The 66,685-nt window shown below is 46.8% G+C and overlaps 1 protein-coding gene across 1 annotated transcript; it reads right to left on the bottom strand.

Moving 5' to 3' along the window:
- Positions 1 to 8,410: 8,410 nt before the first annotated feature.
- Positions 8,411 to 64,595, bottom strand: LOC144147104 (monocarboxylate transporter 12-like). Its single transcript, XM_077679171.1, has 8 exons — positions 64,458 to 64,595; positions 47,250 to 47,324; positions 31,228 to 31,484; positions 29,151 to 29,294; positions 25,935 to 26,194; positions 18,831 to 19,427; positions 13,309 to 13,456; positions 8,411 to 10,640 (listed from the first exon to the last, which is right to left on the bottom strand). The coding sequence occupies exons 3-8, from the start codon at positions 31,475 to 31,477 to the stop codon at positions 10,489 to 10,491; spliced, it is 1,551 nt and encodes a 516-aa protein (XP_077535297.1). The 5' UTR covers positions 31,478 to 31,484; positions 47,250 to 47,324; positions 64,458 to 64,595; the 3' UTR covers positions 8,411 to 10,488.
- Between the last annotated feature and the right edge of the window lie 2,090 nt (positions 64,596 to 66,685).

Genomic DNA, 66,685 nt, shown 5'->3' with positions numbered 1-66,685 from the left:
TACGGATTTCCGCACCGTACGAACAAATTCGGATTCCCCCATAGGTGCCTATACTGCTCAATGCTTTCATGAACTCGAGCTAACGAAATAGATTCAGCGCCGTTCCCAATTTAACGACGTATTTCAATAAACAGGCAAATTGATAAAAAGGGATATTTTGAGTATGTGTCGTCAAACCAGCATGAAGAATATTGCGCCACGTGAGGAAGAAAAAGATTCCCAGGCAGTCAAAATTAATCCGGAGCGCTCCACTACGTCGGCGCGCTAAACCCTGCAATCAATCAATCCTTCAATCAATCAATCAATCAATCAATCAATCAATCAATCAATCAATCAATCAATCAATCAATCAATCAATCAATCAATCAATCAATCAATCAATCAGTGAGAAAGAAAAAAAACGGAGCTCGATGGAAACTTAGGAGTCCCACAAATAGTAGTTACTTTCCGGCACAGACAGATGTCAGAGAATGCTGACAACTTAGAACCTGCTGAAGCTCCTGTGCCCTTTCCAGGCCAGGTGATGAACGCCATTTACGTGCTTTGGCACATTGCTGGGGCTCATGAGGTAACTGAGGACGCGTTGAACGCACTTGCGTGCTACAGTGTGTCTGCCCGGCCAATGCTAACGAAGCGCACGAGGGCGAAAATCACAGGCTTTTAATAAATTTGCTTCCCCAAGAACTTACAGCGTTTTATTGTTATTATTTTCGACGCTGACTTTTTGCGCATTTCTAAATTATCGGCAGGCTACTGCCACGGCCACCGCAATTACGATGACATGGTAGATGCTTGGATGTGCCTCCCTTAAGACATCACTTTGATAGAATCAACGGCTTGGAAAACGACAGTCTCGATTTTACGAAGCTCTCGATTGAACGAATTATTTTCAGGTTCCCGGCGACTTCGTTAGATGGGGTGTTAATTAACTGTAGTTGAGCTTTTTCTTAATTGTGAACATACATCTAGGGAAAGACATTTCGAAGCTTTTTAGAGCAGCCGGCAATAAAATTTGTAGCAGCGAACATGTGCGACTTTTTCGAGTCCCAACCCAACTTCGAGCGAAGATATTAATCCGACTAGCATCTTTTGATTTCTATAGAACGGCCTCGATAAACTCTTTGAGACAGCATTGCTTTTACTGTACATTACCGTAATATGGGTGCTGTCACCCTGCAAAGTGAAACATAGAGCTACGATCATTTTGCAACACCACGTAAGCCATCTCTGGCATTCGCAAAAAACGTCTTTGAAAGCTTTGGCATGCTTTCCTTAGCATGTTTCGCCTGAACGCCAGAAACAAACGGGTATCAGATTCACTTGCACGTGCGAGGTGTTCGGCAGATTTAATTAGTGCGGGAACACTGGCATAGCGACATACCCACTCCATATAAAAGTTTATATTATGGTCATTCATTATTTTTCTAAAACCGCTCCGTTAACTTACAAATAGAAATTCCGCCTTGACATCATAGCATCCCCTCGGCACCGCTCAAACGCAAACTCGGTTATATGTTTAGGTTTTCAAGGACTTTTGTAAAACATGAGTGGCAGTTTCAGTTAATCTAGGAAATCGGGTTTCAGTTATTTGTTCGCAGCTGACATACTTAAAGAGGACTCACCTAATCATATTCCTATGGAATTTACTAATTAATGGCAGAAAAGCTTAAAAAAAGCATTTTGTACCAATGAAAAAGTTTTACGAATACATGAACATGTTGCTTACGGCCTAGATTGGTGATTTTAGAAACGCCATTGTTTAGCGAAATAAAAAGTAAAGAAGAAACGCATTTGGTTTTTGTTGTCTTCACTAGATGGCGCCAGCTGTCTGGTGAGCGAGATTTTTATTTCTTTATTTCAGTACAGAAGTGACACATTTCCAATATAGTCAAAGAATGCCCTTCGGAACGTTTTCATGTAGCTGCAAAACTTTTCGTATAGGCGCCGCATGGTTTTTACGTCCGTGGGTGATGAAGTAGTCAGACCCACGGGAATGTTAACAGGTGAGTCCCCTTAAATCGCGCGTTTCGTGCTTTCTCCACACATTGTCGTAACTTGCAACGCGGCACTTGCAAGTGGTCTGAGCAGCTTGTTTAGGAGGGCACCGATAGCACGCGTATAATGATTCCAAGCGGATTCATTAGTCTACCAACAACCGCGCAGGAAAACACTGCCCGCGAGTAGAGAGTTTTAGCATACCGTTACCGTGTGACGTGTTGGCGGGAGTTGACTGCGCATGCGCTACTAGTTTCTGTGAACTTTACCTTACCGGCACAGTATTTAGTTATAGTTATTCATATTCTTACAAACATAGTCCTTTGGCGCAGTCTTTTCAGAAACACTCAGCTGGGATCTACAAATCAACCAAATACGCAATAAAATGAATAAAATAAACGGTGTAATATATAAACACAGGTACTCTCTTCCAACGGGAGTGAAGCTAGTTATATACAATGCTTTTTTTGCTTCCAGCCATAACATATTGTCATACCGTGTGGGAACAACAACAAAGAAAAATATTCAAAAGTTACTTGCAGCACAAAAACGAACAGTTAGACTAATTGTAAATATACCATGGTATGCGCACACCGAACGCTACTTCACACAATATCATGTAATTAAAGTGAATACCTTATACGCCTTCAGATTGCTACTTACGTATAAGAATGCAGTAACAAGAAACAATGAATAATTTATTTCCATGCCTCAACTCACACGCCATGCCACTTCTTACAACGTACGCCAGCGCCTGGCGTGGTTCCTGCTTTTTTTCCGTACTAACTATCGCCTACAGTCCTTGTGCTATATTTTACTATTGTATCTAAATTGTCTTCAAAGTAATAATATCCGCCTGGAGAAATCTTCAAAGAAAAATTGTATACGGTTGTCTGCCTGTTCGAATCACTGTGAATTATCTTGATGAGACTGCATTAAAATGTTTGTCAAGCAGCAAACTGCGCGAACGGCAAACCCCTTGTGCTGTGTTTTAGAATTTTTTTGGTTTTATGCTCTGCCTTTTAAGATATGTGCTATTATTTTTATTTTACGCCTCCAAAATTGTGCGGGCATGGTAGTTTAGGTATCGAGTAATTGTTTCAACATACTGTAATCATTATCACGACGAAATGTTTAGCGCAGACGTAAATTCTAGTTTACCTGGATGCCAACTCTACGCAGTAAACGGCGCAAGCGACATCACGTTTACTTTTCAAAGCTCTACAGGTGATGGGTACATTATTCTCAAAACAAATAATGTTATCGTGAACGCTTCATTCGAAAGTGAATCATTCAAGCTACCTCGAAGGAAAGCAAATGGCTTCGAGCATGGAGGAAAAAAAAAAAAAAAACTTTTTTCCTCCATGGCTGTGAGCAACGAGCTATGCGTGATGGGTTTTGAAACGAAGCGGCAGATGTCGCTACGTGCACTACAGCGGCCGGTAAGCCGGAACACTTGAACAGCAAACGATGTGCAAAAACGTGTCGTAGAGTTTTCAGCTGTACACGGAAACTCCGGCTTCCGGTAATATGATAAACGGTGGCACAAACACGACAACGATATACTAAAACTGTCTAATCACCGCTGACGTGCCCCTTTTCCCGTGGCAACGTTCCAATGTCTGACCATGGAGGAAAGAATGTGTCTGACGAACCAATTTCTGCAGGGCAGTGACCAGGTGTACTATGGCCTTCGTAAAACGGGAATACAATACGCTGAAAACACGCATTTGGTAATTTCCTGAAACAGCCTATTTAACCTAAACTCTGAATCCTCTTCCGACCATCATCCTTCACATTTCCCTTATTCTCTTTTTATTAAAGGTCTTCGCGTCATTTCGTTCTGTATTTGCTACCGAAAACAAGTGCACATCGCTAGGGTGATTTACGTTACCGTTTACGTTACCGTTTACGTTATGTTTAAGCTACCGTTTACAGTATCACCAGAAGCCAGAGTTTCCGGTTACCGCGTAAAATGGTTAGTGGTTTCCGTGTTCCCGCTTACCGCCTGCTGTAACGCGAGTGGCAACATCTGCCGAATTTGCCTCCAATAAACGACACAAAACTTCATTGATAAGAACTATGCGCTTTTGTTTAAAATTGATTGAATCTGCGATTTGTTATATTAGGCACACACAATTTTTTTGGCTTTCAAAGGTATTGTATGAAACCTCGCTGTATATAATGAAACAAAATGATGTAAATGCCGCCAAAAAAGTTTCAAAAAATTCACGGCTTCGCTAAATATTTAGGCATAGAATAAGTGAAATTTAACGTAAGATAAGAACCTATGTTTGCCTACCCATTATAGTTTTGAGGGTGCAGGAAGACTTTGCGAACTCAGTAACTGGTTAGAAATATTTGACACGGGCGAGGCTTAGCACAATTCGGGGCAACCATATTGGCTACCCATCGGATAAAATTAGTCGTTTGTCGTACTCCGGAGCATCATGGAGCGATGATAAGGTAATAAACACCATCAACGAAGGTTACTTTTATCGACTGTACCATGCATTAGGATCCGAGCGCAGGGCATTTTCTGTTACATCAACAAGGGACGGTACACTGCATCTGTTCAATAAGCTCGGTTGCGGCGTGAAAACATGTGCCGGTAAGTAACCGTTCACGGTAACTGCTCACGCATGCGTAGTCGACTCCCGAAACCACACTAGACGGTAGCGTAAACACGGCAACGGCACGTTAAAACTTCTGCTATCAAGCGCTTTTACACGGCCTAACGTAATAACTTTATGGCGTAGCAAAGAAGCTGAATGTAAAGGAATGATATTTGAGAAAAAACTCTGCGGTCAGTCGTTGGTGGTTGCAAAAGATCATTACACGAGCGAAAATCATAACTACGGGAAATGTCAGCGACGCACCGCAAAAAAGATACACCTGGTGACGTCTACAAGCAGATACCTGCACCACAACCGTACGCGACTTCACCCCATTGTTCCCGAACGCTCCCTCACACCTGTCAACCGAGTAATGTCAACGTTGGTCTAGAGGCCGCTAAACGCCGAACTAACATTGTGTACTGCGCATGCCTAGTGAGAATAACATAAACTAATAGCATACGCTCACTAGGACTACGCACGCAAAAGGGAGTTTTAGCATACCGTTACCGTGCTTAAGTTAACGTGTACCCTGATTCTGAGAGCCAACTGCGCTTGCGCGAGACGTTACAGCGACGGTAATTTACCGGCACAGGTTTTACCGTCAGCACCGAGCTTCCGGAGCAGAGAAAGTGTACCATCGCGTCTTGATTACAGCAAATGCACTGCGCTCGGCGACTAGTGCTTGGTGCTGCCAAGAAGAGTTACATTCATTGACGTAGTTTAATACGCTAACGTCGCTAAATGGTGCTCAGTGGTATGACAAACGACGAATTTTCTTTGAATGGTGGGCGATATGGCCACGCCTACGTGTGCAGGCTGCGCCCGCCTCGAACACTTCGGAGGAGTTACACAAAGCGTTCTTACGCCTCCAAAATTGTACCACGCTCTTGCGTAATTATTATAACATATTTTACTCGTTTCATCACTAAATATTTATCGTAGACGTGAATTCTAGATACCCTTATCATTATATTTATACCCAGTAGATGGCGCGATCGACACCATGTTTTCCTTTATTGAGCTCTACAGGAGAACACTGCAGTAGTCCCAAAACAAAGAATTGTGTTGCGACCGCTTAATCCAAAACATCCAGGCTATGTTGAACGACCGCGTTACCCTATGTTACCCGCCGCGGTGGCTCAGTGGCTAAGGCGTTGCGCTGCTGAGCACGAGGTCGCGGGTTCGTTTCCCGGCCGCGGCGGCCGCTTTTCTGATGGAGGCGAAAAGCAAAAACGCCCGTGTGTACGAGATTTCGGCGCACGATAAAGATCCCCAGGTGGTCAAAATTAATCCGGAGCCCTCCACTACGGCGCGCCTCATCGCCTGCGTTGCGTGGGCGCGTTAAAACCCTACAATTAATTAATTAATTATGTTGAACGAAAGCTAATAGTTCTGATCAATAAAGGTTTGCGTCATTTCTTTCGAATACTAATTCGTGAGATATCGCTACCTGCACCAGGCGGCCGGTGAGTCGTAAAACGCATACCCCCAACGGCGCGCTAAAAAGTGCCTTACCTTTTTCAGCGCTTGCGGAAGCTTAGGCTTCCGGTAACACGGTAAACGTAATCACGGTAACGACTTGCTAAAGCTCCCTAATACTGAAGCCCTGTAGTATCGGTTGCTTTAACGCATCCTGAAAGATAGCGCTGGAAGGTCATTACTCGCTTAAGTTGCGGCACTTCTAAAAGAGCACGCGTGAAGCATTCGGTCCAATTTTTTCGTGCTTGCCAGCAAATTATTCAGCAAATGTAATGTACCGAGTGCTTTTTGCCCGTGAACACTGCAAGAAACACCCCCTGCGCCGAACGTTAAACCTGCACGTGTTATGAGCAACGCTGATTATTGCTTTATTTAGGAGCTTCGAACAGAATGTCGTGTCACGCGTCTGAAAAGTTTCGCTGCGTAGTGGTTTTCTAATTAAAAGTGAGATGGCGTGTTTTCACGAACAATGACGACTCTTTTAGCGCCAAACCAAGTGACTACACGACATTGACATGCAGCTGAATCGCTGTGGTGTGAAACACGTCCGTCCTTGGAACGCCTCCGCAATCTTTGATAGCTGGGTCTTATCAATTCCTTTCATCGAACAATAGACGCCGTAGGAATTGTGTCACTCGCGTGTCTGCGTTAAGCAAAGACCTTTGCTCTTGAAATGCTAGGTCCTGTTCGGAGGAGAGCTTACAACATAATTCAGCAATTTTATACGGGTTTCCTTCCGAAGACTAACAGACCGTATCCTAAAACTAACAGTTAATATATTCTGCTGCGCTACTATAGTCCACCGCCACACCCGCTCAAGGGATGAATCTCAAGGTGATGAATTCCAACAGTGTCAGCCAGTTAGTGCTGCAAACAAAGTCGCTGCGGTCGAGCTTCAGGGTGGAAATTCTGCTTCCTCAAGAACAAAAGGAGCGTCTTCGGGCGGGCATGCTATCTTCACGCAACCAACACGGCTTCCACAGCACGAGCATAGTCGGAGAACGCAGACCACCGGTATTCGTTTACCATTTAAACAAGTTTTACAGCTTTTCCGCGCGTACCACTTCCCCCAGCAAAAGTTCCTGCTGGGGTAGTTGGTGAGCAGCTCCCACCACTCGAAACGCGATCAAGAACACTGATGGTGAACACAAAGTAGACAGTGCAGGCACGGTCCTGTTCACCATCCCTGTTTTTCGTAGCGTTTCCAACCACGGGAACTACACATCCATACCTGTTGCTACGGCTCGTATTTTCACTAGCCAGCACTGCCTTAGGCTAGTTGATTGATTGATTGATTGATTGATTGATTGATTGATTGATTGATTGATTGATTGATTGATTGATTGATTGATTGATTGTCAGGTTTAACGCCCCGACGCTACACAGGCGATGAGACGCCGTAGTGAAGGATTAATTTTCAGCACCTGGGGAGCTTTAACGTGTGACCCAATCTCGAACACAAAGGCGTTTTCGTTTTTCGCCTCCGTCAGATAAGCGGCCGCAGCGGCCGGGGATCGAACCCACGTCCTTGGGCTCAGGTGCACAACACCTTAGCCACTGAGCCACCACGGCTGGTTTGGGCTAGTTTCCAGTGAGGAATTCCTATTCGCCTGCCTGTAAGGCGTGACAGGATTTGTACCATAGGTGTACATAGGGTCATATAGGTCTCTTATCAAAACGCCCTACATTCTTCCCAGTTCGACGGGACTGTTTACATTTCCCTTGCGGAAAGGTCTTCGCAGTGATGCGTTGGCGTGTTGTCGTTTGCAGATGCAGTGCAGCCGTCTTGAAGTGGAATGTACTGCAATAAATAGAATCTTATGCATGTATTTAGGAAATTAGACTGCTTGTACTGCCTCGTAAAGACTGCCTTCTTTTCAAAGTTGCATGTTTTGTAGTAATGGCAACTTTAAAAGGACCCGGTGCATAGCTGTCAATGCCGTTATGTAGTAACTTGGTCTCTGTAAGATTGACTTTACATATTGATTTTGTGTATTGCAGCGATCACACTGCCACATATGAGCCAGGAAAAAGCGTAGGAAAGGTGTTCGTAAGTGCGCCGGACGTGGCACACTTGTCACGTGACAGCGGCCGCGTGGCGGTACATTTTGCTTCTATTTCATTCAGAAGTAAGAGCACGCGCAACGGCCTCCCAAAGTCGCAAGTATTGCTTAAAGAAGGGCGGCTACGGAGCAAATTTCGCCTCTGACCTTGCTCTGGTTGAACGGTTAGGAGTCCGAAACACAAAACCAGCAACAGCATGAAAAAAGCTTGAGAACTTCGTTTTCGAACTTTTTTTATTTAAGGGTGTGGGGGGCGGGTGTAATCAACTCAGGTAATATTAATTACGCACTCGGAAAAAGCTGATGCATTGCTGCACGAGACAGAACTTCGCTGCTGTAGGTAATCATGATAGTCAATAAACGTTTATTCAGATGATCAAAATGCGACGCCATAGCTACTCACGGTTTGTTTCTAAATGCTGCGTCGTTTGTGGTGTATATACGTCGAGGATGAGGGGTTCGCAGAAGATTTAAGGTAACGCTGTTTCGAAAAGCGGCAACGAAATGTTCGTACACGCATATTACCATAAAAAAGATTGAATTTCGCTACTTTACACAGTAAACGGTTAATTACTGGGTAAAAATCTGTTTTCTTACATTTATATAACAATTTTCTTATATATGTACATTTTCAAGAACATGTGGGCTTCAATGTCGTAAACTGGATGTTGAGACGAAGTGAAAAAAAAATGAAAATGCCCAACTAAAAAAATAAATAAATGTAATGCAAACAGAACAAAATGTTGTTTCAGCAGCTATAATTGACTGCCGACGGTGAGTATATGTTTATTACACTTCCTATTTTTCACGGGTAATATGTACAATCTTCAACTTTAAAGGAGCCATGAAGACAAAATACCAGTTGGGTTTATTAGAAAGACTGCGTAGTCCCGAAAACTATGATAGCAATATCATAGCAATCTTCGGACAAATAACGGAGATATTAAAGAAAACGTGTGAAGCAGTCGCGACCACCTAGCCAATTTCCCGCAACTTTTCTATGACGTCACGGAACCTTGTTTGCGCGATTGGCGGCCGCCTAACTGACCTGTCGCGACGAGACATGACTGGACGTCTGTGATGGGGCCTCTAGTTCCATTTGACCGTATCACTTGAACGCTAACGTGCAGTTAACGCACTGAAAATTATGTTTTATTGTTGGCCCATATGACGTCATTCTTGCTCATAATACGTCACTGTGGCGCAAAATTTGAAAGTTTTGAAATACTTCTTGCTTTCTTTCGTTAAAAAACATCTTTTGTGGCTGTAACGGAGCTGAGTGAGATACTGAATCCTAGTTCTTTCAAATTAAACGAAGTTGTGTTTTCTCCTCATGGCTCCTTTAAAAACAATGTGTCCGCTGTTTTCGCGTTAACAAGTGCATGTGAGTGGTCTGCTACCGGCAAAAATCGTCCATTCATTCGGCAATGCAATGCACACTTTTCATTGGAAATCGTTCCCCTGAGAAATCGTGTTGGCTGCGACATACACCCAAAAAGCAGTTGTGCCGCTTGCTTAGACCGACACGCTAACCTACGCAGACAGTTGGGGATTTAGGAATGCCGCAGTGAACGCTCAATTAATACAATCTGCGAGTGATGATGTTTAAGTCCATTACAGTAACTGCGGGTATAGTAGAACCACGGTGAAAGTAGTGAGAAGTACATAACTGTGGAAACGAAGCGAGTTTACTAACTGACGACCTTTCAACACCAGTTTTCCCAAAACCTCCGAAGCACCATAGGTACGATAACTAAACATTACGGAGCAGAACTACCTCCTGCGATAGAAGTTCCTGACAAGGACGACGGAGTGCAGTCCTAGGCCATGTGCGCTCTTTACAAGCTGTCCTAGTCCCTCCACAGTACTTGGATCGCAGGGGGTAGTTCCGCTCCTTTAGTTATCGTACCTATGATGCATCGGAAGTTTTGGGAAAACTGGTATTGAATGGTACTCAGTTTCTCTGTAAACACTCTCACATTTCCCAAGTTATGTAGTCCTCACTACTTTCACTCTGGTTCTACTATACTCGCAGTTACTGTGATGGACTTCAACACAATTACGCACGGTTTGTATCAAATGAGAGTTAACTGCGGCATTCCTAATCCTCCGTGTCTTTTCGTGGCCATACCATGAACAGAAGTTGAGTTGAGAAATGTCGTGAGCCCTTCTAGAAGTTTCCTTTTAACGACGAACACAAAGCGTTGATCGCGTCGTACATCCCCCCATCGCAGAATGACTAGATGCTCACTGTGCCCGATGCGAACGCAGCTGAGCGAAGCGGCGGTTCTGTACAGCACACTTTGGCAAAGATGTTATGTGTCAGCTAGTAGTCATGCAGGGCTCTTGTTGAGAGTATCGCTTTTCTTTCGCTGCCGTCTCTCCTTAAATGCGAGCACGAAGTAAATGGAAGATGTGAACATCTGGATAGCGGCCACCATCCGGAACAGGTTGTCGTACGACCCCATCACGTCTCGGAAGTAGCCTGCAGCACGAGAAAGAAAATTTAATTAGTCCTGCACTCAAGTCATTGTCTAAACGCTTTTGATTCGCACCTTGCAAAAGGCGTTGTCAGCGATAAGTTAGAGCTTAGTAGGTTTCGATATTATTTTACGGCGCAAGATTTCAGCTCCGCCGACAATACGTCTAGAAATCTCTCTCTCAAGTGCTCGTGCAGGGTGAAACACTTGTCGTTAGACAGACGCACCCAATGAACAATATACTCACGTTCACGTTGCTTGACATCGGTAGCAACGCAAAGTTTCATTGTGCTGGTTCCTTTAAAGGTGCGGGCCATGCAGACAAGGTTGTTTTATTCGAAACATTTGGTATTTTCTAGAGCCGCCAGCTCTGTGGTCCGGCAGCAGTTTGTTGAAATATCGATTCTCCTGGCAGATCATACGTTTCGTGACGTCTGCGAAGAGATCACATGGATAAGTCTTCAGGCGAACGTTAGTGAGCGGCTAGGATCTGCAGCGAACTGCGGAGCCTCGTTTACCGTCAGTCCTCCTAGATTGCGCCACCGTACTACGCTGGACTCCTGTCCGCTTTTGCTTTGTTTTTGATCGTGTTTGCAACGGCCTTGTTTTTGCTGCGGTAGAAAGTAATCGTCCCGTGAAACATGGGGTATGCTCGACAACCAGGGTCACCTAAGACAATTTTGCCTGCGCCAGTCGGCCATTGTTGTGTGAGAGATTCCCAAAGCGCCGGACTGCTGTGCACTATATCAAGCATAGTGCGCGCAGTAACAACAGCAGTACGCGCTGGTGCTCCTATGTTTGTGAGTATTTTCGCAACTTCCATTATTTCACCCCACCATTCTTACAGCTACTGAATATGCATTACACTTAAGCGAAATTAGCTCGTTCTGCAAGCTTACAATCCCTGCCTACCTTCCGTTTGCTTTGCTAAATTCAGCCAATCGCACAGCTGTGCATATTACAACTTCAGTTTTACTGCCGGAAATGAGATAGTGAGTCGCACGGTCATCACTTTTTTCCTAATTATATAGCTTAATTGAGCGAAGTTACGTTAAAAGTGATGTCAGTATGATTCTAACGAGAAAATTTTTCCAATGAACGAAACTCGTGTTTCGTCTGCACGGCCCCTTTAAATGTGTGTTTCATCTCACAGTCCACACATCACCGGATTATCATCGGGGCCATTTCCTTAACCATTCAGAGCGGGCTACAGAAAGGGCAGCAGCCTCTAGACCTATCGTAACAATGAAATGGTTAGCCCACCTTCACTTAAGGATGAGGCCTCGTGTCTTGGGCCCTGAATTGTGGGTCTTCTCCTTCACTTGTAGCAAAACAACGTCCGTGTGCCTGCTTGCTTAGCTGCAAATTTCGTCGAAAGACGAGAGCCTTCGGCAGCCCCTGCCTCAGAACTCCTTGTACTGTCTCCCCAGCCCACCGCTCTTTCTCTCCTCACTCGGTCCTTCAACTGAGTAGAGGTGTGCTGAATTGAATTTTCCCGCGTTCGCACCGCTGGCGGGCCATCTGTTGGGACCTTTTGTTACTGTTTCGCTTGGCGCTCGGACTGCGATCTCCACGCTCGGACTGCGATCTCCTGACGCGTTAAAAACATTGTTTTTAACGCGTTGTAGCATACGTCTATTTTTAATTGAAGGAACACTGGTAGTAGACGTAATGTATTCACGTTTGGCTCACAAATACCTGGTCTTTACTTTTTGCTCAACAATGTTGAGATGTATGAAGGGTGCCCCAACACTGAGCAGTTCGGCCATGTTCTGTCTATATAATAGTCTCACACGAAAATTCTTTTATCTTTAAGTAGGGTGGCTGAATCGAGGGGCAGAGAGACAGACCGTATAGACGAAAATTTTCGCGTTTAAGTAGCTGAAGAAAGGCTATCACCTTTAAGACCGCTGTCCTTACTCTGCTCGCTCGTATCGTTGCAAGGATCTCGTGTGTTGATAACCAGGGCATTACGAATGTCTCCAGGCCAGTGAAGACAGATATAAGTTTATAGCTGTACTGAAGGACTCGCGTTTCAGACGTTCTATGATGGCGGTGGTGCAGAATGATATCGCAATTAGTGTAATTTGCACAGCATTGGTTGCTATGTCTCGTAGCAAATGGGCGTAAGACCAGTCGTATGGGCTATGCTGCCCTCTAGCACGCCGAAGAGACAGACGCGGCACAGATACTGGCGTCAGCCCTCACCGTTTGAAATATGAATCCTGTATTCCAAGAAATGAAGACAATAACGGAACCAACTTCATAGCTTCGCGGAGTTGAAGAATAAGCGGCAATCTTACCGCTGTAAGCTGCGCCTGTACGTCCCCGTATACGCTTTAAAATGGTTCACATCATTGTCAGCTCTTTGTAAATAGGAAGCAAAATTAGGCATGATTAATGTCACCTTAGCTTTCAAAATCTTAATGAAGTCACCGCGTGCACGCTGTATTTAAAGTTTTCGCACGCATTCCTGGGGAAAGATTTCAAGGAGATTGGTTTTCGTAGTGATTGATTGGTGCCACATGGCAACGTTATTTAAATTGGTGCAGTCGAACGTTTTTCTCATCAAACGATAGAGTAAGTTGGGAAGGCGTTACCGGGTACTGAAAACTCAACCTTGGTTTATGTTCGAAAGCGTTTTGCATGTAAAAGACGGTTCTCGCTCCGTACCTGTGAGCAAGGGATTGGCCAGGAGAACAGGAACCAGCGCGACTCCATTGGCGCCATAATATGCTGGGACTGCTTCGGCTCCGAACCTGTCCGCCGCAAGAACTGCCTTCAGCGTTCCCAGACAGGCAAGAAAGAAAGCCAAGCACACCTGCGAAGACGAAAGCGGAGGGGGCGCAAGGTTACTCCGTGAAGTGGCCACACCCATTCGGCAAACAATACCTGCAGCACCACCAAATATTTACGAGCGGTGTACAATGTGTCATCCCTCGCCCGCGAACCTGATTTTGACATTTTTACTCGAAATCCTGGAGCCACGAGAAAGGAACCTTAGCCACGACGGCTGCTCGACGACTGCGCCGTCTGTAAAAAATACGGGAGGGCAAGATGCAGCGGAACATGCAGTGAGCTCGTAGCAGATGGACAGCGACGCTGTACGACGTCAGGTATGTCTCCCAAGCTCATTCGTCGCGTTGGGATAACCACGAGCAGCCGGAGTACGTGTGCAGCCACGTCACGTCACGTGATCCGCTGTGAAGAATCGTCGCATTTGCGCTCATTAGAAGCCTCGTCGCGTGGCACTGCGTGAATTAGGGAGAGTATAACGGCTGCTGCGCCGGTAAAATCAGACATTTCGTGCAGGAAATGTCTATTACGCTCCAGAGATCCCGCTGTAACATACCTTAAATACGTTGCTGGGGCGTGCAAAGACCTATCCACGAGTAATAAGGGCAGAAATGGCCCCTTAATGAACGGGCTGTGAACACGGCAATCGGATACAACTAAGCAAGCAGGCAAAGCGTTGTCCGGAGCAGATATCGCCAGGCGGCATCATTAAATCGCATCCGATTACTATCGCTTCGTGTTTCCGGCGGCAGTCAAAGCTACGCTCTCCGTCATTAACATTAACGTTTTGGGCAACTCCAAAAAGAAAAACTTCACTTCTAGACTTACGCGGATCAACGTCCTCGGTATTTCGATTTGCACTGCACAATGACGAAATCTGTGAAACAGCGCTTAAAAGAAGTCAATAAGAGAAGACACAGACCCGAGCGCTGACTATCAACTGTCTCTCACTGTCTTCGTTTAAGCGCTATTTCACAGATTAATGATGAACAAACTGGTAGCAAACCCAATCGTTAGTTACAAAGACGGAAACCATTCCCATAGACTTCCAACTGCTACCATCCTCCTTCGTATACGGCTCCGTTCTTTGCCACCATCATTTCCTTGTGTAATGCTTCTATCGTGGCTCATGTTGTATTTATCTCTTGTCACTTGTTAACATTTCTGTTCTTGCGTTCTGTTCTTTGACCGCCTCGACACAGTGCTCCATACGTTACGCTAATGTTACATCTTTCTCTCATTTTTTTCTGATCGGTTGGTTGTGAGGTTTAACGCGCCGACGCTACACAGGAGATGAGGCGCGCTGTAGTGGATGCCCCCGGATTAATTTCGACCACCTGGGGATTTGTGACATGCGCCAAAATCTCGAACCCAGGGGCGTTTTCGTTTTCTGCCTACATCAGCAAAGCGGGCGCTGCTCCCGAAACTCGAACCCGCGTCCTTCGGCTCAGCAGCACAACGCCTTAGCCTTCGAGCCACCGCGGCCGGTTCTCGTCTTTATAATTTTACTAGGGCCGCTCAAAAAATCGGCTGCTAGTGTTCTGAACTAACAAGAAAAAGATGTTCTAAAAAATGTTTTAGAAATTCGGGTGCAGTTTTGGGCACAGAAATATCATTTGACAAACTCATATCTCTCCAGGTGGAAAAGAATCTAAAATCAATTGTAATCTAAAAAACTGTTCTAGCCGCCAAATGGGTATTGCTGGATTCTCTCAATTTTTTTTGTGCATGGAACGGGCCGTCTGGCGTCTGAAAACGCCTCGAGCTCCAATAAAGTTACTACTACTACTACTACTGGAACGGGCCTTTGTATTAATACCGTGACTGAGAGTCGCTTGAAATTGCAGCTAATGGTGATGTCAGCTGCATTTGCTTTGGGCTGCTGGGAACGTATCAAGGAATTTCCAGCGCGTTTTAAATATGTCCTGGAAAATATTTTTAAGTACGCGCGAGCAAAGCTCACTATCAAGAAAAATGTTGTAACTAGACTGGGAAGGATTAGGAATGACAAATACAGTGCTCAATCACTCGTCAATAGAAATAATTTTCAAGATGTCCAGGTGCGGCCTTAGTATTCCGGACCACGCGAGCGCGTGGCAAAAGCCACCGATGCGTACTCTGGAGGCCTGGCGCCCGTTGTCGATACCGGCGCGGCGCGCGTGCGCGTCCTTTTTTTACTCGCAGGCACGCTGATTTTCTCGCTTCCTTTCGCGGTACTGCGATGGTGACTGCATCACCGCATAGTGACGCCTCTGTAGCGTTCGCTTCATCAAGATGACACATTTGCGGCCTTATGTGACAATGCGCCGGCTTTGGCGCATATGCTCCTTGCATCCTGATAGGCGGAATGGTTTGTTTGGTATTTTTTTGTTTTGTCGTTTATACACGCTGAGACTAGCGGCTTCCGAAGAGCGTCGCCGAATGAAGCGTGTATGAAGGGCAATAGCAGGGTGCCGTGCTATCGAAAACGAAATGCCGGCGAGATTATTCACGAGTCTTTATTCAACGTCTTTATTTTGTTTGCTATTTGATTATCTGATTCTGATTGTGGGGTTTAACGCGCCGACGCAACGCAGGCGATGAGGCGCGCCGTAGTGGAGGGCTTCGGATTAAGTTTGACCACCTGGGGATCTTTATCGTGCGCCAAAATCTCGTACACACGGGCGTTTTTGCTTTTCGCCTCCATCAGAAAAGCGGCGGCCGCGGCCGGGAATCGAACCCGCGACCTCGTGCTCAGCAGCGCAACGCCTTGCTACTTGATTATAATTGAAAGTATCTTTTAGCACGCTTTCAGCTGCCGCTAAAGTAGGTATTTTGTACGGTTTGTAAAAACAATTATCTCGTTTTTTTGTTGTTGTTGTTTTATACTTCCTTAAAATTGATCCAGAGAGATACTCCTACAAATTTTCTGTTCCCTCTGCACGTCAGCATTCGTCAAAATGGCACCTCGGGTTCTCATCCAAGAACGCCGTCAGAATGTTTGCTACTTGTCCGCGTAAGATTATTCCCTTACGGCCTCCCGAATTTACTGGGCCTTAGGGAGCGGGTTTTCAACCATGCAGCAACAATATGCTTGTCCTCTTCTGTTTTGGACATTGTCCTTCCGCTCCGCTGGCCATCTGCAAGCCTGCCTTCTTAATCACCGTAGGCATGACTTGCTCGCTAACAGCAGTCTTCGATCTATTACTGAGCCCGCAAATTTCCCTTGAGGAATGCCTTCTAGCAGCAGCGAATAATCTTAGGGCGTCCTGTGATTGGAACCCGAGCTGCCACTTTAACGAATGTCGACGTGCAGAGCGAACAGACAATTAAATGAGTATAACCTTGGATCATTTTTAAGTAAGGAAGCAGACAAAAAAGAAAATTGCCTACTTTATCGGCAGCAGAAAACGAGCTGAAAGACAAGTTCAGCGATCGAATAGTGTACAAAACAAACAAAACGAATAAAGGTTCGCGATCCATATCGCTGGAATTTCGTTGTCGATAGCGCAACACCCTGTGATTGTGATTCACGCACAATTCATTCGACGACGCCGTTCGCAAGGCACTAGTCTCAGCCTGTATTGAAGATAAAGCAGAAAACAGAAAAAATACCAAACAAAGCATCCCTCGGAAACATTTATCAGCACTTGAAAGCCGGTGCAATCATCACGTATGCCACAAATGTTCCATCAGGATGAAAGAACTGCTACAAAGGCGCCGCTATGCGGTGCTTCAGGGACCATCGCAGTACCGCTGCTGGAAGCGATACAATCAGCGTGCCTGCGAGTAAAAAAGGACGCGCATGCGCGCCGCGCCAGTCTCGACAACAGGCGCCAGGCGTCCAGAGCGCGTATCGATGGCTTTTGCCGCGCGCTCGCGTAGTCCGGAATATTAAGCCCCACCTGTATCTCTTCAGCACCGTTCTCATTTTAGCGGACGAAATTCACTCCATGCTGCAGATATCTTTGACACGATACATTATATCCTTCAAACATCCTTCGGAAATGGCCATATAGAAAAATATGAAATTTATTAAAAAAACAAAGGACTCGTATTACATCCTCTAATCACATGGCTCATCACTACTGGTGAACGCTTATTCTTGACCCGAGTCACGCGACGCCGGGGGGCCATCGCGAAGAATCTGTACTGGGAGCTGGGAGCAGCCTGCAGTTGAACGTTTTGCACCACGTGTTCACGCCGTAGCATAGAGGAGGATCTTGGCGCACACACTAACGCTAAGACGCCTATTGTGAGGCCCTTGTCACGAATCCCAAGATAGATCAATAAATGCGATATAATGGGTAAAACAATGTCAATTTGTTCAAACGGGTACCCGCGTCCTCAAGGTATGAGGTGGCTTGTAGGCTTCCGTCTAAACCGATGCTGTGCAGGTCATCTAAGGGCCACGAAATTGCCACGCCATTAGGGCGACTCAAGGCCACGAGACTGCTTAGGTGTGCCGGAAATGGGGACTGTGGAATAATAGACGCGGGGGGTAGTTATTTTTATTTGAGTGTGCGAACAGTAACGGTACAGATGTTTGGTGTCAGGATAAACGCCCGTACCTTATGTGCAATGCGGCGACAATGCTCCTTTTAGTTTTCTTATTCTCGGTTAATTATGTCCTCGTTCTTTGCCATTATGTAGAGCTATCGACATCTGGCGACTACTCCCGTACTTCCAGTGTTTTGCCAATGAAAAATAACCTGGTTTTACCAAGGTTACACAATCGCAGAACAATTTCCACGACTTTCTCTGTTTCACAAAATGTATTTCCGTAACCCATCTATGAGACGCGACCTTTTCTCACGGCCCACGTACGCGGCCCATCCCGCATCGACCATCCGTTCAAGGTTGCCGTTCCATCTGGCCGCATCAACGCATTCTCCGATTCATTTCTCCCCGAAACGTCTGAGGAATGGGACCACCTTCCCACCACATTGTGTCCATAGAAGATCCTGCATCATTCAAGAATGCACTTTCTGTGCATGTAATGCAGTAACCTGGTTTCCGGAAATATTCTTGTGTTTACATACTGCCTGTACTTCTACACTGTTACATGTTTTCATGCACTGTATCCACCCCCTCTGTAACGCTGTCAAGGCCCTGAGGGTACTATAATAAATAAATAAATAAATAAATAAATAAATAAATAAATAAATAAATAAACAGGTCACCTGTCGTAAGGTAGATGCCACCCCATCACCACACCACATTGCGGCAGCGTGCGTAAAATGCTGCCGCCGAAAACTGCAATAATCCCTGTAACCAGCTCCATTTCTTTAAATGCTTTTATGACTAGTTTGTATCTGCGCGGGATTCGAATTTCTCACACTACACTGTTCTAGATCGGTCTTTGTATAACCTAGGCAGCTTTATACCCAAAACGAGTACTACACATGATAAGAACGTACTTGCGCGAAAACGTAGGTGAGGAAAGTAGTCGTGACAGGCAACGCCAGCGCCGAGCAAGCCATGAACGCCAGGCTGAGGGCCGCAAGGTATGTGCGGCTGATGAATCCAGCATCGGCCGCCAGGGGCAGCAGTAGCCTCCCCAGCAGGATGGCGGGGAAGCAGTAGGTCATGGAGAGCTCGGCGTTGGCTCGGTCCACTCCCTTGTCCAGCGCGTAGTCCACGATGGTGCCATGAACGACAGTTACCGTGTAGTCTGTCGTCAGGGCGCCTATCACGAGAGCGTAGAATGACGGGCTGGTGAGCAGCTTGCGAGCACCCGTGCTTTTGGTGCCACCGCCAGCGACGCCATCTTTCCGAGGTTCAGTGGGGCAGTCGTCCCCCGCTGGCTGCTCCGAATCATCGTAGCATGGAGTGAAGCCAACGTCAGCCAAGGCAGCGCCAGCGATGCTTCCCCGTCGTCTGGACGTGGATATGCTGCCACGACGAGAAACAGAATCGCGCCGTCCGTCCACCAGGTGCGTACTTAGTTCGAGCTCCACTTGAACGTCGCTCTTGTCTTGCTCGTTTTGTCGCCGCCGAGTTTGCTTTAGCTGCTTCTGCGATAAACAGGAACCAAGGTGAATCACTTGGATTAACAATGTGTGGGTTTCATCTAATTGGTACTCCATGGCCAACACCTTTAGGCGCGTTAAAAATTCAAAGGACGTGAAGGACGCGAGGGATAGCGCCTGTCCTTTCACCCACGTCCTTTGCCTGAATGTTTCACGATTAAAGGCGTTGCTCATGAATCACGTGACCAGATGAAACTGCCTGGTATTTGACGCAAAAGCTTTAAATGGTAAATTGAGTAAGAAAGCTGGCGTCTCGTGTCGGTACCAGTGAAACGGCCGCTAAAATGGCTGACGGCGCATGTAGAGAAAAACTCCCACCTCCCCTCGCGGGAACCCCTGTGTAGATGCGACGCATAGGCGGAGCGGCGAAGGGACCGCGTTTTATAGCGCGCATAACGTTGAGGGGACTGCGTAAGCCGGTGCCAGTCGATGACGACGTTGGCGTACTTGTAAAGCGGCGTGGACTCTAGGTGTTTGAGCCAAGCGTGGATGTTGCTTCGCCGGAGAACGGCCCACCGGTTATATGCGCAGCGCGCCCGAAGGAGAGGAAACCGCGGAAGAGAGAGTACTGCACATGCGCCGGCCCCAGCGCGTCTGCCGCAGCTATGACGGAACGTGCCGCGGCTATGACGCAACACAATCCAACACAATCCACTTTGATCCAATCCAATCCAAGCCAAGCCAAGCCAATCCAATCGAATCCAATCCAATGCCCTTTGCGAGAGAGTGTTCGCTATCGGAGAGGAGAGGGGGTGAGCGGCGGAGAGCGCAGCTGGCGCGGCGAGGAGAATGGGGGAGGGGTGGACAACGCCGACGACGACAACGACGACGACGCCGGAGGGACAAGGCGAGTGAATGAGATGCTCTGCATCTAAAAAGCAAGGAGTCAGCCCTCCGGGATGCGAGTCAAGCACGCACCCCATTATACCAGTCGGTCTCCAAAATGGTACCTTAATAAAAGTGAACCTCATGCATGCGTTGTGACCTGAAGCTTAGAAAATGTCGACTACCCGTACACATAGCTGGGTATACAACGAGCTTGACTTTTACGGGCATGTGGGCAAGCTAAAAATTAAGGCTGTGTTAGAGTGCCGTCCGACGGTTTTATAAGCACTCCGCTATATCGACGTCCACCGGCGTTTTATGACAAAATTGCCGCGTCCGGCAGTAAATCGCTCTAGATAACGTAAAGCTAGGCAACCTAACCTTAACATAACATAAGCTAACCTAACGCACACAGAGAAATCCTCTAAAACACCAAAACTAACCTAAGGCACAAAAATTACACTAATAATGAAAAAAAAAAAAAAACAACCGAGGCAAGAGCCGGTGTCGAACCACGACTCGGGGAATAATAAGCTAAGACGGATCCTCTACACTACAACGACTTTTTTTGTGTGTTTTTTTTTTCTTTATTACCGGTTTCAGACATCACAAAAACGTGCTACAGATAACAAACGCTATCTTTGCCTAAGCCAGCGTATTATGTCTAAAAACGGGGCATAGACAACACTTTCTCTACTTCCCGCAGCCACTCGGGTGTACAAGGTTGACCCTTCCACATTTCTACAATGCGATGAACGCTTTCACAGAAATACTGCCTCGCGGGCCGTCCATCAACGTCCGAGTAACGAGCTGCCAATCGAGACCTCCATATTCCGTGGAGGACCAGCAACATCAATAGGTCGTAAGGCACTCCATTATCGTTCTCAACTGCCAGAAACCGTATACCATGAGGATCCAAGGGGAGTTCCTTTTTCAAAGTTCTCTGAAGTACATCCCACAAAAACACCGCATCCCAACAGTCCAAAAATACATGTTCAACAGTTTCCGGCTTCTTGCATAGCCAGCAGTCTGCTCCCCAGGGCACGAACAAACCCTTCTCAAGCATCCACGTTTTAACCGGGAGCACACCAACATGAAGCTTAAAGAAAAACGTTTTAACGCCCGGCGGAACAACCATTGCTTTTACACGTTTCAAAACATTTTGTCCTGGTCCACTTCGAAACATGGATCTGTATAGTGGCACAGGAAAGCAGATTTCAACGAGATCTTTGTACAACTTCTTCTTCGACACTGAAGTCAAATACTCCATGGAAAAACGCGAACATACAAATTGTGTTGCCTGTACGACTTCCTTTAGATATCCGTGAAGTCCTCCGGTATAACACAAAGATGACGTAATAACAAACTGAGGCAGAAATCTACCTAACCTAACCTGAATTACAGTGCGAAGTAGGGGGTCCTTCACCTCACGCAAAAAATAAAATCTATTGACTACTTGTCGCAGAAAAAGATGCGATAGTGACAAACCACCACCACGCACACGTCTGAAAAGATTAGTTCTACTCGTCCGTTCCCAGGTCGAGCCCCAGATAAAAACAGCACATACACGATGTAACCTTTGTACATTTGCACGCGAACAATGAATAACTTGCAAAACGTACCACAGTTTAGCGAACAGAAACACATTACACACCGTCGCCCGTGCAAACACAGACAACATTTTACCCTTTCCCTCCCACTTTTCCGCTTTCTCTCGCAACGCCGCTGTCTGGCTTCGCCAGTACGGCTCGCTGTCGCGGTAATTTTCCAGCGGGACACCTAGATACTTCGCAGGCGTAACTTGCCAGCTGATACCTTCAAACACACTGGGTGTCCAGTCCCAGCACCCGTGCCAGAACCCCAGACACTTTTTCCAATTTACGGAACTTCCAGTATATTCACAAAATGAATTAAGTATTTTAATGGCGCTACTGATACTTTCTCTATCACGGCACAAAAAAGCAATGTCGTCCGCATAGGCAAGTACACGGACCTCACATGCCTGCAACCGAAAGCCATGAATACTGTTGTTGTTATTTACGCTTGCGCAGAGGGCCTCAATGTATAAACAAAAAAGTAAAGGCAAAAGCGGGCACCCTTGGCGAACCGAACGTGTGACCTTGATTGGACGACACACCGACTTGTTAATAACCAAACTTGTCGAACACCCTTTATAAGCCATTTGTATACACTACAACGACATACCCTTTGGGCGGTGCTAGCCTAGTGTTAAATATTCGAATGTCATCGGACGGCACTCTAGCCATGCCTGCAACGATCAGCTAGAATGCCGTCGGACGACACTCTAGACACTGCGAAAAATTAAGCACAGCTTCGAGCTGCGTATATGCTTAGCATATCCACTCAGGCGGATTGGCCAGCGACTATTACAGATGCTACGCAAAGAAAACGGCTCTTTCACCGAATCCCATTTGGTTGCAACGTTGGCACACCCAGCCACACTTTTCATATGCCCATGCAAGGGAATTTGCCATTGAATATTACAACTGCTTTAAGTAGTCTACACAGGACAACACCACCACCTCGGAAGCTATGCCAGGCAACCAAGGGGCCTAACATAGCTTCCAAATTCTGGCATAGCTTCCTGGACCAACCAGCATCACATGAAAATAAAGCTTTCATAATGCCTTCACGGATATAGGGCACGATGTGAGCTTTCATGCGTTGTGGTCTTCTAGAACGTCGGAACGCTGCCGACAGGCTTCGCAAGATGCATGGGCAGCGTGGCGAGCCGTACTGAAGGTGAACTTTTGTGCTCTGTCTTTTATTGGTACCAAGGGTATGGCGTGAGAGCCGAAATGTAAATCTTTCAAACTTGCGGAATTTGCGGTCTTCATGTTTGCCTTTTGTTTTTAAATACCCGTGAAGGTGTATTGACCACCGCCTGACGCCGTCACAAAAGACCACACTCTGCTGCGCAATGGAGGGCCATGCGCATTGGAAGCGACGTGTTTTATGATGTGCGCTCCAAATTCAGCTATCAAGAGGAAGCCAATGCTGCTCTACGCGGAATTACGTGTCATACTCCTATGGAGTCAAAACCTCGTCCCGTTGGACTACGAAGACATCGCGGCTACAGAAAGACCTCAAATCATTTGAATGCGAGGTGACCTTTCACCGAGCTGCGCTGCAGGATTCCAAGGCTTAATTTTTATCTGTTATGATCAGGACTTTCACCTACGGAACTATGTGTGCAGTGCCAGGTCCCTGAAACAATCGAACATTTTTTTCTCGACTGCCGCCGTTTCTCAACAGCTAGACAACTGCTTTTGAAGGCCCCAATTGAAGGTTTGGGGTTGACTTTTTCGATTCCACTTATATTATCTATTGGCGCATCAAATTTGGGGTTTGCAAAAAGAGATATATATAACTGCATTCAAAATTTTCTTTCTGCTTCAGGTCGTTTGAAATGCTGAAGGGTGCTAATTAATGGGTAATTCGGCTTTTACTCATAACTAAGTTTCCTTTTACAGCCTCTTTCCGGAAATAATTAAGTATTTTGCAGTCCCCCCGTATTTAACAACCGATTTAGCCCTGGCCAATCCCCCCTTGTGGGTACGCGCCAAAATCTTTGAGGACATCATCATCATCATCATCATTTGCATCTATCCAAAGACGTTACAGAACGGACTGTGCGAAATTAATCGCACTTCAATTCTAAGCAGTACCTTCGGAGTTGTGCCGGTATACAGCAGGGCGCTACCGCAGGAACACCGAAAACTAAGCCTCGCCAGTCAAAACCGCCAAGACATGCAGTACGAAAAAACTGAAAATCATTACTCCAGTTGCCAATTCATAATTGATCATTATTGCTCAGCTGTCCTCCAGGTGTTTTTCACTCCTCCTTTTTCTTTTGGAAATCGACAAAAATAAACACTTGTAAAAAATTATTCGGGGCCCTTAAGTCTGCTTATGTGCTTTAAAGTAGAAAGCCTCGCGATTCTTCTTAACCACTTGTTTGCTGCTACGGCGTGTTTTCGTCTCGTTCTTCACTTTCCTTTCGAAAACTTACAAATGTTGCAATTCCTATTTTGCAAGCTTTTCAGCGTTAAGGCAGTGACGCCAGTTGTTTAAGTTGTTCTCACTACAATACAGTTGATGCTTGAAATGGCCATATTTAGATTTGTTAAGTACGAATCTAACGCATCAAAAAAAAAACTGCGTGCCAACGCACCCTGTGGAGGTGGTTGGAAAGTTAAGCTGTAAACAACACCCACAACGATTACCCGTGCGACGTCACTTGAATTCACACACATGGCTCTACAAAGTGCGCCACGAGAGGTCACGTGCACGGAGGATAAAATTTCCTCCGACGAAAAACTTTACCATTCCTTCCTAAAGCAAGTTACGAGTAGCGCGAAAGCTTTCTCACACCAAAACTGCTTCAAAAGTGCGGCAAAACCGTCCCTAAAAGTGCTTGCAGCGAGAACGCAGGGGGTAAACTCTCAGCTGTGCTCGGTGAGTGCACCGTCTGTCTCCCCCGTCTCCGTGTGCGCTTGTAGCTCAATTGGTAAGCAAACGGACTCTCGCTGTGTTTCTCTATTCGTTCCAGGCTCAATTCCTGGCGGTGCCAGCAGTTTCTTTTATTTGTTCGCGGGGGTTTTCTGTTGACGCCAACGATCGCGACAGAACCATTGGTTGGTAGAGGTAGAAAGCTTCGCTTCAACGTGTATTTGGGATGATAATAAACCTAATTTAGCGCCAGACATATCGTACCAATTTGAAATTCATCAGATCGCCGACGTAGTCAGTATGTTTGGCTACATGCGACTCTCACGAGTCAGGGACAATAAATCGGGACTACATCCAGGAAATGGAAGACGAAGAGCGAAGGATAAAATTTCCTCCGACGAAAAACTTTACCATTCGTTCCGAGTAGCGTGAAAGCTTTCTCACACCACAACTGCGTCAAAAGAGCGCAGAAACCTTCGCTAAAAGTGTGTGCAGCCTTCTCTGAAAGTGCGTCCAATCGATCATCAAGCCTCAAAAGACGCATATCGCGAAGAACGAACGCATGCGACCATTTTTCGCGCACTACGTAGACGCACCTACGCACGATCTATACGCATACCGATACCTGGTTTATGCAATAGAGGTCTACTATGATCCATGCGTGCATGCTCTTATCTAGAACCATTCTTCGAAAAACGCTTGCACGACGTGGACAAAGAAAGAAGGACGAACACAGACGTTTCTTTCTTTGTCCCCGTCGTGTAACCGCTGTTCGAAGTACGCAACCATACCAGCTAGCTTGACTTTCATTACAGCTATAGAATCATTCGTTTTTCGCAATTTCAAGCACCTGTTTTGACACGATAGAACCCTGATTTCAGCATGCACCTCTGCCAAGTGATCTTATGAGGGCTTTTCGGTCGAGCCACCAGTCTATGGGTAAATGCATTAGTTTTTTGACCGGACGCCATCAGTACCGCAAAGAAAACGTTGGCTTAATAAACTAATGGGACAGCAAACACTTGGAAAACACTTGCGCCTCCTCCCGTTTGGCGCTCTGTCGTTTTCATCCAGCTCTATGCACCAACCAGCCAGCGTTTCAGCTCTTCTGAGGTTTGTGACAACGAAGACCCGAGGTGCGGAGCATACAAAGATGTATTTTGCTTTGTACGCGTATTCCCACTGCCCACTTACGGCGAGCGCGACGTCCTCCTTGTTGGGTCTCTCCCTGAGGAAAAGCATGAGGGCCGAAGTGTTCATGCAGAGGCCGGCGTACACCAGGAGGGTCCCCCGCATGGAGAAGGCCGCACGCAGCATGGACAGCGTCTTGGGGAGCACGAGGGAGGACAGCGAGTTGCCGGTGTACTTGAGGCCCGCCGCCAGGCCACGGTACTTGTCGAAGTGCGTCATGATGGACACCGTGATAGAGATCAGGACGATGCCGACGCCGGCGCCTGCGTGCACGCTCTCACCTTCAGGAACTCACGGGTGTAGGGGAACAACTGCCACAAAAGCACATTCAAACGCGGACATGTTTTCAGTTGCAACCTGAGGTAATTATGGAGTTTATTGAGAATAAAAGTACCGTTTATGTCTCAAGTTAAGCGTCAGGTGGTTCTTTGGCTTTGCATAGTTTCTTAACTGAGGTCTCCACTCTAAAAAGTACCAGCAGGTCGGCTTTGCCGCAACGCCCCAGAACTCCAATGAATACGAACGAATTAGCGAAATCCGCCAATGATGAGGCTCAGCATAAAAGTTAGCTGAAAAACGTATGTAGATATACAGCGCGATGCAGGTAGGCATGTACGTCTTCCATGTTGTGCCTGCGAAGATTTTGCCGTCCCTGCGAATAAGTTGTTACCGGCCGCGGTGGATCAGTGGCTTGGTCGTTGTGCTGTTGACCCAAAGGAAGCGGAGGCCACCGTAGCCGCTGAAGGCGACAAGCGAAAATTCCTGACTGCCAAGATTTCTGGTTCCCTGAAACGTCGTCCCCAGGTGGTTTAAAATAATCCGGAGCCCTCTCCTACGAGCGTCTCACATCATAGCTCGGGTGTAGAATGTGCACGTAAGATCCCAAAATTCAAATTTGTTGAAGGAGGTGTAATTAAACTGGGCACTTTAATTTATGTAATCTACTGTTTGACTCTTTATTGGACGGCTAGCGCCCCAACCTTTTTTTCTTAATAACTGGCTGAAGGCACACCACGCGCCGTTCGCGGTACCCGCGAGAACTACCGTAATAATTCAAGTCACATTGGTTTGCCATGCATTTTTATGCTAAGTGACGAAATTTCTCATTTCTTCCAGTATTTATCAATTTTTTGTTCACGCACACCTGGCCGAAGAAATACGCTACATTGAGCTCTGCGGAGTTCTCAGTACCCGACGTCACGAAATATATAAGCGGATGGTATCACAAAATCAACGCTCCAACGCACATAGCGCGTAAAAATGCATATTAACTGCCAAAAAAAAAATACCCGTAGACCGCCTTCCCATTAATGATGTTATTGTTGTGACGGAACGGGATAACGTTACGACCCCTTCAGTGCGCCTTTGAAACCGATGATCGCATACGGTTCGGGGGACAGTTCTGCTCTAGAAGGCCTACCGTATTCCAGCGTGCTACCTTTAAAGCTTTAAAACAGGCTGTGCTGAAGGTTAACTTCTGTGCGGGCCGAAATTTGCGAGTAGTGGGCGGCCTCCACAGCGAAGCAGGAAAATGGGAAAAGAAGCAGCCAGCTCCAGCGCCATTTTTAATTTCCCACGTACACATGGACAATGCTGTATAAATGTGGGAGGGCTTCCTCCATTTCTACTGAGAAGCAATTTTGTGAGCATTTCACTGACGTGTTGTATTACGAAATTTCACTTCCACACCAGTTGAGAGTTAAGAAATTCCGCAGCTGTACCAAATTCCTGCGGTTTTTGTCGACAGGAAGGGCTTGTTGCACTACAGGAAGCGTTTGCACACATTTAACTAATTGGCTCTATACCGAAAGTGGTATCGGGTCAAAAGTTCGCTGACCTTTCACCATCCCGGACGACAAGACAGGCACTTCGCCCTGATCACGCGCGTGGCTCGGAAAATTTGTTCAGCGCTCAGGGAAGTGGCTTGGAATTTGTTTTGAATAATTGCTTTTGCATTACGGATTCCCGAAGATAGAGACGCTGATGGACCCGTGGCAGTTGCAGAAGATCCTGACGACCCTCTGGCAACTGGCAGTCAGCTTTTTGCTGCTCTCAGCACTATCGCTGAAAGTGCGCGACGCCCCCGTTTCAACCTCGAGTGGCTAGCGGAAATTTGCCATTGCAATTTCCTTCGCGCAAAATTTTAACAGGCGACATCTCCCGGCTTCTGCGTCTTTACCCGGTTGTGGGCGTCCGGCAGCCTGCCTCCGTCGCCCTTCTCTGCACGCTGATCCCCTCTGCGAATAAATTGCTGTCCCGCAAAGCACGGATGATATCTTATTTGTGTTGTTACACAGTGAAATGCGTCGCGATAATTTACGGCACTTCCAATGCTTCTGGCTTTTCCGGCTGGTGCTCGTCTGTCTTCACTTGAACGCACTAGCGTTCAATCTCAAGCTTCAAGAATTATTCTGGCTTTTCTTCGAAGAAATCGGTCAGTGTCTAAACTTCAGCGATGCCCGGAAATTCTACTTCCGTGCCCCCTTTCATAGTATAAGCATTCCTAGGCGACAACCCCCCGAGATCTGTCCCCCTGCCCGCGACACGTGACACGATGTGCGATTCGCGTGACATGCCACATGGCCCATGGACGTCTAGCCTGTTTGCAAGAATGTCCTCCATTTCATAAAAGTGGCTAGGCGCTATCGCCTCCAAGGCAAACATATTTAGACGAGTATGTGCGGAGAGGAGCCCCTACACTCTGAGACAGTCGTCTGGTCCAACTTCACTACGATCCGCTCAACTGACAAATTCATGGCACCGGCAGCAGATTTCGGCGAATGACGATGTCAGGAAAACGATTTGTCTCAAAACGTCGGTCTGCGCAATGGCATCACATAATAGAAGCACGACATTCTGCACAGGAAAGTACTCATAGAGCAGCCGACGCTTTTCAGTAAAATGCCATTCCCCGATGTTGTTTTGTTGGCGGCATAGACTGGTCGCTCGTGTGCGATATGTTGAATCCTGGAGTATGGAAATATCTACAGACCACACTGCAACTTCCCCTCGGAAATTTCTATTTTTTCCTCGCTCCATTTTGCCGCTCAGACTTTCTTCTACGCATTTGTAGCTCTCTCCCACTACCGTTGAAATCTCGGTCTCTTCGTCCGGTCTAAGAACATTTCCGGACATAGCGTTTAAAAATAGCATGTTTCTGAGAGCTTCGTTTAACGACACACTCTCCCATCGTATCTATCAATAGGGTACAACCCTCACCGTGAATGAAGCCAAAGGTCGCGCTCATCCATGGGATGTCCGGGGCGAACACAGCCGCAATGAGTCCCATCCACAGGATGACGCTGCCGACGAGGCCGATTTGGAAGACAGAGCAGAACTTCCGCATAACGGCGACGAGGATGCCTGTGTGAAAAGGAGGGTTCTAATAAGGTAGAAGTAAATGCTACAAAAACAAGCTTGCGACATGGTACAAAGTGCGTTAGGATAACCGGTCGAAAAACAGCAACCTGTCAGAGTCGTTGCTATCTAGCTTAGAACCACTTGCGTTCCCCTTGCCCAGTGAATCTGTAACACGGTTGCAGATTAATTAATTAAGGGTCTGCTCGTTGTCTACCCCCGAACAGCTCATTTTCTTGAAGTAACAACGAACAAAAATTGATGAAAAGTTTGTTGCGTTGAAAAGACTAAAGGGAAAATCGCCACATCCAGACAGAAGAGCGGCATCAATAAACGGAACTAACGCGAGAGGCAAAACACATACCGTATACCCAGCTTACAGAAGTCATGGGTGTGAAATGATTACTTATACATGTGCAAGATACAGTCAAATACTCGCGTAGGGCTTGTTGCTTCAAAGGCAGGTTAGCGAGGTACCGTGGAAAACACGGTTATGCATGGAAAGCATGATGTATATTTGAATTCTAAACTGTTGAACCTCGTTATAACGAACACTGATAAAGCGAATGATCGGCTAAAACGAGCTAAATATAAACTTCGGTTAGTCACGCTTTATTTCAATGCCATCTATTCTTTTATAACGAAACTAAAACCGTGGGCGCCGCGTGCGGTATCCGATATAACGAATAAATATTTGACCGAGAGTCTGAGAAGCTACTTGAAAAAAAAAAAGAACCCTCGTCCGAAACTGCCGAACTGTAACGGTCCTTTGTTCGTACACCCTGTGGAAAACTTCATCCTGCTCAGTGCTGCGAGTAGCCGCCAGAGGATGATCACACCTTCATCAAATAAATAAGGACGCAGGCCTGTTTTGTCAAGTGAACTATGTTCTGTTATAATTTCACGTACTCACGTTCCGGTTCATTGAGATTGAAATGCAACAATGAGAAAGGTAAGGGTTACATTGTTTATAGTGGATTCGAGGCCTAAAAAACATTTTTCTAACAATTATTTTTTCGATTTTCCAGATTTTCCAGATTTTCGATTTGTTAGATCCGATTTTTACATGTTCAGCTACAACGAATATCGGATATAACGAACTAATTTGCTGTCCCGATATTATGTACTTCGTTGTAACGAGGTTCGACTGTGTTTTAAGGGCTCACTATTGGCCGTTCCGTTTATTTTTCAAGAAATCTTCGCAGTAACTGACTTGCCATTCTCTCAGTTATCGGGTCACGTGATGTGAATGTGAATGGTGCTGTCACATTTAGACACCAGATACCGCCAGCTTAAGGATTCCAAAGCTTTAGTACCACATAAAGAATATTTCCGCCTATTTAGAAATTCCTAGTGGCCACCACACTACATAAAACACCGGCTTTAATATCAGCTACGCGACATAAACTCCCAGATAATCTGTTGGCTGAGCTGAATGTAGGCCTAAGAACAAACCTACACAAGTGGAGTAGCCGGAGGTGAAGCCGCGCGTTCGAAGCTCATAGCCGATTCACCAATTCCCGTTGGCAGCGACGTGAACGTATACCCAGCGACACATATGCTTTAACAATACAGTTGTCCCTTTGCGTGTCACTTGCGAACAAGATGAGTGCTGTATCGGCAACCGCAGCGGAACATAAAGAGTAGCCGTTTAATCTTTCACAAACCGCAACCGCTCAAAGAGGGCCCATGCTTGTGACACTTGCGTAATTCTGTTAAGGCTATGGCGCTTTGCCCGGCATCGTCCGGCACACGTTTGCAACATGCCTTCTGTCTGGGCACAGAAAGTAGTGCGAAAATGACCAGTGCGGGCTTGCCCTACGTGGCAGTTCCACGGAATGGTAGAGTCGAGGAGCGTTATCTTGCAGACAGCTTCTTGCTGCATTTCTCCTTGTTGCAATAACGCTTGGGGCACGTAAATATTCTCGAAGGGACAAACCTGCTAGGTGTCCCACGATTTCATAGATGCTGCCAGGCCAGGCTGCGTTCCGACGGTCCGTGCGGAAAGCCTCGAGAAAGGACACGTAGAAGAACCCAAGGTTGGAGTGCGTTGACACCGCGAAGAAGGCGATGAAGCACGTTGCCACTGCGACGCTCCACCTGACGTCGACGTTGCTCTTTTCGAGCTGATTCTCTGTGCTCTTCTCTTCTTTGACCTTCAACCTCCCTGGCAATTGCAGATTTTTCATGGCGAGCCTGTAAAGAAAAGATGGGAAGCATGGGCAGCTGTATCTAAATATAGAAGTTGCAGCGCGGTAATTCAGCACAAAATTCACCAAACGAAGTAGGCATTCCGTGTGTGTTGCTAGATAACCCTCGGGGCCTTGTGCGATTCCGGCAGTCCTTTAATGTTCTATTCAGCAAAAAGGCTGTAGTCAATCTAGGACACCGTGCAAACATAACAGTGTGTAGACCAAATCTAACCCGAGAAGACTTTTCTAAAAAATCCTTAGAGGGTTGGTGTTTTCTCAGCCATCAATTTTCCCGCTCTGCGCTCTTCAAAAGCGATGGCTTCTTCTTTGGTGAACCTGACCTGAAAAGTAAGGGTATGATGGCGTGTGTGTGGGGGGGAGAGGAGGGGTGGGAGGGGGTATGGCTGAAATAAAGTAGGCAGTACAAATTATAAAGTGAGTATAAGTTGAAGGAGTGGGAAGCAGTGGAAGTCTAACAAAGTTTCGTAAAAAACGAGTTGCAACAACAATCAAGATAACTCAGGTAGGGATATCAGTAACAGAAACAAGGTGAAACCACAACTAAGATAGTTCAGGTTGGAACATCAGTAACAGCAAGATTCAATATGATGTAAAGGGGAGGAAAAATACGGGGAAGGGGGTCGGGGGAAATAATCAGTTTCTGAGTTTTACAGAAGGGCTACCAGGGCACAAGGGACAGCAGGAGAGGGGAAGATGAAGATCGGATCACGGCAGAGAACGAAGACAGCAGATCAAGACAGAAGATCAAGAAGAGTCAACGTTGAGCATGAAATTTCACCATCGAGGAAGCACTTAAACTGTATTTGTGTTTCCATATCAAGATCACATGTATGAAGACCGACATGTTGACTCATAACCGAGCTTCCACATAATAGCTTAAAAAATACCACTGATTGCCTCCCGTCCCCTCCCTTAACTTGGTTTCGCGTGATAGATCTCTCTTCTTTCTTCTTTTCCTCTCGTAAAAACACTCTTTGATTTCGGTCCAGTTTGTTTATTTCTAATTGGCGTCACCCGTGATACGTATGTGGTACGAGTTGGGCTTTTATTTTATTTTATAGCCCTTTATTTTGTCTGCCTCTAGGTGTGTGTGAATTAAGGTGCCCGTGAATTAATTGTTCGTCGTCCCGCAATGATTTCCCGTTGCGCTGAGCGGCAAATCTGATCATCATATAAAAGAAGCATTGGTTGTGCGCATCGTTATTCTTCTGGCATCAGTGGGAATGCCTTTGTGAATGGGCGCTTCCTATTTCCCGCCCTTTTGCATTGGTGGGTAGGGGCAGAACCGTTGACCTGCATGGACGGTGCCCGTACGATCCGTTTCTAATGAGGCACTTGGCGCTTGTTACAGCAACGGCATTGGGACATCTACCGTGGCAATTACAGCGTTGGTGGTTTCGCTAGGTAAGCGAGGTTGCGCGCCTTGCTCGCACATGCTCGGCAGTTGGCAGTGAGCCCAGGCTGGGCGCCAGACGTTTTGAGCCACGCCGTGTTCGTTCGTCATAGCAGTGATGCCGGGGTTTCAAACGTACTATCTTGGGGTGATCGAATAGGGTTGTTGCGGAATAGTTGCTGCGTAGGTGTTCTAGTATTTTTGGAACGCTGTTTTATGAAGCCCGAAGTATTTCAGTGTTTCAGACGTTTCAAATAAAGCGGTGTCTGAAAGTCGTTGCTTTGTCTTTGCCTTTCGATTGCCGTTGACTGTGGTCTTGGTTTGCAAAATTATTTTCAAACGGACTAGTGTAATTCAAGGCGTGCAGTCAAATTTTAAGGAGACTGAATATTTTCGACGAGGGTTCTGTTTAATCTCTTGGTCAAGCCGTTGGTCATCATCATCATCATCATCATCATTTATTGTACCCTTAAAGGCCCCTTGCGGGGTATTACATAAGGGGGGGGGGCGAAATAATAGTACACACATGGTATGCTGTGGTTCGGATGGTATGCTGTGCTTCGGATGGTATGCTGTGGTTCGCCTATGGGTGGTGTGAGCTAACCTCATGATAGACTGCATGAGATTGGCTGGAAAGGCTGTCCCTCTGTCTGTTATTACGACCTGCGGGCCCCCGTGCCGTAAAACGACGCTGTTCATAAAGAACTCCGCAACCTCAGCCGACGTTGCCCGGCGAGTAGCGGTGTCTATTATTACAGTGGCGACGCGGTCAATCCCGCTAATGGTAGCGCGAGACTGGACTGAACGAAGAGAAAGACGAAGGTCTCTGGCCGGTGCTCTTGCTCCAGATGTGTCGCCATTTAGACTCTCCGTGTGCTGAGTAATTAAAAGTGCCCCCTTGTTTTATCCACACGCTACAATATTGTCTTGTACCAGTGAACTAATTATTGGTGCCCTTTTGCTTTGGTTTACGGCCGTTAAGTAAGTGGGCTATTTTTTTTTTAATTGCGACAGTATGCCCTTTGGCATAAGTTCCTTTAGGTACAAGTTTTCACCCGTTTCCCGGATGAAGTCCAGAAGACAGCGGTGGTGGGGCCCCCAGAGCCATCGCTGAAGATCGGGGGGTCTCCCCGGATGCAGGCCTGTGCCGCGAAGGTGTCGGGATCTCGCTGCACTCAGTGAAGGGCACGTCCATAGCAGGTGGTTGGTGTCGGCGTCTTCGGCAGGAGCCGGACAGAAGGGGCAGGTCGTGGAAAACGGGGCATGGTATCGCGGTGGCCACGCCCGGGTTACCGCAGGAGAGAGGGCCACCCCAACTCGTAGTCTACGCAGCAGGACCTCCTCCCAGCGAGCAAGTCCACTGGGAAGGTCTGTTCCACACGGTGGGATGAGAGAACGTGTGGCGCGACGCAGATCTTCCTTTAGTTGGACAAATTGGTCATGTGGGTCAGTTGTCAGCAAGGGCAGGGGCCGTGGAACCGACGTAACGTGACAGAAACTATCCGCCGCAATATGAGCGGTGATAGTATTACGCCGTATCCACGACAGTCGGAGAGGGCAGGGCCACGTGTCCAGCAGGTCATGAATGTCCCTTGAGACAGACGAGTTGGAGGCTACACGTCGCGAATCCCGTATGGCCGCCGTTGAGTCCGTGTAAATTTGTGCCGTAAAACTTCCAGGAGCTTCAAGAAGTGTCGGTAGGAGAGCTTGCAGTCCGTCCCGGATGGCTGTAAGCTCCGCCAGCATAGAAGGCCAGGTGCGGAGTGTTTCATAAGCACAGTTTTGGTTTGCTTCTGGATGAGAGGGGCATACGATCACTGTAGTTAAAACGCCGTCTTGGGCCCCAGCATCCACAAATGCCTCTACAACCTGGGGCAGGTTCGCAGTCGCTAGTAATGGCACGCCCGCGGATTGCTCGACTGCGTTTCCCATCGACCGACTGTGGAGTCGAATGAGAGGCCGGTTGTCGGTCACTTGATGGTACAGCCAGGGCGGCCTAGCTACAGGGCGGGCTGGTAAGGCGGGTAGAGAACGGCCCATGTAGATCGCCAACGCCGCTGCCTCCGGAACAAAATTTAGTTTGTTCTGGCGTGCGGAGCGGCGTTGATGTACAAGCTCATCCAGGGTGTTAAGTTGAGCTTCGGCCTGAAGAGCTGGTATAGGCGTTATTTGAGGGAGGCAGGTGATCGTCCGCATTGCAGCTCTATTAATTGCTTCAAGTCGGGCCCACTCCGCTTGGGTCATATGCTGGAATTGAGCCTGGTAGACAAGTCGCGGCTGAAGTATTGACCGCACCAAGAGTCGGGCCATTTTGAAGCAGGAGCCTCCAGACTTTTGTGAAATGTGTCGTATAAGGTGTAGCATTTGACCTGCTTGTTGGCGGGCAGATTGAAGCCACAAGGCAGCTGACCCTGATGATGAAATCACCAATCCCAGGACACGAAGAGAGGTGGCAGTGCGCACAGGCTGGCCGGAGAGTTGTAGCGAGATCGGTGACATCTCCAGTCTACGACGGCCCCAAGCATTGGCCACGGACAGAATGGCTGTCTTTTCAGCTGAAAGCGAGAGACCAGCGTATTCACACCATTTCTGTGTGTCCGTTAAAGCTTGTTGCAGGCTGGCGGCTTGCCGAGACAGGTCTGGGTGGACAGTCCATACTGTAATATCGTCCGCGTACACCAGAAGGTGTAGGTCTGATATGGAGCCAAGATGCCATCAAATTTTATTGCCAAATTCAAGTGGGCTATCTGGTATCCAGTAGTGGGCGGCTACAGACTACTGGTGGATCTTTAAAGGGACACTAAAGTATGAGAGCTAATTGATATACATAGCGTTCAAATTTAAGTCCACAGGTTTCTTAAAAATTAAGCGCTTAGAGTTACGTGAAGACCACGTCGACAGTGTGGTTATGCCCCCCGGGGGACACATAATAGGTGGTAATTATTGATTTCGGTGGCTAAGTAACTAAAACTGAACAATTAACTTACTAGTGGCCGCAGTTAGCAGGCGTGTTTGTATTGAAAAGTTAGACTCAATCGTGTTTGATTGATTGTGGGGTTTAACGCGCCGACGCAACGCAGGCGATGAGGCGCGCCGTAGTGGAGGGCTCCGGAATTATTTTGACCACCTGGGGATCTTTATCGTGCGCCGAAATCTCGTACACACGGGCGTTTTTGCTTTTCGCCTCCATCAGAAAAGCGGCCGCCGCGGCCGGGAATCGAACCCGCGACCTCGTGCTCAGCAGCGCAACGCCTTAGCCACTGAGCCACCGCGGCGGGTGCAATCGTGTTTCTAAGCAGTTTCATTTGGCAGAATTATTCTTGCGCATCAGTACTCCGAGATATAGAACTGCGAAATTTATTTGCCGTTCGAATGTTTACGCATGCTAGACAGCGAAGACCGGCGCAAGGCTCCTCCCTCTTTTTCTGTGTTTCGATAGCGGTTCCGAGTACGGCGGACTGCGACAACGTCACCCAAGACTGAAAGGGTGCCCGTTATCACTTTTGCCTATGCCTCCACCCCGTTGTCAAACTAAACGCCGTTTACAGCAGGCACGTCGCAAAAGGGAGGAGCTTTGCGGCGGTATTCGCCGTCTTGCATGCGTAAAGATGAGAACGGCAATAAAACTTTGCAGTTCGATACATCGAAGTACGGATTCGCTAGAAGAATTATGCCAAATGAAAATGAGTAGAAATATGATTGCAACCAACTTTTCAATACAAACATGCCTGCTTACTGCGGCCACTAATAAGTTAAGTATTAAATTTTAGTTAAGCCGCCGACATCACATCTACCAGCTAATTATGTGTCCCACTGGGCGTATAACCTTACTATAGAGGTGGTCTTCGCGTAAATCTAAGAGCCCAATTAAAAAAAAATTCACAGCATATCCACGGGGTGAATGATGATGAGTGGGCGAAGCTCCTGAGGGGAAATCATCGGTAAAACCGTGACTCCAGTGAAAGTTCGCCCACTACATCTGTGTCCGAACGTAACGTCTAGAAAGTCTCGCTTAAACCGCGCGTCGGCACCTTGGGGCTGAGCTCGCCTGATGCGTTTTGCAGACGCCTCACGAGCTCTCACTGCATCGGGGTCTGCCTGCCGATACGCGCGCTTTCTCGCCGCTTCCCGTTCTCTGACGTTTTGGAGATCCTCTTCGCGCCGCAGCCGTGCCGCTTCGCGTACGGCAGGGTCCTCGCGCCGTTGCCGTGACGCTTGGGCCTCTCGTTCTCGAACGCTGGGATCTTGGCGGCGTCGTCGCGCAGCCAGACGACACGCTTCGGCCTCCCGCTCTCGTACGGCAGGATCTTGGCGGCGGCGTCGCGCAGCTTCACGGAGCGCTTCTGCCTCGCGGGCTCGCACATCTGCAGCCTTATCCATCGGGCGACTCCGAGCGCGCGCCAACAGCGAACAGATTTTATTACAACGCTCCCCGCCATCTAGTAAACAATCCAAGAACTAAACTAGAGGTAGCCACGCCATCTAGTAAACAATCCAAGCGCATCTTTTCATCATATACAAGCACCGCCATCTAGTAAACAATCCAAGAACTAAACTAGAGGTAGCCACGCCATCTAGTAAACAATCCAAGAACTAAACTAGAGGTGGCTACATACATACGTCGAGGATGGACAGACCCACGCCTTAAGGAGCTTCGCCCCTAAAACATGTCGACTTCGTTTTGATCATCCTGTATATCGGAAACCAAAGTGTGTTATTGCTGGCACACAGTTTAGTTTTAGGGGAGGAAATGTTGTCGTGTGCAAGTGCGCCTATCATCGATGTCCTCATAATGCCTGTTGAAGCTTAGTGCATTTAAATGGCTGGGATGATTGTGCACCGCAGTAGACCACTACACGCTTCCTGCAGTTTTTTAAAGGGACACTACGAGCGAAAGATATGTATTCTGTATATGAATATTACAGTGCTATCTATTTTGTGGGTGAATTGTATTTAGTGTTATCGACCTGAGGATTCAGTATTTCCCGGTGATACCTGTCCCCCGTGCGGCCTCTTGTAGTGAAAGCTGCAATGAAAGATTGACGCGAAAACTAGTCAGGCTTTGTAAAACATTCAGAGTTCTTGTTTCTCGGTAATTTGTAAACAAAAATATTCAGGGAAGCTTGCACTCACGCGCAAGACTTTAATGATGAAGCTGTTGTAGGTGAGCATTGCTGGACACATAGTTAAGTTTCAATATCATTGCTTATTTGCATAGTTGCATTGATAGCAATCGTCATGTGCATCGAAGAGGTCGTCGTCTTCTTCGCGGCGAGTGGTGGATGTAAAAAATTTCCCCGCATTTCCCCGAGGGGAAGAATGTGAAAGTGCGAATGCACGAGTTGAATTTGCGCGGTTCGGTAATGTTCGCGAAAGAGAGATCACACACACACACACAACTACAAAGAAAGAAAGATGCATTTATTCACAGACACCTATTTGTGTTGTCGTTGTACTTGATTGCTAGAGCGGATCTCTGCTTTGAAATTTCGCGTCAGTACTCCTTTAAGCGGGTGCATTAGCCCTTCTCACGCCCGATTCCTGGCCAATCCCCCACGTGGGTATGTGCCATGCACAGACACCTATTTGTGTTGTCGTTGTACTTGATTGCTAGAGCGGATCTCAGCTTTGAAATTTCGTGTCAGTACTCTAGCCCTTCTCACGCCCGATTCCCGGCCAATCCCCCACGTGGGTATGTGCCATGTCAGCGGCCAGGCAGCGCGCGCCCATCTCCCCCCGTTGCCAAGGGAGACGAGGAGCGCGCGCACCCGCAGCTGTTGCTATGTGGACGGACGGCGGTCGCCGGAATTCAGGGTCGCTTATAAAGTGCATTCGCACTTAAAACATCCTCGGCCTTCACCAGCTCGCCTGCCGAAGCTTGCACTAAGTTGCGCAAGGCATGAACCATGTCGATGCTGCATGATTTCTTTATACGTGAGCGCTGAAGGACACGTCACTACGCATTTTTACAACTTTGAAATTCCTTATTTACACGTTACGTAGTTGGTTTGCTCTGTTGTAGTATTAGCCATCGCCATATGCATAGATATCGTGGTGTTCCTCATGCCAAGCATTACACGCGCGGTAGCGCTTGACGATAGCGCGTTTGTTTTTTTGCTAAATCCACTGCTCCAGCCGTGGACTCGGCGGTCGCCTCGAGGCACGCGCTAATGAGCGCTCGGCGTTTGATAGGTCATCGTCGTCTTTGCAAGTTTTTTTACTTTGCTAATGCCATGGCGCATGCCGGGAACGCTTCGCGGTCTCCACGAGGCAGGCGCTCAGGAGCACTCCGCATTTTCTTGGTATTATTTCCTGCAACGGCGAAGTTACGGCCTGCTGAACAACTCGGCGGTCAAAAAATAAGCAGTGGCTTGGCTCGGCGATGCCAGGATATACGTAGCGTGAGCTACGGTTCAGCTTGTTATTCTTAGGTTTTCTGGTTGTCTAGGATTAGCTCCTTATCATGCTTACTGCTACTAAAACGATTTACAATCCAATCCAATTCAATCCAGTCCAGTCCAGTCCAATCTAGTCCAGTCTGGTCCAGTCCAGTCACTGCTCCTCGCGCATGCGCAGCACGGCTCTCCAGAAGCCTCGCGAAACGGCTATAAAGCGGCTCCTGCGCAGCGTCAGACTTGGCTACTGCGCAACCGACGCGCACAACTGGGCACGCGCGGGCGCCAGTGCTTCTCCCGCGGCTATGACGTCACTCCTTTGGAATTCGCAGACCGGCGAATGCGCATACCCAATTTAATCCAATAGAATTCAATACAATCCAATTTAATCCAATCCAATCCAATAAAAGTCCAATCCAATGCAATTCAATCCAATCCAATGCTCTTCGCCCTTGCGCAGCACGGCCCTTCAAGGTCCACGCAAAACTGCTCAACCTCGGCCAGTGTAGCTTACGCTTCAAAAATTTGCTCAGCTACCGCTAGTGGTGCAAGGCTCGAGAAATAGCACAGCTCCATCGGAGAACCGACTGTTGCACCTCAAATGAATTTCCGAACGTGCCGCTAAAACGTCTGCGCGACTGGCAGGCCCGGATTGTTTTTCCCAAAGGCTTTCACATATCTCCCAAAGTGGACCGCGTTAACACGCGCTAGAACCCGCGGACACAGGTTTCGCGAACTAGGCGTCTGTAGCACGAACTCAGCGTCTGCGATCCCCACTTCAAGCGCGAACGTACATGATCTGGCCAGGACAACACCACGCGAGAGATCACGCCACGAACGCTGGGCAGAGTTTTTCTCTAAAGTCGACCTGGGCGACGTCTGGAGCTCCTCACGAAGCCCACGCTCACATGCACTCGTTTTTTTTTTTTTTAGAATTTTTTCTGGTCACTCTGGATGGCGGAACTAAAAGATTGAAATATGCATGAGGCGGGATCTCGCAATTCGACTAGACTTATTACTATTTTGAAGTCGCCCCTAGTCTATAAACCAGCTTGTTGTACACAGCCGAGCTCGGTGTGCACAGATTTGCCTGCAGTCGGTTCTGTGGTCCTCTTTTCGGCGTATAATTCCCAAATGTCCGACCCAACTGGACCTGGTATTTGGCATTTTGGGTCTCTCTGGTTGTCGTTAGCTAGGAGCTCTCTTTTATTATTGCGGTGGCTAAAACGTGCGCATGCGCTACAACACTGTGCGCAAAGAACTCCAAAGAAACTTCATGAGAAATCCAGCGAGAGACAGAGAGAGGGAAAGAAGCTACGTTTACACAGCACAAACGCTGTTAATTATTACCAGGATAATTATAAAGATAGTGCCATTATGGCTACTCGCCACGGCACAATCACATTTGCATAGAGATTCATGCATCAAGAAACCGGCCAGAATTTGCGCAGAAATAATTTTCTACAGCAATATTGTAAAGGGCGCTCCGACAAGCGCGGTAGTTATAGTTGGCGGCGGCTGAAGTTCCCCGCGGGCAAAGGCCCATTTTGGCCGTCTGCGAACGTAACATGCCAGAATGAATTATTTTAGGCTTACGTAATCATCATTTAAATAGGATGCGGCGCAGTCAAAAGAAAGGTAATTACCGCTTTGGGCTATGCAACAACGGCAATGATATGTATTGCGTGCCAAAACCAGGCACATTTAGACGATACTGGAGTGGCGCTGAGAACACGCAACTTTGGCCCTTACGCCGACTGTAACAGTATTACGAGGGTGTTTCGACAGCAGACGTGACTGCAATAGTGCTTGAAAGTAATATTACCTTCGACCATGATAATTATGGAGTCGAAGAAAGAGAGGAGCGGCTCTTGTTGCCATGAGCTGTGATGATTACAGAAGGCTTCTGTTGCCACGCGTCTGTTCACTAAGTCTAAGCAATGACAAATACGCCTTTCGTGGAACAAAGAGGATTACAAACAAGTAAACGTTGTCTTGGGCGCTTACTAAAAAAAGTACCATTTTGGAGTGCTACTCGTATTCTCCATTCTGAGCTAACCAGTTCTTTAACCCTTTTCTCCTATTTCCTCTCTTTTGGACCTTTACGCATCTTTGTAGAAATCTAATTAAACAACTTTCACTCGCGAATTTTACACACTGCAACGACTGTCTGTGTGCATCTTTTCGTTTCGGCATTTGTGTAGCGCACAGTTCTACAAATATATTGCCGGTTGTGAACTTCTACCAACTTTCATACGTAAGACGAGCACCCTCGATTGCACCAACTGTTGGCGCAGATCAAAACAAGTAGCATGCAGTTACATGCAACAAAGTTGCCGTGGATTCGTAGTAGTTACATGTATTCACCAGCTCCATAGTCAATTTGGAATTAGCTGACATGTGTTCGTGTTCCTCAATACAGTACTCGGAGCACGTTAGCGGCATCTTTTAAACGTACCACGCATTACAAACGGTGCGCGAGCCGTTACCGGAAATTAGCGTGCGACTGTACTTATGTGCGCCAGTATAATTGTACACGGTGTGCGTGCACAAATTTCCTTTGAAATAAAGCGCTTATATTTAAATCAAGACCACCACTAGAGTAAGTTAGTGCGCCCCGTGGGGGCACAAAATTAGGTGGAAATATTGATGACGGTGGCTTAATTAATTAAAATTGAACAATTACTTTTTAGCGTGCGCAGTAAGCAGGCATGTTTGTCTTCAAAAGTTGGACCCAATCGTATTTCTACGCAGCCTCATTTGGCAGAATTCTTCTAGCGCATTTGTACTCCGAGATATCGAACGTCGAAGTTTAATTGTTGTTCGCATGATTACGCATGCTAGACAGTGAAGATCGGCGCAAACCTCCTCCGCTTTATCATATGTTTCGATACCCGTTCCGAGTACTGCAGACTGCGATAATGCCAACCAAGACTGAAAGTGCGCAAGACATCACTTTTGCATATGCATTCACCCCGTTTTGAAACTAAACATAGAAAAGGGAGGAGCTTTGCGCCGGACCTCAGTTTAATCATCTACGCCCACTGCAGGGCAGAGGCCTTCTCCATGGATCTCCAATTATCCCGGTCCTGCGCTAACTGCGATCATTTTATCCCCGCAAACTTCTTGATCTCATCTGCCCATCAAACGTTCGGTCGCCCCGGCAAGATTGCCTTCCCTAGGGATCCACTATGATACCCTTCATAACCAACGATTATCTTGCCTTTGCATTACATGCCCATTCCACGTCCATTTCTAAATAATTTCTACTAATATGTCTATAACACGCGTTTGTTCCCTGACCCACTCCGCTCTCTTCTTGTTCCTTAATGTTACACCTATCATCTTCCGTTCCATTGTTTACCGAGTCGTCCTCAATTTAAATTTAACCCTTTTGTGAACCTCCAAGTTTCTGCCCCGATGGTGAGTACCGGTAATACGCAGCTGTCATACACTTTCTTCTTCAGGGACAATGGTAGGCTGCCATTCATTATCTGAGAATGCCTGCCGAACGCACTCAACACCATTCCTATCCTTCTAAATATTGCTGCCTCATGGCTGGGATCCGGGGTCACAACTTAGCCTAAGTATACATATTCGCTTACCACTTCCACTGCATAGCCACCTATCTCAAACTGCTGTGCTCTCCCGACGTTATTGAGCATTACTTTAGTTTTCAGCATACTAATTTGCAGGCCCACGGTTCTACTCTGTTTGCCCAGTGCGGTAAGCATGCTTTGCAATTCGTCCACCGAGTTGCTTAGCAAGGCAACGTCATCAGCAAATCTGACGTTACTGAGGTAATCTCCATTAACCCTTGCGTCCACGTGATCCCAATCCAATGTTCTGAATACCTCTTGCACACATGCTGTGAATTACATTTAAGATATTGTGTCTCTTTGTCTGACGCCCTTCCTTACAGGTACTTTACTGCTCTCCTTATGAAGGACGATGGTAGCTGTGGACCCATTGTAGATATCATCTAGAACGGCAAACAAACTTTGCAGTTCGATATGTCGGAGGGCGGATGCACGATATGAATTCTGCCAAATGAAACAGCGTATAAACGTGATTGAGTCTAACGTTTCCGTACGAACATGCCCGCTTACTGCAGCCACTAAAAAGTAATTATTCAATTTTAGTAATTAAGAAACCGACGTCAATTACCACCTCATTCTGTGTCCCCCTGACCGAATATATAGCCTCTCTGTAAAAGTGGTATTCAGGTATATCTAAGCGCCTAATTTTTTAAACATCGTTCAACTTAACTGTGACCAACCTGTATATTGTAGCTTAAAAACAACCACGGTAGGGACGGGCTACAAGTGGTTTGTTGGTGAGCCCTCCCCAGGGAGCATGGACGAGTGCTTCCGCCAGAAAATTTCAATTTTCCGACAGATGTCTTCGTCCGCCTTCCTCCGCAAGACGAATGTCATCGTCTCGGGTCAAAGGTTACTGTTTAGTAGGATGGAATTGTGTTGAAAAGAGTGTTCCCACGAAGAACTGCAGCCCGTATACGTTCAGGTTTTCCGCGATGTCCAGTTAAATAAGCACTAAGCGACTGCTTGGCCAAATCAGCTTCAGTGAGAGGTTCAAAGGCGTCACCACCATACTTTCGCATATGTTTATTCTAGATCAGTCATTCTAGTTTCAGAAGTGGTCGCTTCCACGACAACCATTATGGGGTATCAGTACGCAGGTTAATATAATTCATGTAAACATAGCTCTGGGCACATAGCCTGATAAGCGAGAAAGCCCCTAATGATAGCGACGCGTCGGCCAGACGACTCAACAGTTTAGAAAAGGCTAGTCAACCTTTCGTTTACATAACTTCGTCCTTCTTACTACAGCGAGCAAATTCAAAACGAAAATATCAGTGCTTTCACAAAGGCAAACACAACCTGAATATCGATACTTACAAGGCTAAAAGACGAAGCCAAATGGAGAATACTTTGAAGGAGTCAGCCCAGCCGCTAAACCTGGGCAGCATAAACGCGACGACGGAGGGACGCTGGCTTAAAAGTGATACGCTGGAAGCGGCGGTCCGGTGTATGACCGGGCCCACGCATGCGCTGTAGTTACCCCTCCACCTTTTTCATTTTCGCCACGAAAACGGCGCATTTGGAAGGAAGTTATGGCCTTGGATGGCGAGAGTGTCGTTTTTAACAAATAAGGCGTGTGTTTCGTGTCCTTCTTTCGTCAGTTGCATACCGTCGTTTGGCCGGTGTTTTTTTCCTTCGCGATGCGGAAACCCACGCAAACTGCGATTGTTGCTTTGTGTATGTGGCGTGGAGCCGGACGATTTTCGTCTTGTGTATGTCGCTTGTTGTCCGGCTTTGTCTTCGCCTGTTAGCACAGTGGGATTTGATATTTGTGGCGCAGTAACCAGCCCAACAGCACGTGCTGTTAAATGGCCTAAAGCACAACTTGGGCTTCTTCTATTCCAGACTCTCAGCTTCAACCTTTTGTAACCGCACCGCTGCGGCGAGAGTTGCGGAGGAAAAACTTTAGGCACAACTCGTCTGTAGTACTGTCGATTTGATGCCGTTAGCACTGTGCGAGAAATTTGTGTTGGCAAACTGTATGCAATTCGACCCCCTACTTTCCGCCGTCTCTAAACCTGTGGGAAGAGGGGGCATGAACGGTAGAAGGTTTATAAAAGATGCGGCGCATGCTATTGCAGTAAACTATGGTAGTGTGCGCGCCATATTCCTTCCCAAAGCGACTATATAGATCTTACCCAAGTACACGCGGAAACAAAGAAAGCTTTTCGTGTAAGACAATATGTCCGCTGCTTTGTCTCTGTCACTCGTGTAATTATGCAGCGCACGGTAAATTTGAATCAAGACTGTACCAACTGGCCCATAAAATACGTGATTGTAAAGTTCATGTATACATATTCTGGCTTCGTTTGCATGCACTGGAAACCATAATTATCATAATGCATTGACTACCAATGAAAGAATAAGTGGTTTCGAAACGTACTATTTTCATGAAAAATAGCCATCCAGGAACCTATGAACATGAATTGCGAAGTGCTCAAAAATTTGTACACAATTTCCACAAAATGTACCTCACTGTAAAATTATTAAATAATGAGAACATGTGCAACTTGTCCGATTCACAGGAATCTTTTGAACAGCCGCTCGCGATAGGTATTGTAAGTACGACATGCATTTGCATGAACTGTCATAAGTACATTCATGGACAAATAAAGAAAACATGAAAATGTGAAGCAGAACACGCGCAATGAAAGGTTGCGGGTCGTGAAAGCCACATCATGACGCGGTTGTGGTATATTTGGGAAGCCAGATTGCTGTACTTTGTTAATGTTATGAAGCCATGCGACTAATTGACTTCCCCAGAAAGAAATCGCGCAATTTGCTTATTCCAATTCATATTCAAATTGCCGTACTTTGTTAATGTTATGAAGCCATGCGATAAATTTACTTGCACAGAAAGAAATTGCGAAATTTGCGTATTCCAATTCATATTTTCGCGTTCGCACGTCGCGTGTCCATGGATTTACGTACTTGTATTTTACGGTTTTGACTTTCCTGATATATGATAGAGCAATGACAGTAGCAATAATTTAACCTACTCGCTCTCAACTTCTACATTTCTTGACCTGCATTCTTGTTTTACTTTGACATGTTCTGTGAAAGGTTCTAGTTGTATTGTACCATCTTCAAAATAGTTTACCCACACTTACATACGACTCCTACTGGCGAAAAACAGCCAGGTGTCGAGCTTTCGGGCCAGGTTAAGGATCTCCAAGTGCTCACAATTAACCCACAGCCCTGAACCGCGGCAAGCCTCCGAGCCAAGGCGCAGCTCCGGTGAATAAAACCCCGATAGTTTGAATTTGAACGACTGCGTCGACAGTTTCTTCAGTTGTTCCTTTGTCGAGAATAACCGACCACCGCATTCTTCAACTGACACGCTCCTTACAATCGTTCACCGAACGCATCGCACGATTGACATGCCAGACTAAGCGGAAAAGTTCGCTCTAGAATGCTTAACTTCACGTTTTCACAAGCAGCGTTTGGACTACGTTTTAATATTATTTCCAAAATATAAACAATTCCGCTACCTTTGCAGTTGAGTTGTGAAGACTGAGGAAACAGCGGGATTGATGGTCTTCACTTGGCTTAACTTGGCTTTTCTTAGGTCTGCCCTTTCCTACGAGAATGATGGTTGAAAAGCGAAGCTCTCTCTATGAAAACTCAGTTAAATCAAAGTCCACAACATACCCTCATTGAGTCGAAAATAGAAACTCCCAAAGTCCGAAGCGGACGCCCACAACACATCCAAAGGAAATGCTGATCGCCCGCAATGCGATGATAGCTCCGTTTACGAAGGTTTAACCCCCCCCCCCCCCGCCCCTTACAGCCCACTGGAGGCTGGAGCTTTGAATGTGTGCACTGCACAGTGCGTTTTGTTTTGTAGCGAAGCAGGCAATAAATAAAAAAAGGGATGATTGTGCACTCGAATAGACGCCGGTCAAACAGGCCAAAAACAACCGTCGCTAAAGCAGACGACAAAGCCGTCCCTCCAATGCACTTGCCTGTGCGAGCAGCCAGCTGCGCGCGGGGAACCCTGGGTGATAGCACCCTTTCACTGCGCCATCTACATTGTGCTCTGGGAGTGAAAACCGCCCTCCCCCTCTCCATGCGCGTTCGGAGTTTCTTGTCCCGCACGCCACGAAGGAATCGTTTGCTGGTAGAGGTAGAAAGCTTCGCTTTAAAATAAAATAGTGCGAATGCGAACTTGATCGGAATAGTATAATATTCTTTAAATCTCAATATTTTCGGTTCTGGTGTCAGCGGAAATGCTTTAAGTACTGCGTATGTAATATTTGGTCATAATCACCGTGATATGCGCGTCTTTTAGGCAATGCAGTCGCAGGAGCTTACGTGCGTGTTGAGAGAGCAACCAACAAGGAATAAATCTTCCTTACCTGTTTCTGAAATGGATATCCAAGCCGCGCGCACAGCAGGAGACCGCGTTGCAGGAACTGCTTCGTTACTTGTATCTGTGCGAGACGGAGAAGATACACTGAGCGCAAAATTATATAGCGCACGTGTTAGAGCGCATTATTTTTTGGCACGGAATCTTCCCTCCTCTGGGGCACCGACGTTACGCCTTAGGGGTCACGTCCTGCGGCAAGGTCAACGTGTCCTCACCCACCACCGTCGGCCCGAATGTGCCGCCAGCCAAGATTCTTGTCCTTTCTCTTATGCACCGTGAAGGTGCTTGTAGTTGTTCAGCCACGGCGACTTCACGCGAGCAGAACGAGACCAGAACATGGAAGACTGGTGCCGTAAGTTCTTGCGCCATCATATATTCTTGCCGTGACTGCATACCTAATCAGCGACGTCATGGGCTACTTGACATGCGGGAGCCGATCGAATGGCGGTTGCGAGATAACGACTTGATAACGACGAGGTATGCACGGGTACGGTCCCCTCCGGCTATGGCCGTACCCATAAAAAACACTTCCGTGTCGCAACTTTGAAGAGGTGTTTCGAGTACTTTCAGGTGACCTCTCTTGATGATTTATTCATGCACTCAAATGTAAAACGTCGTTTGTGCCGCCTTGAATGCAGCGACAAGGCGGAAGGACACAGGAAACGCCAGTCGCAAATCCCTGGCACCTTCCCGGCGCCCCCTTTTTGGTCATTGCAGTGGTTTCAGTGATGGCCGAGACGTGAGTAGTACACCCTAAGAAGTCCCCGGAAGTGGTCTTCTATACAGCGCTTCAGAATGACCAATTTAAATTACCTCAAGTGCAAACTCGGCGAATGACGAAACCCTACATGTAATTTGTCTAAAGAAAGCGCATGTGCGCAGGGACAACACGCAAGGCCTGAAGAGCGTTTCGCATTCCGCGATGTCTGTGCGCAGACGACTTTATTATTCAAATTGAATGCTCGTTCGAAGACTTTCGCCAGATTTGCACACTAGGCCACTTCAATTTGTCATTCTGGAGCGTTCTGGTGAAGGCACCCTACGGGGACACCTTTAAGTCTAGGGGCTGATTAGCAATTTATAATGACCCGCACTACGACACACGTCCTGCAAACTGTTCGATTGTAAAACCGAAAACGCTCTAAATTCAAGTTGCATGTTCGTATAAAACGCGTATTGCCGATAACTGCCACTGGTAGTTTCACGCTGGGAAGCCTGTCTTAATGTAGCAAAGGAGTTCAGAGGCATCGGGGGTCCGCAGTTTGTGTTATTTGAAGCTGCCGATAATGACGACACAACGTACCTACCCTTAGCGCTGAAAATGGCAATTACGAATGGCTTCGACATGTAAATGAGTAACGAGTGAAGCATAAACTCAGGTGCAAATCGAGACTAGCCCCACAGCTTCTATGGCCTGCATGCCACACTGGCGCACTGGCTGCGCCGTCACTCAAGTATATAGTATATTGAAGCCTTTCTGGACCTAGATTAGGCTTGTGAGAACGATAATTTACATACTAACACGTAAAGGAGCGTCCCTAATAAATTTAAAAGCTGTTTGCTTATTTAAGACCAAAATTACGTGCCCTTAGTGCCAACTGAAGCCTAGTGTTTTTATTATTTCTCCAGGTAGTGTAAAATTAAAAACAGCGGAAGCGTCGTTGCTTGCATGTTTTTAGATGACGAATCGGAAACGCGTTGTAATCGTCGGATGTCTTCGCAACTTTAGTCCTAATGTAATAACAAAGCACACTAGAGCTTGCCATTGCTTGCCGAGCGTGCATAACTTCATCAGGTCCCCTCTTTTAGCAATCCAGCTCGGGTCAGAAAACTTCGTTTTTTTAAGTAGAAATGGGCGGTGGGGGTGGGGGGGGGGGGGGGGGGGGGTCAAGGTGATCTTTTATTTTCTCTCGACATGCTGATGCACAAGGGAGTTTCGGAGGATGCTGGGTGACGTAAACTGAGCAGTGCCTTGAAGAACATAGTGTATTGGAAACGATTCAAATTAACTCTCTCTCTAACAGCGAGCACTCCTCAGGCAAAAAGGCAGAGATTTCGAACCTTCGCGTAATTTACCCGATATATTATCCGTATCACTTGACCGAAACCAATAGCAGTGCGCAACTGTATGGGATATACGCGCTTCACTCACTCAGCGACTCTGGACGAAGATTTCTCTTACGACCACAGCTTCCCTCTAAGGAGACCGTTATTACCGCAGTAAGTTCAATTATCGTAACGAGTAACGAATATCACAACTTCAACGCAAACTGCATTTAACGAGGCTACGTATTTATCATAAAAAAAGGCTTACAACACCGCCACTCGCCTTCTCGCAATGGCTGAGCAATGTTCCCTCCGATGTCCCCGTGAGAGCACTTGTACGACAGCCCGCACTTTCCGCCGACAATAAAGTGTTATATCTGCGGCACAGAATGAGGATTTAACGAATATCACATTGTTGAGAAGTGTGATCACCTAAAGCTTATCCTCGATAAGCCTCCTGTCGGGGATCGGGGATAGTACATACTGGGGGAATCGTCGCTGGCCGATAAGCACGATCTAGCGACGGTGCCGTTATCCGTGGACCAGATACTGCTCTGCACCGACGCCAAAGAAGCACTCTGGTGGCTACGGACCTTCGGCTCCGTGAGGCTTTCATATTCAGCCGCACTTTACCCTTCCCTTGTACCATCGCATTCAGTAAATTATTCCATTACTGCTATCATACTACTACTACTACTGGTGCTGATGCTGGTACAACAACAGTGACCATTACTGTTTCTAGTGCTAACATCATTTTCTAAAGCACGCCAGGCACCCCTGTCCTATACCTCTGTCCTCACTGCCTCACTCCAGCCCCCCAAACCACCTTATAAACACTGCTCCTACAGCCCTATACAATGAATGAGACGATTGCACGAGAGAGTGGCTGGCGGCTGTTGCGAGTATCCAAGAAAAAGGTAAACGCGGTTCACATCACCAGACCCTTCGGCGGCTGCCCGGAAGGAGGGCGCTGATTCGTCCCCATCAACGCGTATTGAATAAAGTTTTCATTTATGCATCTACTACGATATGAGTGAGCAGATAGAGTTAAAGAGGAATGCAAATTTTGTAATATTTTTGGGCTTATACTCAAAATATGGTGTTTAAAATTTTAAATAGCACATTTTATAGCAACAACGCAAATAGCAAATTACCAGCCGCGATGGCTCAGTCGATAAGGCGTTGTGCTGCTGAACACAAGGACGCGGGTTTGATCCCAGCCGCGGTGGCTGCTTTTCTAATGGAGGCGAAACCGAAGGCGCCCGCGCGTTGCAATTCCGGCGCACGTTACAGATCCCTGCAGGTGGTCGGGATTAATCCGGAGCCCTCCACTTCGGCGCATTCTATAGCCCAGGTGCAACTTGGGCGCGTTGAACCCCCCAATCACATCCCAAATAAAATACTACGTTTGGGAAGAACACTTAAGCGAAATTCGGGATGGAAGCTAAGGATGTCATGCCATCTGTGCACGCCTCTCGTAAAAGCGGGACCCTGCTTAACCTAGAGAAATGTAAGGAACTAAGGCTGACCGTTCTCCCATCGCAACCTCGAAAGCTGAGCTGGGCGTGCACGTTGTGCTATGCCGCCCAAGTACAATAGTGAACTTGCTTGAGGTTCTTTGACGCACCCGTGGAATATATTGTCATGATAGTACAGGGGAGGAACGATGTATATATTAGTTTGCGCATGGTTAAACAGCGTGATCCGTATTTATAGATTTCGCCGAAATGCGCCCATTCATATGTACTCAGCACATTGGATATGAGGTTTCGTGAATGGCGTTCAAGGAGGTTGTATTGATGGCGCCTTCAGAACCATGGACCCGTTATAGCCTGGTGGCTCCGGCTGAGTGTTTAGATGACGTCCGTATGATTACAACTTACAGTAAGACAAGGTTTCCAAACTGAAGAAATAACCGTAAAGTTGTACCCTATCCTGCGCCAAGACCATTTTCAGCTAGAGTGGTAGTGACGTCCTTTCGGTATATCTAAAACCTAATACAAAGCTAGTTGCAAGTTATTGCCATAATTATCCATTTATTCTCACAGAGATTGTCAAGACGGCTTCTAGAGCTGTATTTCCATCAACTTCTCATATCCACTTATAAGGAAATAGTTGACAAAGGCCGCATGGCCAGGAAAAAATTACAACAGAAGTTTTTGTTTTGTTTGAAAATGTTTTCAAATGTTAGGCGACTGTTGCGTTCGATGAAAGAGGTTTTAGGATGTTTCGGAGGCACAGGACGTTTCGGAGAAGCACAGAGGTTACATGTTGGGAATGTGCCTCGTGAAACCGCGTTGAAATGGTTTTTTGCAGGGTCTACAGGAAACAACATAAGTAACAGTGTTTGAAACAACTAGAGACTTCTTCTTTGCCCTAAATCTCTCCATAGTTATTGAAACCATATCCTATACAGATCTCCTTCCCAACAAATATGGCAGTGCCGGAATTAAGAGCGATTAAAACACTAAATCGTGGGGGCTGAACATTCCCCCAGACAAATTCAGGAAATACGTTGCATTTGATGGATTATCTACTTCCCAAAACCTGTAAATGCAGAAGGTAAGTATTGTGGTGGTGCACCTTTTCGTTCTTGCCAACTCCTGAAGCGAAAAAAAAATCATTTGCGGATCCATAAGAGGATCATCGAGCTGTACGCTGTTCGTTAGCTCATCTGGGTGCACTGCTATTATTGGAATACCTAATCCGGGGCAACTCTCACAGCTCACAGCTGCAACAAAGACGACGACGAAAAACCTGCCGGTATTGTTGCGTATCGGCTCCTGCTTCAACGGATTTTAAACCCTGTTGGCTACCACGAGCCTTCTTATTGATACCTCGCTGATTGCGAAGCGCCACGCTTTGTTTCGATATCCGGTTTCTAGTTTCTTTGAACCATGAGGCTTTTATCAGCCCCATCACCGTCATCGCTGTATTAGGCCTCGCAGCTGTCATGTCGGGGCCACCGGCGCTTCTGCGGCCCCCTGTGCTTCACTTGCAGCCTGCGCCACCTTAACGTCCTGCGTCTACAATGCAAGCCATTAATACGCTGCCCTCACGGGCAGTGGCCTTGCCTCCACCGGCTCACAAGCTGACCACCACCACAACAGTTGCCCGCAACTTTACATCACCGAGCCGTGCATATACTTCCAATGAAACAGCTCCCCATAATGACCCAACTACGGCCTGTGAAGATGTCTATATGCATGCAAGACGAGGTGGAACACCCGCCTAGTGTTCCCAACTCACTAATGCCCCCCGAGCTTCCCAGAAACAAACTCTCAGCTCGGCCTTACGAATGACCATGCTTCATGGACTCGGCAAACCTATTTAACCAGTCAATAAACCTGACTGGACGATAAGGCCATTCTCGCAGCTCGTGCTCAGACCAGTCGCTAAAATCAGCGTCAGTGCGGTTCCCAAACATACCCTGACCCACCAAATTTTAACAACTGCACCAAACCTTTACCTTGCTGAACTAGCTTCCCACCAGTACGACACACTCGGCAACTGCCTTTACATCAGTCTACGATGATTTTCACAAGCAACGTCCCTCATCAACCACCTGTTGCATTTCCTCCGGAGCGGACCTTCAGTCACCATTACAATCGAAAGCAAACTGTCCCCTCATCGGCCCAATTCGGCCAGAGGTGTTATTGAAGTTGAGCCCCAAAAAAGGAAGAATAAATTTTGAAATGGCTCCGCTGCGAACAAGTCACAATCATAGCATGCCACAGCCTCGGCCACTCCAGCAGAGCAGTCTTAACGTTCGGCCCTCCAACTCCCAGAAACGTGGTTAAAATACAATATGACCATAATCCAAGTGAACCATATCAACCGCGTCGTATGGTCTGTTATAACTGCGAAAACATCGGACATATGATTCCATGTTGTCCTTCTTCAGCTGTTTGTCGCAACTGCGAGAAAATGCAGCCCGGTCTAATATACTGTGGGCCAAACCTGCGTTGTTCGCGATAACTTGGGCGACATTGCACTGAACCCTACCTACGCTGGAAGAGTTCCCACGGTGCTCAACAAGCCCCTTGCCAAGGAACAGACCAATGGTATATCTTAGGCGGATATTGCACAGCAAAAACGTATTTCATTTCCTTGTCTTCCTGCTATGCAACCCATTACAAATGAGCTCAAAAATAATTCTCAATAAAAAAACTGACAGGGATAAAAAAATTACACCATCTTCCAGTGGGGAACCATGAGGAGGATGCGAAGCATCATAGGGGTTCCGTGTAGGTTCCATTGTGTTACCGTTATGTTGTTTCATTTATCGGAGCACGACTGGGAACGTAGTGTGAACCCCCATGTAGAGACAGAAATGTAGAGAAATGTAGAGACAGCGAAGAGACCGACACCGGCGTTACCTGATCGAACACCTCCTGGTTCTCGTCTTTCTTTATTGCGTGCTCATGCTCCTACCCCGCTGCAAGCCCTCTTCGTCCTCTTCTCTGGTTGAGCAGGAAGGCGCGTGGCGCTTCCCGCCACAGCTTTCCCACGGGAAATTCAACATCCGCCTCTAAAGTTTTCAGTTCGTCGTTTCCGTTGACGTTCAGCTTCGCGTGTCTTCGTTGTATCAGTAGCTTGACGTAGTTTGAATGAGTCAAGGACATAAGGCGCGTTCGTAGCAATTGCTCCTCTCTCGGTTTTGTAGCGCAGTGGGAAGAGCGCCACGTACCTCCCGTTGCGGCCAGAGAGTCGTGGGATCGAAACCGGGCGCCGCTAACTATTTCTTTTTTTTTGTAGTGTAGGGGGAGAAGTGCGGATGGACGGACGACGGACGACGGAGCCGAGATTGCAAACACACGCACACCTACATCGACACTGAGGTGGATCAACTTCGCCAGGTTGTACATGTACTCCCTTCAGCCCATTGACCCATCCAAAGCGCCCCAAAAGAGATCCTACCTCCGCGTCGGCAGATTGTATCATGACTGTCTCACTATCTGCACTACTATAGAACGGCCGCACTTTCAGTCAAACGTACTGTTGAAACGAACTGAACTTTCGTTTATTCTCTCCCAAGAAACTCATGGAACGTCGAGTATCCCCGGTTACGTTGCCGACATAAACCCATATATCACGACAATAACGCGCGGTCGCTAACAAGTAAAATCGACACTCACCCCGCGATATGTCGCTGTTCTTATACAGTCTCATACCGCTAACTAACCCATCATCCTCCATGAGTTTTCGTCCTGTAATCACGAAGTCGTCGCAGTTTTCACACGCCTTCGTACTGTCCCGAAATTATTCTCGTCCCAGTCCACTACAAACCTATCGACAGTACCTCACGTTCCACCGACTTCGCCTGGATCCCGGCTCTCAACACCCATCACCCCAATATTACAATACGCACTGGTGGTGACTTCAACCTCACTCATCCACACGGGGTTACAGCCGCTCATCTGCTCGAGGAAGCCCTCTCACCGACACCATGGATCTCCGCAATTTCATTCTTCTTGGGTTTCAAAAACACTCGCGTTACTCAACAGCGCTTTAAAAAACGGCTGAGTAAAGCCAGTGTTTTTGAAACCCAAGAATAATGTCCCCTGGCGTTTCGACCATTTTTTTCAATTTCATTCTTATCCGCGAACCTTTTAAAAAGGCGAAAATTGGCCTTCATGAAGCTTAGGACGACACCACACCGGACCTCAACTTGGACAACGGCCCGTCTCATCTAGAGCTGGTACCCGTACTCTGCAACCTTGGGGTGATCGTTTCCCCCTCCTGATAACGTTTCATGGCAAGAAGACGCGCCCCAAGCAAACACTATCCCGACTTGACCGGGACACTTTCCGTGAAGATATGGATTTATTTCGCCATTCATATTCCGCAAACATATCGAAATATTTCGCCGATCTTATTCGAACATGTACCCAAGCAGCCACTGAAAAAATCGAGTGCTCTTTGAACGCGCCGTCTCCCGATGCCAACGTCGCAAACCTCTACAAAAAATACTTTATCTCACAGAATTGTGCGACACTACCGGCAAACGCCATACACTCGTTGTCCACATCCGCCGTCATTATAAACTCATCGCGTCATATCAACGTGCCCTTTCCAATAAACACTGGAATAATCTCCTTGCTGCACTCGGTCTTGAAAAAGGTCTTCAGGCTCCCTGGAAGATTCAGCAAGGACTTGGACCCAAGAAAAACAGCAACTTTCGCTCTTTTTTGCCCTCACTCCAACAAAAGACCCCATCACCATTGAACATTATATTAATGTGGTTTCTTTCCTCACGTCCAACTCAGTCTTCCTGCTCCCTTTCCAAACATTCCCATTTCCTCGCTGCAGGACGATTTCGACCTGCCCTTCACATTCAACGAACTTTACATGGCCGTTCATAAAGGTAAACCCAATTATGACCTTGGACATGGTGGTGTTACCTGGAAACACCTCCGCAACTTGCAAAAACCTGCCCCTCTTGTCTTAGGGGACCATGCTAACCACTACTGGGAAACTGGTGAAGTTCCTGAACATCTTAAGCTGACTCTCATCTTCCCTATACCCAGAACCCAAGAAGCCTGGCAGCGGCCCAACAGAACTCACCAACCTCCGCGCCATCTCGCTCACTGCTGTCTTCTGCAAAGTTCTATAACGACTCATAAATAACCACATGATCAATTACCTGAATATGTCCCACCATACTTCAACCTGCACAGACTGGCCTCTGCCCAAGCATCAGTACACATTATAGCCTCTGGCTATTACGCAAAGTGATGAATCACTCCCGCCATAATCACCCTCTATCCGACCTTATCCTTGGAGTTCACTTACGCAAAACGTTTGATGGTGTCAACCAATCCGCCATACTCGAGGAACGGGGGCATGCCTACCCAAGCACCCGGGCTGAAATCTGGAACACGGATTGTAGGCAGGCCAGTTGGTACATATTTCTGAGATTAATAAAATCTGGATTTGAAATTTTCTGAACGCTCGACGAATACGAATTCCAGGGTCCCACCCAGGCTGGATTTCTCGCGCTTACTACCTTGACCGCGGGGTACCATTATAATCCATAAAATCCCCGATCCTGTTTAACCTCGCCATGGAGAGGGTAGCTTGAAACCTGGAATGTGACTTCGCTGCAGGCTTCACAATATCTTCAGATGATTCAACCATATGGACTGAATCAGCCGACTTTGTATCCCCCAAACACACGTAAACCAAACTCCTACCCCGAGAAAACAATATTGAATGCTCCTTGGCCTATCATGGTCTCGCATTACCCCCGAGAATTACGGTCTTACCTATATTTGTTCATAAACCCCATTCGCACTATAATGTTCAAACTCTTCTTCTCGTCAGCACCCCTACAAATGGCACTTTTCACCCAAAACGATTATTCGGAATCCCAATCGGAAACACAAATAGCCCGCAGTATAGCTACAACAACTGAAAGCTAAATGGAAAACAATTCAAGACGCGCCACATAAAGCTTCTCCAACAAACTTGGTGGAGCAAACCAGAAGGCAACCAAAACTTTAGCAGGCGCTGCGCCAATCGGTACCCTAACTTCCGCAGCCCAATCCTACGACCTTAACAAAATGTACATGACAACATCTCAACATTTGCACAGAGACATCCTTCGCACCAACAGTTGGCTACCAAGACATGCTCGTCGGGAAAACCTTGAAGCTGCAGCAGATCTCCCCTTTGCCATTCAAGAGCTAGTAAATCAATCCCTTCATTAAACGCTCATCAACTCACCACGGTGCCTTCAGAGCGTAGAGCAATCTCAAGCCATTACAACCCCACGGCATCCCACCGCCAATGGCTCCCTAACACCGCGCGGTTATTTTGTCACGGACAATACGGCTACCCATCCCGTCCCGCGTAACGCCCGCCTCGCCCGCACTGCCCGCATCAACGCCCTCCGGAACGGTACACTCCCCCCAGGAAATCGACATTCACTCTGACGCAAGCGCTGCTCCTCTAGTGGTTGGGATCGTATGGGCTTCCAATGATGTCACCTGCACACAAGGCAAATGGTCCCTTAAAGTTCCATGTGCTACCATTCTGTGCTACCAACACAGAAATAAGGGTTGGCAGACAAGAAAACCACTGAAAACAAAGGGGAGGATGTGGTAGGTCATTGAAACAGATAAAGAATTTGGAAAGAAAGAAAGTGGAGAAAAAATTCGTGCGTTCGGATCCCACCTGGCGGGCATTTTTTCTCCACTTTCTTTCCAAATTCTTTATCTGTTTCAATGACCTACCACATCCACCCCTTTGCTTTCCGAGGTTTTCTTGACTGCCAACCCTTATTTCTGTGTTATTTCAACGGGCCCCTTATTTCTTATTCTGATTCGCTACATGCATAGCGAGGGCCTCTGTTTTGGCAGTCTTGGTGCCATAGGGAGCTTAAGAGGGTTCAGCGCTGGTCGACCACTCTCGACATGTCGTAGACACTCGAGTCACGGGTTAAAAAGAAGGTCCCCTTCACCCCGAGAAGTCCGAGTGGCGCTGGCTACCACCCCCAAGCACAGGAAAAAATTACATTGACATACATACCCCAGAAAGTGGAGGCGAAAAATAGCCCCGCCGGTAGCGTAGTGGTTATCGCACCAGACCAATATTCAGGAGGTCGTGGATTCGGATCCCACCTGGCGGGCATTTGTTCTCCACTTTCCTCTCCGATAGTCCTCTCGGTTCTTTTTAATTTGCCTGTCCCCACCGCTGCCTTTCCATCCCCCTCTCTCACATATTTATGCTTTTCTAGTTTGTGCTTCCTTATTGCTGGCTTTTTCTCTCATGTTTCAGTGCGTTTTTCTCTCTTCCTGCTCTCTTCCAATCTTAAACGTATGTCACCGCCCCCGGAACCTCAAGTGCTTGAACTGTATATAAACCACTTGCATTCTGTAAGATATTACTCTTGATAAAGGACGGTCCCCGTCCCAAACGTCGATGTAAAGTTATGTTTTCGAAGTAAACTTGTTACGTTTTTTATTGCGCCCCTTTTACTTTTTAACCTTCACTAGCCTAAGCGTTTATCTTATATATATATATATATATATATATATATATATATATATATATATATATATATATATATATATATATATATATATATATATATATATATATAGTGAAAGAAGTCGACTGACACGTTTCCCGTTTTTGTTGCCAACAGTTTAGGAGTTAGAAACTCCTTCTTCAGGGCTGTATTTTAATGTCTCACATTGCGTCTTTATACAAAAACTTCCGTGAGGGAGGGTTACTTCCCTCATCCCTGCAGGAGAGGTCGCGGGTGAGGGGTGTTTCAAACAGTTTGAGCAAGTGAGGCATACAGCCCTGAAGAAGGAGTTTCTAACTCCGAAACTGTTGGCAACAAAAACGGGAAACGTGTCAGTCGACTTCTTTCACTATTTTTATACTGGCCCATCGAACCTCATGATCTCTCTCTCTCTCTCTCTCTATATATATATATATATATATATATATATATATATATATATATATATATATATATATATATAGAAAAAGAAAGACACACGTCGAAAGAGGAATGGTAGAACGTTGAAGGCCGGTCCCTCGGTTGACGAAGGCCGGTTCTGACGAAGGCCGGTCCCTCGGCCGAAACGTTCTACCATTCCTCTTTCGACGTGTGTCTTTCTTTTTTCTTTTTCTTGATATTGGCCGGTGTCCAAGAAACATTTAATCTTGCACTTATATATATATATATATATATATATATATATATATATATATATATATATATATATATATATATATATATATATATATAGCACCTCAAGGCCCTCACTACAACCGAAGTTGTTTTATCCGCTCGGCCCTGCTCCCAAGATCAGCCGAAATTTTCATAAACAAATTATCTTCCTAGTGCTAGCCTTAGCTTCGACCTTCCGCAAACGCTGCACCCTATTCGTGCCGCCTCGATGTCCCTTGTGCGACTCCCCCACACTCTCCAATCTCCAGCACCTAACCTTCAACCTTCCTCCAAATGGCTCCTCCTCACACATCTACCTTCCAAATTGGAACCTTCCACGCTGATTCTGCTGCGCGCTACTCCATAGAAAGCAGCCTGGCGTGGGCAATTTAAAGTCGTGAGTCGGCTCTCCTACCCCCGCGTGGCCGATCACGCCTTCTCATGGAGCTCACCAGCGTCTGTTAGAGCTGTCCATTTTCCAGGTCGCCCAGGCCACAAACATCACACCTTCTACTCCCACTTCCCACACTTGACCTAGAGTATTTTAGCCAAAATAAAAGCCACCTCTCTCTCACACACACCTTTTGCGTTACTGCAGCTTATTCATTTCCATTTACCAGATTTTCCTTCAATTGAAAAACGGATTGCGCATATGCAAAAGTAGTCACGATGGCCCAACACCGGCGGAAATGGTGAGCGTTACTTCTACCGTTACCTTCGTCGCGCTATTGCTATTCCCAAAATGCTTGCTTGAGCAGACGAACCCAATACCGTAAGAGGACTACGACGAGCCAAAGGGTTTTCGTCGTCACGCCTGTCTACCTTGAAATAGCTGTTAACGTTGAGAACAATGATAGTTTTGGGAATTAGGAACAAGGGGCGTTATAGCGGACATGTATTTTACGGTAGTAGTTCTCCCAGCTTGAATTCACCACTTAGTTTGTGTGCTCCTTCAAGTTGACGTGTTATGCCCCAACAGCAGTGAGTACTTTAAAAAAAAGACGTTCATGGTACCTTGAAAGATAATTTTATCTTCAAAGGGACCATGAGTTGACGAATTTTATCTTGAATGTAAGCTGAATTTTTGGGTAAAAGCTGTCCATGCGTTCTTAATAAGAAGGTTTTCGCAGGAATTTTCGCAACGCGAAAACTTCCTAGGGCACCAAGCAAGCCCAGCTGAACGCATGGAGATAACTTGTTTCGCCTCCGTTGTCGACAGTCTTCGCAATCTTCCAAATGGAGACGCAGTGCTTTGCGATTCCCCTTAACGCTTTAGAATGACTTCGATCTGTCTCTATCGCGTTCCGCACCTGCTCATTCATGCCGCCGTTTAGTGGGAAGGTGGATGACGATGGTGAATTCCGCTGCTCCATCTTCGCGTCCTATCATCCGAGGTATACACTGAGGTATAAACTGGGATGACCCCCTCTCGCCAGTACAAAGTTGAAGTTGGCGCTGTAGAACGCCTCGCGAAGTAGCCGCTATTTTCATTGAGGGCTCCGATTCCGAAAGGCGGGTGTTGGCTCGAGCAGCCCTTGTTCTCTTACAGACGCAGGACGCAGTTTTTCTTTTTCTTTTTTGAGCAATGGGTCACTTAGGGCTTTCGTCTTTTAAAATCGCCTCGGTAACACTCGGCTGGCAAATGGTTCGTGACTACGAAAAGCTTAATGTCTTGGTCTTAATTCTACGACACCCTGCTGCAAGTTTCCCAGTTTATTTTTGTTTGCAGGATGATCCAAACTTTTCAGTGACGAAACTTCAAACTTTCGCGCACTCACTAGTCCTCTCAAAAGCCTGTGGCAAAATGAAGACGATGAGCACGGACAGTTCTTCTAAGCCCCAGTTCTTTGCCGTTCTCGTTGGTCGTCACGCTTGTTTCTGCTCGCGCTTAGCGCTTAAAATGTTTAACGAAAAACAAAATAACCATCTTGAAAACCATACTTTGTATGGATGTTCACAAAATTTGATTCATTGTAAAATTGCCCAAGAATCAAATTCAGAGGCAACAAGCATGAAACGTAAAGCAAAACAGGAAAAAAGTAACGATAGCCAAGCTGAACCAGCCCAACTGAAGCACAGGACAAATGCGAAAATGTCTAAGCTGACGCCCAGGAAGCGCTCTTCGGGGAACCGCCAAATATCGAAGTCCACGCTTATTTTCTGCCAGGTCGTATCTACGCCGCCAGATACGTCGTCAGCAATAGTTATCTGGAAAGGGTTCGCACGTATCATGCGTCTTTTCCAGAAAGTATTTATTAGTGCAATCATCGTTTCAGGACGAATATAATTGCAGTGAGTTGTGAGCCGCGTACCCTTTCAAATGAAACGAAGTTGTAGATGGCCATCATGTTCCGTTTGCCATTTGTGAAATCGCGGCTAGGTAATTACGCTAATGATCCCTACTGGCGGAACAGGGCAATATTTGGCTAAAAAATGCGCGATGGCGCCGCACCACTGTGTGCTCAGAGTACAGAGGGGTGTTTGAAAAGCCTGTGCGTACGTTTCTTTTGCCACTGGTACAAAAATTAATACTGGGGAAGCGGAAAATTTCAATAATTGAATGCTTCCTGATTTACGGGATTGCAAAAAAATTACATTTTTTTTTTCAAGTTGCCTAATCCTCTGTTTCATGGTAGGTATGTTGCGATTACGTCCTCTTGCGTTGCGACAGTGTCTTCGTCACGAGAGGAATACGTGTCTGGCATGTTATGCCATCGTCGTAATGATTGCGCGTCGGCTTGTGTTGATTGTAGCTGCCTCTTTCCCCGCAGGGCGGCATTCTTGTTCTTTCTTGCTACTTCTCCTGAGGACTACTTTAGTGGGCAGATGTAGATGAAACGAAGCGCGAAGAAACACCGACAACCAGGAGAAACAACCACAACGGAAGGGAGCGCTACTATCAACTAAACTTTTATTGAAAAAAAAAAAAACTCGAAAATACCTGCACGCAGAAAAGACGAATGTATATGCCCATAACATATACACGAAGATTGCGATGGTGCCCTACATGCATAGAATTTCAAACTGTCTGAAAAAAGTGGCGAAAGGTTTTGATGTTGACGTATTGTTTAGCGCCCCTGGTAAGATTTCCCGTGTTTGCGCGGCCGTCGGAAGAAAGGCGATGTCATGCTCACGGTCCGGCCTTTGTTCTATCAAACACACTGGTAAGTGTGTGACCTGCCGTGTTTCGGTGGTCTATAAGATACCGTTGAAATACAAACGTTTGTATATCGGTCAAACAGGACGCTGTTTGAATATTGGTCTGCGCGAGCATGGGAGGGCCCTGAACAATGATAAGCTTTTAAACATATCTGCGCATTGCTTTTCGTGTGGATGCCATCTCCTGTTCAATGAAACCTAAATTTTTTTCGACGCCGTGACCAAAAGATGCACGAAATCGTGGAGGCAGCTCATATCGCGAAAATCGGTGACAAGTGTGTTCGTACGCCCTCCGTATGTGTGTCTAACCTTGAACTTGACTATCGGGATGTTACTGAAAAGAAAGTTCACTTATCTCTGGCCTAAGTTATGCGGTGTCCGATTTTGTGTGTCGTCTTTTTTCTTCGTGTATATATTTTCGTGTTTTTTCTCAAAGTTTAGTTGATAGTAGCGCTCCGTCCCGTTGTATTTGTTCCTCCTGTTTGTCGTTTCTTGCCGCTTTGTTTCACCATGAATGCTTTGCCAACTCACCCAGCTGGATTTTTATTTGAGGTAGATGCTTCAGAGTCCATCGCAGTAAAGAATAGAGAAGGCTGTGTCTAGACAGCCGTCCGACGGTACCACTATATCGACGTCCACGGGTGTTTTGTAAAGAAAAATCCCGCGTGTGGCACTGCATCGTTCTACCGGACGTAACACAAAGTAACCTAATCTAAACTAACATAAAATGACCTAACCAACAAAAAGCAATCATTTAAACACCAAAAACTAACGTAAGCCATGAAAATTATAGTTCAATTTAGAGGTAAAAAAAACAAAAGCGGAAAGAGCTGGTCTCGAACCATTTCCGTGGTGTCATGAAGCGAAAACGGAACCACTACACCACACCGACAGGTGCTTTAGGCAGTGCTAGCCTATTCCTAAATATTCGAATGTCTTCGGACGGCACTCGAGCCACGCCTGTAGCGGTGAGACAGAGTGCCGACGGACGGCACTCTAGACACTGCGAACAGAGAAGCGTGTCGAGCAAAGCGATTTTTCTTTTTTTGTGCTACCGCCACACATTTTCGTACCGTCTCCGTTAGCGTCATTTTCTTCTTTGTACTACTGGGACTTAGGGGCTTGGTGAATGACCCTTTTTGGGGACACATACGCTGCTAGGGCACATCTGCTGCGCTACTTTTGTTATTGGCATGCTCAAAATACTCCTGTACCACTTTCGTGGTAAGACTGTGGCCTCGGAACCCTATCGTCATAGACGCCACTGGCCACCCCTTTTCCCAATAAACATTTATACAACATAATTTGCGTCGTTTTCGTTTGCTCTTTGGCTTCCTTCTTTTGCTTCCCAAGAGCCTGTTATTTTTGTGAATTTTTTTAGCTCACGAACAGGCTAGAGTGACTGGTGCTAGTGTTGATTCATTGCAAGAGGCACGTGCATGTCACCACGTAGTTGTCACTTTTACGTCTGTCATGAACACCACCCAAGTCGTGAAGGTGGAGGGGTTACGTCAGCCGCCGAAATAGACCACTGAGACTGCAGCGAATATTCAAGTGTTCAACTAAATACAGCTCAACTAAATGCAGTTTACATTTAACTTGACCTATTTTTCTCTCCGGCATGACGATTGTTTGATTGAAGGAAAGTATTACGTTGTTTTCGTAGTTCTTTAGCACAAGAACACTGTAGTGACTGGAAAAACCTACCGCTGTTACCCACTCCCGCATACTTCAACGTATCCGTGATAGGCCGAAGGGTCATGAACTCTTGTAGCTAGCATCAACTATCGTACACACCCGCCGCTTGACCTCTCTTTCACAACAGCATCCCGTCACACGGCTACAAAACACAAGATTCTTCCGCTTGATGCCCTACTGCCTCATAGGGATGCGAACTGAAGACTTGTAGGGATTAGAACATTGAATAAGTTTTAGTTAAGAACCTTCTCAAATTATTAATCTGCCTTTCTGCCACAACCGCTGTTCCAAAAAAACGAGCATGCTTCTGGATTCTGCGCCTTAGTATCCAATCGTGCGTCTCACTTAAATCTCAATGTCCCGCTTCCAGTGACATGATTCCATGGTGGGTGAAACCATTTCTAGCACCACTACTTGTGGTATCGGTACAGACGACATAGAGCCATGTAGACAGACGGGGCACCTTTTACAGCACTACCATCGAGCCTCGCGCGAGGTTACAGTACCTTTGACACACCTAAGTTATATGTTACTTCACCCCAAAGGCTAAAACGACACTGAAACAGCAACACGGCCAAGCGAGGAATGTGCAAGAAAGTCACTCACGCTGCGCCACAGAGCCCGCGTTTAGAGCACCACTTTTAACAACTTGGGCGGCCCGCTTCAGTGCGTCGTAGCCTTCGTTTTCGCGGTATCCACGGCAGCATCATGAATGACTCAGCTCACGTGAGCGGACGAATTAATCGCCTTCCCTTACACGGAAGATATCGTGTCGCATTCCTGTACCATGTTTTATCGTGACCTTGCCCCCGCGATTATCCACTTATGCTGCTTTGTGTTGCGGCCAAAAGGAGCTCGTCACCGACTTAATTACGAAACGACGCCATGTTTGGCCACTTAAAGAACCGGAACGATGCGTGAAATAAAAACGGGCAGTTCCGTGAAAACGACGCACAAGCATGTCGCCGCAATAAGTGAACGATGAAAACATCGTGGGCTGTTTTAAGTAGAGGTCATGGCAGCCATTTTCGCAGCAAAAATCCGCATCCTAGGTACGCACCTGTGCCGCAGTTATCCCCCCGCCGTCGGTTTTGTGACGGCGTGGGCTTGCGCGGTTAGCCTGTGGTTTGTTAACCGTTTTATTTCTCTGGTAGCTAGCAGTGCTTAGAAATTGCAAGAGCGACACCTATGGCGGTATTTTGCTAATGGGATTGTTTTTCGTTTTATTTGCGCGTGGAAGTGATAAAAAAGTAAATATATACAACACTTCCTGTGGGAGGAGGGGGGCATAATTCTCGACCGCTCGCTGCTACCATCATTTCGGTTTCTTTAATCTATTCTATACGACATCGTCGCAGACGTCGGAATGACAACGCCGACCGTTTTCACTCAATCCACTGCACCATTAAAACATGAATGAGCAACAGTCCAAATAAAATATCAGCCCAGTTGACATTGCTGTTCAGTATAGTTCTTATGCCAGGAAAAAAAAGTGCTGGTTGGCGCGTTTTTTATATTATTTTGTTGTCTCTGCATTCCCATTAGCCTTCTCTCATTTTGCACCTGGGCCGCGGTTCTTTTTTTGCTATAAATTCATTCATTCATTCATTCATTCATTCATTCATTCATTCATTCATTCATTCATTCATTCATTCATTCATTCACTCATACATTCGTTCATCTATTTTTCAACAATTCGGCTGCACAAGAAAAAACAACAATGAACTGCGCATTTGAACATTCTTTTGAAGGGAAGTTGAACTGGGTATGCTCACAAAGACGGACGCCGAAAAAACGTAAGTGCATATTTTTGGGCGTCCGTCCTCGTGGGCATACCCAGCGCAACTTCTCTTCAAAAAAATGAAAGACGTAGCAGAACGAGGCAGTGAAAACGCCGAGCCACAAAACAACACATATATTTACAACAGAAGGCAGCAGCTGACGGGCCAGCGGCAGCTATGCATAGCCGAACGCTCGGAGTTCCTAGGAGCACTGACTCCTCACCATGAGGCCCCCGCAGTGAGCCTCAGAGTGGTGCTTCGTCGTCTTCGGCAATGCTGCTATAACGCATAAAAAGCGGAGCACCAACCGACACAATGATTCCAGCGACAAAATAGACGTTGTGGCCAACAGGCGAAGTAAGATGGAGGAGACAAGAAACCCTTTTCTATCCTTCCTGACGAATAATAGTCTATAATATGGGGGTGGGGACGATGAAAAATCTTACCAATGGGCCAACAGAAAAAAAGTACAGCGAAAGAAACATCCCCCGCGTTGCGTTTTAGTCTCTCTATTCAGACTTGCGCACGCATATTTTTGTCACAAAACGCCAACTCACCCCTTTCGGCCATATAAATCATTATTTTCTCTCTCACTCTCACTCCGTCATGTGTCACAAGTTCCCTTTATTCAGCGAAAAAAAAAATTTCCGAGTGTGCGAGTATGTATGCGTCGACTGGCCACCCTTAGTGAGGCGCCAAAATGGCTTCAGCTAAACCAGTGAGTGCAACGCAACGTCCACCATTAATTTGGTATTGCTTGCTTGTAGTAAAGCTTGATTTTCAAACGGCTATTTTTTAAACTCTTGCGGCTAAACTACAGCAAGGTTCGCCGGGATTTCTGTTTCCAAGGAACAGCAAGTATGTCACGTTTAGCAGTAATGTGATTTCGCTGCACAAACGTCATAGCGCGTTTAACCATAGCGACCAAAGTTGTCATCGGCTTATAGCGTAGCAGCTTTCTAAAAGCTGTCAGCAAACAGTTCGCGAACGTAAGTGGACAGGCGTTTGAGCGACAACGTACTACAGCTCCACACAGAACGTATTTTTACATTC

This window comes from Haemaphysalis longicornis, unplaced genomic scaffold (genome assembly GCF_048455015.1).
Source record: "Haemaphysalis longicornis isolate Haplotype H1 unplaced genomic scaffold, Haemaphysalis longicornis Haplotype H1 scaffold_7, whole genome shotgun sequence".
Lineage (NCBI taxonomy): Eukaryota > Metazoa > Arthropoda > Arachnida > Ixodida > Ixodidae > Haemaphysalis > Haemaphysalis longicornis.
This window is presented reverse-complemented; position numbering and strand designations above follow the sequence as displayed.

Excerpts from the sequence above, each read along its gene's own strand:
- LOC144147104 (XM_077679171.1), bottom strand. The coding sequence starts at position 31,477 with ATGAAAAATCTGCAATTGCCAGGGAGGTTGAAGGTCAAAGAAGAGAAG. Across the intron at positions 19,428-25,934 it reads AGGAGGACGTCGCGCTCGCC|AAGCAGCTAAAGCAAACTCG; the intron begins GTAAGTGGGCAG and ends TGTTTATCGCAG. Across the intron at positions 10,641-13,308 it reads GGCCAATCCCTTGCTCACAG|GCTACTTCCGAGACGTGATG; the intron begins GTACGGAGCGAG and ends CTCGTGCTGCAG.